Source organism: Saccostrea echinata, unplaced genomic scaffold, assembly GCF_033153115.1.
Source record: "Saccostrea echinata isolate AGI-Se365-2 ecotype Australia unplaced genomic scaffold, CSIRO_AGI_Sech_v1 ptg000054l, whole genome shotgun sequence".
In the NCBI taxonomy this organism is placed as follows: domain Eukaryota; kingdom Metazoa; phylum Mollusca; class Bivalvia; order Ostreida; family Ostreidae; genus Saccostrea; species Saccostrea echinata.
This window is the reverse complement of record NW_026889803.1, coordinates 8,246,141-8,318,229: the sequence shown is the minus strand read 5'-3', so window position 1 is coordinate 8,318,229 and position 72,089 is coordinate 8,246,141. Positions and strand designations below refer to the sequence as shown.

Sequence of the window (72,089 nt, the reverse complement as noted above, 5' to 3'; positions counted from 1 at the left end):
TAACGGGCGAAGCCCGTTATGCATAAATTATCCCACGTTTCCAACTATCGTTGATGTCCCTGGCATACTCTACTAACTAGACAGTGATTCCTTATATTTCCATTTCATTGTGAAATAAAATTGTAAATTTAGATTTTAAAAATGTAGACTGATTGATTTAAATTACACGAGGCCTCACGTCAATTTCAATAGTCCCCGCCCACTGACGTCAAACACAAAGACAGCCGCACGAGAATTACATGCATATTAGGCCTTCTTAGCCTCTGACCTTTCGCTTGGCGAAATTTGCATTCCGTTGGAATGATCAAGAAATTAACTCTCCTAACTTTCAAAGAGTTATCACAGAGAAAACAAATAGAAATGGAAATATTTTCAGATAACTGATAATATTTTTTTTTTATAGTAAATGCAATTAATTTTGGGAAATCGTGCATCACATATATGGCACAAAAACATCTGCAAGAAGAAGATTATAACTAGAATTGAAATAATAAGTTTACGTAAGCAGATTTTGAAAAGAAGTCGATTACTATTATATATGACAAAAAAAATTAATTGACACTTGCTTTTTCAGAAAAAGTAAAAAGTAATAACGTTATATCATCCTAAAATATCCAATACATTTAAAAGTTCTCAGTAAAAGAGAGAGAGAGAGAGAGAAAATTACGTGTTCAGGATCTTTAATACAATACTAAATTTTAAAACACATACACAAAAAATTAAGCAAATTAATATAGCAAAAACTAGTTCTTCAGGTATTAAGAAGAGTACTGTACATTTAGATCTAGAGGCAAACACGCTGCCTTGTGCTTTTCACAAATTTATGTCGTTATAGATGTAAACACCTTGCAGTCTATCGTTGGATCGTAGTTTGACTGACACGTCTCCCACCACATTAGACCATTGTTTCTATATCATTTTGACTACTGATTACCCCCTTCTTTACAGAGGGCTCACGGCGGGTGTTAGGGTGTGACCGGTCTACAGAGGACGCTTACTTTTTCTAGGCATGTGATCCCACGTGTTGTTTTCTAGGGGTTCGTGGTTTTTTTGCCCTATCAAGATTTTGTATACTTTATTGGACTTGTGAGATTAATCACTGTTCGTTGTCTTCACCTTTTATAAACACATACTGAAAAGTTAGTAACCATCGCTAATTCTTTGATTATTTTCTCAACATATCATTTTTTCAGACCTGTCAGATTACATGTAATATTATTCAGTTCTGATCTTCTATCTATGGCTTCAGGACCTTAAAATGAGAAACAGACTTAAGTCAAAATTTTGTTGTCGAATATGCTGACTATTATTTAATATTGCTTGCATGATTACTTCGTTCCATCTTTAGTCTCCTAGGTTCTGTGCTTCTGCTGATCGATATGAGCTTGGGTGTTCCGATTGCTTGTCAGTGTGTTGCAGTGTCAAAAAAGTTATTCTGTTTAGCTACATGTATTCGTTTTAAAAGTCTGTCTTCCTCCCTCTCTTATGTCTTTCGAGTCTCTCCAAATCTTTTACGTTTTTCCACACTTCCAGTTCCCTAGGGCTGTTTCAAAGACAATTTACGGTGTGACTGACATTATTTTGTAAGTGTTTTAGTGCCACATTTTTTTTAAAGTTGGTAATTCCAAATAAGTAACTTCAAAGTTGGAAATTTCAAATTAAATCTTGGCTTTTCCAATTTAAAAGTCGGCTTTTCCAACTAGAAAGTAAGAAATCCAACTTTATTCTTGGCTTTTCCAAGTTGGAAATGCTGACTTAAAAGTTGCCTTTTCCAACTTTAAATTTGGAAATTCTAACTTTTAAATTGGCTTTTTTAACTTTAAAGTTGGCTTTTCCAACTTTAAAGTTGGTAATTTCAACTTTAAAGTTGACAATGCCAATTTTAAGGACAGACGATACGTTCCTCAAAAATATATAATTTTTTCCAAGATTTTGTCGTTGAAGTATTGCGACTTTAACATGTTTACTCACAAAAAATTGAGGTACCTTTCCAGGCATTTGTGCACGATACAAGAGGATGTTGGTTCCTATATAATCCTTTTGGGAAAAACTTTATATGCCAGTATCACACTTTTTAGTGCTTCGATTATTTAAGACAAGAAGAAACCTGCTAAGAAATCAGAAGGTAATTAAAATTTTGAATATTTTTCATACATTACGAAGATTTTCAAAACAGATATTTGAGGAACGTATCGTCTGACCTTAATATTGGCTTTTCAATCTTTAATTTGAGATTTTCAAGCCCTTTTCCTTAGCCTTTTTCTTTTATTTTAAATTAATACCACCTTTATTAATGCAAACCTAATGCAGTGAAACAAATTGGTAAGCAATTAATATGTGTAAATTATTTTGACCTTCCCTATAACCTTACATATAACTTCCAGGAAATATGGAAATAATGAATAGTATTCAAGCTAATAGTCCATTTAAACAATACAAATCGGGAACACAGCAAACATGGACCTCCAAAAACATCGGAGGCGGGATTATATGCCAAGGAGGATCGAGCACCCCCTTCTTACCGGGCACACCCGACGTGTGCTATTTGTCATGTACGGGGAAAATGGAAAAATCCTTAGACAGTTCAGTGTGTAAATAATGGACTAACAATTAATATGAAAAACGTCAGTCAGCATTAGACAAGGTCATTGGTCAATGATGACTTTAAAGGACACTGTTGATATCCTTGTTTCATCAACCTTTTTGTCAATAGCTTGCCTCGTTTTAGACATTGTTGGTACTTAGAGCATGCTCTTGCGTATCGAATCAACTGAGAGACATAAACCCCATATGTAGCTGATAAGGTTATATTGCTGCATAAGTATGGGAAGCTGACGAAAGAAAAGTTGAAGTCATCACGGTTATCATAAAATTTTGTCGTTAGGTTACCATTAACGTCTTTTTCTAGTCAAATATCCAACTTGAAGTATGAAACAGATGTGTCATTCTCCGTGGTTTCCTTTATTTCAAGTTCACTGGGATATATTGAATCGACTTATGAATGGGAGTAAGTACTGTTAATTGATAATACGTCGTCGATATATGGAAATGTCGAGTTGAATGCCACAGCAAGTGTTTTCTTCTCATATAGAAGTTTTAAATAAATTCTGCTTATAATGAACATAAAAATAGGTCTGCCTATAACGAGGTGTAATTGGTATCAAAGGAATTCCAACAGATTGATGGAAGACCTATCTTCAAAAACTACATTTTGAAATATGGAGATAACGAACAGTATTCGAGCTCAAAGTCCATTAAAACAATACAAATCAGGAGCAGAGCAAACACAGACCTCCAAAAACATCAGATGTGGGATCAGGTGCAATGGAGGAGTGAGCATACCCTGCTACCGGTCACACCCACCGTGTGCTCCTTGCTATGATCGGGAAAAGCGGAAAAGTCTGTAGACTATAGTGTGTGAATAATGGTCTAACAATTAGTATGACAAAAGTTAGTCAGTATACATTTTATTTAATAACTACAAATATCGTCAATAGAACCTCAAGTATCTTTTTCATATCAATTTAGAGTACTTGTATGTACAATCAGAATGTTTTTAACAAAATAATTTTCCAAATGACCAATGACAAGGCAAGTATATTTACGAGTTCCATTTTTATTGGAAAAAAGCAGTTTTTTTCTTCTTTTTTTTCTTTCTGTTTTTTGTTGGGTTTTTTTCTTTGTTTCTTGTTTTGTTTTTTTTTTGTTTTGTTTTTTTTTTTTTTTGGTTTTTTTTTTTTTGGTTTTTTTTTTTTTTTTGGTTTTTTTGTTTGTTTTTTTTTTTTTGGTTTTTTTGTTTGTTTTTTTTTTGTTTTTTTGTTTGTTTGTTTGTTTTTTATTTTGTTTTTGTTTGTTTGTTTGTTTGTTTTTTTTTTTTTTTTTTTTTTTTTTTTTTTTGATTACTCGCTTTTAAAGATAGAAAAACTTCTTCACTTTTCGGAAATAAGTAACTGTTTAGAAGTACTCGGTGTAAGTTAAATCAAATTTGTTTATTTACTGACAGTTTATTTCAATATTTCCTATTGAAATTGCGGTAATCCTAAATTTCATTGAATGGGACATCCTAAAAGACTTTTGTTTCAGTGGTTTTCCGTATCCTTTCCCTAAACAGAGATTCTTAACAAATATGTTAGATCTAGATGTGATGTTATAGAACAATTCTGTGAAATTTATAAGAGCTGTGAGGAGATTGTTTTAACCTTTTCGAGAAAAAGTATCTGTTGAAAATGCTTCTCTGTTACAAGGAGACAATGCAGAAAACGACGTTATTCCCGAATATTATGGCCTGTTATGTATGAATCTTTGGATTTCTGTTCATTTCTCTTATTCAAAGAGAAAAAAAACCCTTTATTTTCATATATAACACTACATATTTATCGTCGGAACTGTACTAGAAATTTTAGCTGAAAACGGATAAAAAGTACATGTATATTTAATTTTCTTGTTGGTATCAATTCCTGGCTTTGCACGTATCATTCTTTTTATGAAAACACAATGAAAAAAATCCTTTCATCATTATTTTATAGCTAAATCGTTTCTTTCCATTGTAATTACATGTATAAAACAGCAACACGAGTCCAGCTACAAAGTATATGTATCTGAATATAACGCATAAAGAGGTACAAAGATAGATTAAAACCAAGATAAAAGTTGGAATTACCACTGTACTTACATGCATATGTATAAAACAGCAACACGGGTTAAGCTGTAAAGTATCTGAATTAAACGCATAGAACCGAACAAAGATGGAAAAGTCAAAATTTTAATTCAAAAGCTGGAAAAACTACATTTAAAGTTGGAATTACCAACTTTGAAGTTGGTAAAGCCAAGATTAAAGTTGGAATTACCAATTTTAAAGTTGGAAAAGCCAAGATTTAAGTTTGGAAAAGCCAAGATTTAAGATGGAATTTCCAACTGTACTGCTTTAATTTCAACTTTAAATTAAGTTGGAAAAGCTAAGATTTAAGTTGGAATTATCAACTTTAAAGTTGGAATTTCCAATTTTAAGGTTGGAATTTCCAACTTTTAAGTTGGAATTTCCAACTTTTAAGTTGGAAAAGCCAACTTTAAAGTTGGAAAAGCCAAGATTAAAGTTGGAACTATCAACTTTAAAGTTGGAAATACCAACATCCAAGTTGGAAAAGCCAAGATTTAAGTTGGAAAAGCTAGGAGTAGAGTTGGAATTACCAACTTTAACGTTAGAGTTTCCAACTTCAAAGTTGGAATTACCAACTTTTAAAAAATATCAGTACATTAATGAATGTTCGCCACTTCTTTATTACGACATGTTAGTACTTTCCATTCCAAAGGCCTGCCAGCGTTCAGCATCACATATAGTTTCCAACGTCGCATGGTCACACAAAACTTATTTAATTCAATTTACTACAAATAAGCTCGTACAAACATGATGTGAATACATTTACATTTGTTCAAACACATATAGGTGACCTTATTGAAATACGTTTGACAAGATTTTGATGAACATTAAAGCAAATGATTACAACAAATGTTGTGATTAATTAGTAAATATGAAGTTTTTTCTATCAAAAACTTTTAACTTTTTTTTGTTAATGTCATTTTAATATCACATGTAATTACCAGTGAAGAATCAAGTTTAGTTATAAAACGCTACAGTATAAACTGAAAACTTTGTGAAACATGTATTGTCCGATTGATAAAATTAAATTGTGAGTTAAAATAAACTCGAGATAATAAATGAATTAAAGAGTACGTAATGTACACGCATGATATATAGCTTTTACCAAAAATCACTTATCAAAAACACAGAAATGAACACTTTAAAAAACTTGGTAAAAAAAACTTACATATAACATAGAAAGTAGTTATTAACGATAGGATATACAAAACACTACCAAGTGGCCGGGCTTAATGTATTTTACTTCAGCGCAAATATACAGAACAATCTGCAAAACAATAAGACGTCATAGTAATTTGTTCTGAAAAATACAAGTACAGTATTTTCTTATCATATCAACTCATACTTAATCTACATGGATTATTGAAAAAGAAAAGCTCATATGCACAGCATAATTAAAAAGAATTCGAATGGATCTAGTTTCTGAAACTAAAACAAAGTACAAGGATTAGGTGTAACATTTCCGATAATATACCTGTCAAGAACACCTTCCTTAAAGTTTTCCTTGTACCTTTCACAGTCCATCCTTTATTTTAGTTAAAGTGTTGCTTCATAAAGAGACCAAAAAACATGTTTCGGATGTATGTAAAAAAATAACTCTGTATTGATCGTTTCTGATATTTGATCTTTCAACGGAGACTATATTCTAAGGTTAGGACTAAACCACATATGGAAAATATCCCCAAATTGCGGAAGGATGTATAATGCCAAAGTACTAATTACCATTACTTTAAAGGGATCATCTATGTTTTAAGTGTCTCATTCCTATACTTAGATTGAATCAGTGAAAGTGTAAGAAATAATAGTAATATTCAATTCACTCAAATTAAGTTTTGCTTTTCGAGCCTTGAGGCTGCAGGTGCTCCCAGAATGACGAGTTCTGATCACCCACCTATTCCTTTTTGTGAAGACAATGAAGGACTTTTTTATCTTATTTTATCCAATGGAAATATTTTCTGCTCAAAATGACCAATATTATGCCGAAAACGAACCGAAGCCTTGGCATCTTAAAATAATACACGGAAGTTTTCCGAACTATTATGTGAATGAATTTTCTCGATCATAATTGGGTAGAGCATTTTATTGGCTATAACGATATTTATTGTTATTGATCGAATATTAGTCAATGAACGTAAGCATTGCATGCACAGGGAAATGGTGATTGTAAATAAAGTAATTATAAAATGCTAAATTAGTCTGAAAACAAGAATTCAGCATTTAAAAAAGGGGGTCAACAAATTAACCAAAAGATATAACTTAATTTTTTAGATATGATATCTTAAGCTATCAACTATTATTTGGCAAAGAAAAATTTCATACATTTTTGTTTTTTAAAAATTTGATCATTTTTTTATATCTTTATATGGAGCTCTTCTTCTAAAGGAGATCAATATAGTCTGAAAATGGCCACAACCCCCCAGCCCTCTTAAGGGGTAAATTGAAAGTTAGCCATTAGTAAGAGTGCAATGAATTAAAATTGGGTTGTCCATTTTGGTCTATTACTTTAGGGCAGCATAAACATTTACTTCAGGATGTTTATTAATAATTTAGATGATCCATGGAAATAATTCGGACATGATTTGCCAGTGCAAATTACAACTTCTCATAATGTAGGTGTATTAATCCATATCATCAAAGATTTTTTCTTAATATTTAGAATTTCCATCATCGCTTAATCACTGCCTCTAATCGCAGTATCAAATTTTTTATCCTTGTAGAGCTTTTTTTCCTAGGGGATCTCAAAGCACTGCGCCATTCATAAAAATTGTCTCTGTCTCTTTAAATGAAGTTTTCAAATATCGTCGCATATTCATTGAATTAATAAGTTTAATTTAGAGTGCAATCGCCTATGCTTAAAGATAATTTTTTTAAAGTAGGCGATTTATACAGATTTATTATATCTTTCTCTCTTTTTCTTTCTCTCTCTGTGGGTTTGTGTGTGGAGAGAGAGAGAGAGAGAGATCATTCCTGCAAATTAACATTATCTTAAAGGTGCATGGTTCGAAACAGCAGTTCGGTAAATATTTTGTTATTCTATTTCAAAAAAAGTTGCTTTTATTTCAGATTATTGGCTTGTCTCTTATCGTTAGGTTTTAAAACATTGAAAAGAAAAAAATGCTAGGAAAATAAAATTCATGAAAAGTTTTACTTTTTACGTCTGTCATTTAAAATGATATAGAAAAAAGAACGAACCTATTATTTGACTTTCTTGAAAATATGTACATGTAGTTACTGATTGTTTTAATACCAGCTTTAAAAAATAAGGTGTGACATTTAAGACAGATTGTAAACGGAGTTTGTACGTTATGGAGGGTAATCGTGTTCAAAAATCCAGACTTGTAAGTTTGTAACTCCAAACTTGTAAGTTTGTAAATCCAAACTTGTAAGTTTGTAAATCCAAACTTGTAATCGTATCAGTTTTATAGTCTACATATGTAAGTAGGTAATTCCGACATCCTAGCATGTAGTTCCCAACATACAACAGTGTTGACTTTGAGTTTATACTATGAATGTGTGTATTTTTGATGTTGTAAACTTTGTTTTCCGGAATTTATATTTCCGCGCTCTGAATAAAACACAAAGACAATTGACAAGTCTACAAATGTAAAGTCTACATGATTGTCGAATTTTGATTATGAGAAACTATGGAGGGGCATCAGTGCCACATTTCCCTCCTTTTTTATTCTAACTTCTTCTTTTTCCAACTGAAATAAATCATTTAGATTTTATTTCTTTTTTATTCTAACTTCCAATTTTATATTAATATTTTCATTTGAATTTGTTATTTAATTTTAATTCTAACTTTTTGTTTATATGTTCCAATTTTATTTTATCTTCTTAATTTTATTTTATTTGACGATGTGACATGAATCATTACCCGCTTATTCAAGGCTTGCGAGGATCTAGAAGGGATTCGGTTTTTAAGGTCTCAACCGAAAAAGTATTCAATTTGACTTTCAATGCCGAAGGAATACTAGGAGTCATTACCAACAAGTATGTTAAACGTCTTACATTTTGCCGGCCGGCACTAGGAACTTAGGACAAGCGAACTCTTACCCTCCAATGGCTTACGAAGCTAGCGCCCAACCACTAGGCTACTGTGATCAGTGCCCCAGTTTATTAAGAACCAGTGTAACTGCAGTGATATCATATTAAAAAAAACAACAACCACTCAGTAGATGAAGATCCGTATCAATGTTTATCGGGGGAGGGGGGGTCCAAAAAATTGACGATAAAAAATAAATAAACTGCCCAAACTCCTCCTTCGTGGGAGGCGATGTTTAGGATATCTTTAACTTTTCAGTAACTTTTTTTTCAACGCAAGAATTTGCCAGAGTTTAATGATACTGCAAAATAAGGGGAATGGGGGGTTGGTTGGGCATACAGCCTATAAATGAATTTTCATATTAAAACAGCTGCAAAAGATTATTCTCCACACAAAAAAGTTGGGAGCCCAACCTCTCGATCCCTCCTACTTCGGGCCTGAGATTTGTCAGTGAAAAAAATTTCTCTGTCCTACTTTAAAAAAATAATGTGATGACAATATCAACTAAGATACCTGATATTTGTGTACCATAAGCAGGCAATCAAAAATGGCGGTCATATTTATCATATTTGAAACATCTTGCACCAGGGCCATAAAACTTAGACGGGCTCATTTTTGATCACAGTCTCACATTTACCAAAGGAATTAATAGTATGTAGAAAACAGAGACTGGGATTAAAAGTGAGCTCATCTAAGTTTTATGGCCCCGAACCAGGTCCGTAGGTAGCAATTGGGGTGAGGATGCCAGTATATACTATACCAATAAAAAAAGCAATTTCTGATTGTGCCCCCTCAATAATTTTGTCGGTAAATACATAAGAAAAGAAATAAGGCTAATTCATCGTTGTGCCCCCTCAACAGGAATGTTTCATTTTGGGGTGGGTGGGGGAGCTTATCAAGAAATTTTTGTTTTGTGCTCACTGATCCCCCCTCCCGATGAAAATGAATGCTTCCTACGGGCCTGAAAACGAGAGAAAACACGCAAGAATGATATCATATGGTTTTCAAAATGAAAAAAAAAATGTTCCATGGAAATGTTTCGTAGCTAGACTGTTCGCCAAGATCTCTGTGTACCTGTACATAAAAGGCCGTAGCGCCCCTTTTCGTTTAAATTTTATTCGGATTTCTTAGTTTAACTCTGTAAGTTCTACTTTCTTAAACAAACTTTCGATTTTGCTCATAGTTATTACCAAAAAAATTAAGTAAGTGTAGGTGAAGTGAAACATAATTGAAATTTTAAGATAGAATCAAAATACGAAAGGAATCAAAATTGCCATAATAAAATAAATAAAATAAAATACAACTGGAAAATATAAACAAGAACAGGCACGGATCCAGGGGGGGGGGGAGGGGGGGTCCATCCCAGTCCAAAAAAATCCAACCCAGAAATTTCTTGACAAGCAAAAAAAAAGAGTAAACTCCTTTCCCAAGCATGAAAAACCTATTTCGCGCGCGTGTGTGTGTTGGGAGGAGGGGGTAGTCGTCAACTTAACACAGATCAGCGTTTTCGAGGGGGGTCCAAGGTCACTTTTAGTTCGTTTAGTATAAACATTTAATAAGTCTGCAAATTTCTGGGGCACTGATCACAGTAGCCTAGTGGTTGGGCGCTAGCTTCGTAAGCCATTGGAGGGTAAGAGTTCGCTTGTCCTAAGTTCCTAGTGCCGGCCGGCAAAATGTAAGACGTTTAACATACTTGTTGGTAATGACTCCTAGTATTCCTTCGGCATTGAAAGTCAAATTGAATACTTTTTCGGTTGAGACCTTAAAAACCGAATCCCCTCTAGATCCTCGCAAGCCTTGAATAAGCGGGTAATGATTCATGTCACATCGTCAAATAAAACAAGCATTCTGAGGGTATTGCATTAGCAATACTAGTCCCCTACCGGCAAGTGTAATCTGGTTCCCATTAAGAATTGGTTAAGAATTGAAAATCCCATAATTCAGTCAAAAATCAATGACCGGGACGAAATGCAAACTTGATCTATAACTTATCAAGGTAAAGTCACATACCAAAAATCAGCTCAATATCTTAAAGCGTTTAGAAGAAAATTGCGGAAAACCCCTAAAAATTGAGAAGGCCATAATTCCGTCAAAAATCAATCAAGTGGAACGAAATGCAAACTTGATCTGTAACTCATCAAGATACACTCACATACCAAAAATCAGCTCAATATCTGCAAGCGTTTAGGAAAAAAGTGCGGAAAACCAAGTGGGACAGACTGACAGACAGACAGAGGGACAGCTAGACAGACGGACAGCTAGACGGACAGACTCAGAGGAAACCTATAGTCCCCTCCGGTTTCACCGGTAGGGGACTAATAAAATTAAGAAGATAAAATAAAATTGGAACATATAAACAAAGAGTTTGAATTAAAATTAAATAACAAATTCAAATGAAAATATTAATATAAAATTGGAAGTTAGAATAAAAAAGAAATAAAATCTAAATAATTTATTTCAGTTGGAAAAAGAAGAAGTTAGAATAAAAAAAGGGGGAAAATATGGCACTGATGCCCCTCCATAGTTTCTCATAATCAAAATTCGACAATCATATAGACTTTACATTTGTAGACTTGTCAATTGTCTTTGTGTTTTATTCAGAGCGCGGAAATATAAATTCGGAAAACAAAGTTTACAACATCAAAAATACACACATTCATAGTATAAACTCAAAGTCAACACTGTTGTATGTTGGGAACTACATGCTAGGATGTCGGAATTACCTACTTACATATGTAGACTATGAAACTGATACGATTACAAGTTTGGATTTACAAACTTACAAGTTTGGATTTACAAACTTACAAGTCTAGATTTTTGAACACGATTACCCTCCATAGTACGTATCTTGTTACTATTTCGCTTACTTTGACCTAAGTGATTTTCCTTTTTTCATTTCCGTTTTTACATCTAGACGTGCGTATTCAATGTGGCATTTATGCAATTTCTTTGCAGAGCATCATTTCTCTTATTCCACTTTCCATGTTTCCTTGGAGTTAAGAAACACGTTTTTAGACTTTCTGACAGTCTTCCTGTTAATTAAGCATTAATACTGTGTTCGACACTTTTTGTACAAACACGTCAGAAGAAATCTTTATTTATTTTCGAACGTATACTCTTTTTATCTTTCAATCCTTTCTAAGATATTCAGATTTCCACTATTGGATCACATTGCATTAGTACCTTAAATATCAATGTCATGATGTATCCAGACCATTTCTTCTACAGGATCTCAAGCCAATGTGCCATTCAGAAAACCCATCTCTGTCTCTTGAAAAAGAGTTTACATTGTCAAGATCGTTACACATGTATATCATATAATTGTATTCAGGGGTGGATTTGGGATTTGAAATGTGGGGTGGTGGTAATTAGGCGGTGAGGCTCATGGATTTCTAAATATTTAGTCGGACAAAAGTGAAGTCTTCTAAGAAGACATATTAACAATTGCTTGTCATAATTTATTATCAAAATTAATAAAACTACTAATATTTTAAGGTCTATGGAGAAAAAAGTCTAGGAATCAAGAGGAGTTCTTCTTGCAAGAAATTTATACCTCTTCATCCAAATTAAAAATATATCTTCAATTTATAAAAAGTTAAATAAATTTCAGATAAATGGTTTTGTCCCTTATCACGAGGCAATAAAATACCGATAGATAATATTCTAAAACTGTGAAATACGTGAAGATTTATGGGTGTTTCCTTTAATTCATTAGAGAAAATGCAAAGAATCACTTGACGATTTTGAAAAAAAAATGAAGTTACGTACTTTTTGTTTTCATACCAGCCCTGAAATATAAGGTTGTAACACGTTGAGAAACGAAAGATGGCTAACGGATTAATTTCTTACTATTTCGCTTAATTTGACTGAATTTTTTTCCTTCGTTTTTTACATACAGAACTGCAAGGCAGGAAAATTTAGCATTAATACATTTTCTCTATCATAATTTCTCTTATTATGTTTCCATGTTCCCTTGGAGAAAAAAAGCAGATTACTATACTCGTATTAGACTGCCTGACAATTAAGCTGTTACTACTTTTCCTATGCTAAATATTTCTATTTACAATGTAGCATTTTTCGTGTAGTTTTCAATAAAGATTGTCTTTTGTTACTTTCTATAAGTCTGTTTGCTTTATTATTTAATTAAATGACATTGGTTTTATAAATTTTTACCTCAACATGCATCTACTGTTTTGTAGTTTCATATGTGTGTGGGTTTTTTTTTTAAGATTTGACATAAAGTGCCAAAAGGACAATATTCTATATTTAACTAGATTTGCATTTTCAACTTTTATGGTTAAAAAATTCATATCTTTTAAGAAAATTAAATGACGTATTATCTTTGAGTTGAGCATAATGATGATTTGAATTGTTACCCCATTCAATGTTTTTCAAATTTATCTTTTGACACCAAGTCATATTGATCGATCATTTAAAACATACGGAATGCTATGAGGCAAATGGGTGGAGAAAAAAGTATATCGCTAAAACGCCTCCACTCTGAAGTAAGTTTAAATACGGTCTTATAGTGAGCACTTTTCATTTGAATAGCCAGAGACTATCAACATGTATAAGGTATGTATTCAGGTGCTTACTAAAATTAAACTTTTTTGCATTAAACACCTTTTTGTCAGAGATATAACGAAACAACGATTCTTAAAACACTTAGCATATTAATTATTGACTTATTTCCCTATTCTTCTATTCAGCTGATGGCCGCAATGCTAGCTCTTAGTACATTCACATATAACTGCAATGCAGCCAGTCTGCCTCTAACAACAGTAGAAAACATCGAAACATGGATCCGTTACATGGACACGTTATGGGCAAGGGGATTAGTAACGGAACATGACTATAGAAGATTTAGTGAGTACAATTTGCAGTTATTTTCTTTTGTTTCTCTTTAGACATTTTTTGCTTTTGCAGAAAGAAACATGCAAATCAATTTGATAATATAACTTCTGTCTTAGGATTTAAGCATACAAGGATTTAATTTTTCTTAATGAAAGAATTAAGCTTCTAGTAACCCAACTATGTACATGTGTATCTATTTGCATACACATTAGATAGAGTATTTTGAATTCATAGTATAGACCGACAATTAGACAGATAATAATAATCTGAATTATATTCTGATACGATGTTATTTTTTCAGGGTCTTTTGTGCAATTAATTTCACCGGCATTACAAAACAGTAGAACTACACAAATCGGATGAAGTAACTTCCTCTGATTATCAGCCCGATAACAGATTTAACCGATTTCTTAATGAGGAACGAAGAGGATAAACCCGAGTGCTCAATTATTGATCCATGAGTAAAAACGACGTTGTGTTCATTTTTGTTTTTTATTCCATAAATTTTATCATTGGTATCGCAGTATATTTTGACATCTATTGAATGACTCTTGTAGACCAAAGTAGTAGGACAGAAGTTTTACATGACAAATAGGCTTTGCTATTGATGTCAGATGTTGAAAAAGACACCAGTTGTAAAAAAAAAAAAATTAGGCCTAGACAATACTTCTGAATAATTTAAAAAGAGATTACTACATACTGTGATCCAAAATGTTTCTGAGTTACAGAAATTGTTTATGTGGCAAAAATTTATAACATATTTGATGCAAATTTGCAGGTTGATTTGAACATTGTATACGAATTTGTTACTGTTTGTTTAATTGAAATTTCATTTTCTTTGTATGATTTATGTTGTCATTAACATGAATTAAAAAACATTACCACTTTCAAGATATTTTACCCTCGAAATTGGTCAGTAAAGCACTGTATCTTCTCCAGATGTTAAACTGTATTTTTGTGTTAGCTATTTTAGGAAAATATTTTTGTCGATTTATACAATGAAATATGTGGAGATAACGAAAAGTATTCGAGCTCAAAGTCCATTTGATCTATCAACAGTTCCTTTACCTCGCTCTTAGAATAGATTTCATTTGTTTCGCATCGATTTTTAAAATACCAACTTTTCAGTCTTATTCGTATGGAAAGCCGTAGGATACCCCAAGGGTGAAATAATGTGTACACATTTGACAGACAAGATTATAATTATTGCTGGAAAATAATAATGTTGTAAAAAAGCAAGATTTTTTTTTATTTTTGTATGAGATAATTATTTTTGGTATAATTATATAGGAAAAAATAATAATAATGTGGGGGTACACTACGGCTTTCCATACTATATGTAGGAAATAATAATAATGTGGAGGTACCTAAATTATTACTGTTTCAGAAAAATAATAATGTTATAAAAAAAAAAGCAAGATTTTTATTTTGGGGTAACATTTTTATATTTGGTATAATTATATAGGAAATAATAATAAAATGGGGGTTACACTACGGCTTTCCATATATTCCACATAATTAGTCAGAACTGTAAACTGCTTAAACTCCATTACAAAAGTCTCATTTTGAGAGTTTGATGGATTTGATTTGTTCATTGAGGATCTAATTTTTGTCTTAGATTCCTAGGTCACTTTTTATTTATACTAAGAAGTTTCTAATCTAAAATTCATTTCTATTCAAAAAAGTTTTCGTTTCATTGAAAATTTAAATTCTATTTTAATTTATTTGTAAAGAATCAACATTTTTGGCGTTCTTAAAACTATGACCAAACATTTAAAAAAAAACAAAGGCAGAAAGGTACTAATAAAAATTCTTTGCTTCAAAGTGCACCAACAATTCTTAAAACTGATTAGGAGTTTTTGTTTTGCAGAAAAATGGAAATTGTTTAGCTAACTTTTACGGTTCAAAAGAACTATCTAATTATAATACCAATTAAGAAATAAAAATGCATGATCTAGAAAAAAAATCAAATTGCACAAAGAGCAAGAAAAGAAAAGGTATTATTTTTGAAGGTCAGAAGCTTTTTTTACAGACATTTCAGTTCTCCTGACAGTTCCATTTTGTAAGTGTAAGTTAGAGAGTTCTCGAAAAGATTTTTCATCGTTCTAAAAGCCAGTCCTTAAAAACTCCAAGGAACTTGAAAGAAATTGAAATGATCACAAAATTTACCAAAATCAATAGCATCTTTATATGAAACGTACGATTTTTCAACACTTAATACAAACATTCCCCACGATAAATTAAAGACAAGGTTTATTAACACCATAGACAACTGCTTCTTCAACGAAAATTTGAACTCACATTTAAATACCTTGTCATTGGCCTTCTGCAAACTTATTTCATTAAAACACTCTTATTCTACACAAAAGTACTCCGAGGTTGATAGTATTAAAAAGATGCTTGAGTTCTCGTTGACAATATCTATTTAGTTTTGTACTTTTCAGAGACCAGGTCTTCCAACAATTTGTTGGAATTCCCATGGGTCGTTATTACTGTATTCAATGTAGCAGAATTTCTTCAAAGACTTCTTTATGAAAAGAAGAAGTCTCTTGCTTCAGCCTTCAATTCGACATTTAATCCTCCTAGGCACCTGATCCCACCTCTGGATTTTTTGGGGCTCCGTGTTGTATGCTCTGTTCACATATTTGTTACAGTTTTGCGATCGATCACTGTTCGTTATCTTCAACTTATATATTCGATATATCGACGACGTTTTATCAATTAACATTCAATTAACAATATTCATTTTCATTCCTACGTTGATTCCCTATATCCCACTGAACGTCTCTACATGAGTGAAAAATTGTGAATGAGACCTTAAATAACATACAATCAATCAATATCATTGAACTCGACACAGCACACGGAGTCTGACACATCTACATGTGTTTCATTTTGGAAATTTTACTAGAGAAAGACATTGATGCAAACTTACAGCTAAATTTTATAATAAACTTTATAACTTCAACTTTTCTATCGTCAGCTTCCCTTATTTATGTAGCAAATATACCATTATCACCTGCACATGGAATTTATGTCTCCCAGTTGATTCGATACACAAGAACATGTTCTATCTACAAACGAATTTTAAAACGAGGCAGACTATAAACAAATAAGTTGATGATACGATGATACCAACAATCTCATTTAAGTCAACATTTCGAAAATTTTATGGTCTATACAATGACCTTGTTTGCAATTACAATCTGTCATTAAGTGGAATGTTGACTGACTTTTATCAATCACATTGACAAATTGTTAGGCCATTATTTTCACACTGATTTGTGAATTCGTTAACGATTTTGCATTCAGTGGTGTCAAGAAAAAGAAAGCAATGATTTTTTTTTTTTTTGGCTCTCATATTGAAAACACATTATATTAAAATAAAGTGCCTTTCCTATAGATTTGAAATATTTCATTAAAATTGATATCAAACTGCATGCTTTATCGTGATTAGATGGATTACAAGATCCAAAAAAAAATGTCCAGAGTCTAAAATGACGTGCAAATATAAGATCCAGTCGTTTTTCTAGGGGTTAAATTCTAATTTTTTCATCCATTACAAAATTAAGCATATGTTCATAATTTGCTAATTCAAACCTTCAGAATGAATGTCCGATTGATTATTTTACTCAGTTAATTCATTTTTTACTCAGCATATAAAAGGTTCAACATATATTTGTCCATTGCATGTTCTTAACGCGTAATTCGTTTTGCTTTAACGAAATGCACGAAAATGCGTTTAAGACTGGTTTGAGTAATTGACAAACTTTACCATGCATAATTCGAGAGTGCCCTTTTTGTTCATTTGTTTGATTACAAACAGTCTGTGATTTTTAAATCTTATTTCTAGTGCAAAGCTATAGCGCTAGGGCACCAGTAATGCTACTAGCACTATTAAAAGCGTTACGTCAATACTTCCGTAGCGTTATTGATTCGTAAAAATGAACGTAACTAACATCAAGCGTAACGTCAATAACCGATTTTCTCCCATTTCTGTTATGTTTTTAACAAACTCTTTTTTCTCTGTATTGAATTCTCACTTAATATTTTTCATTTCAGTTGTAACTTTACACATTTTGTCAGCAAAGATAAAACCAACTGGATAACTAGGATAAAGAAAAATTCAAAGAAATAATGCATTTTCACGATATGATTAATAGAGTCTCACCCTAATACCAGAGCCCTGACCCAGGGGCCGAGAAATTTTGGAAGAAGCACCCTTGCTCATCATAACCATGCACTAATTTAAAACATTTTTACTAAATACAGTTGTACCCAGGGCAGAGAAGATTTTCAAAGAAATAATGCATTTTCACAATATATTCAGCTGAGCCCCATTCTAACACCAAAACCCTTGACCCTATGAATTTCATAATTTGGAAGAATCATCCTTGTCTTTTATACCTTGCAATTAGTTTGTCTGCTAAAGACCCAGGGGCTAATAAGAAGATATTTACAGAATACATTTTCATGATCTAATCCATAGAGCTCTGCCCTAACACCAAAACCCCTGACCCAAGGGTCATGAAATTCACAATTCTGGAAGATGAGCCGTTGCTCATCATAAACAGGCACTTGGTTTATCTGCTAAACACCCAAGGGCAGAGAAGAAGATTTTCAAAGAATTACTGCATTTTCACGATATGATAAATAGAGCCCTACTTAACACCAGAACTCCTGATCCAAGGGCCTTGAATTTAACAATGTTGGAAGAAACATCCTTGCTTATCATAACTATATATACACTAAGTCTGTTTGCTTAATTCCCAGAAGCAGAGAAGAATTCCAAAGAAATAATGCATTTTCACTATATGTATATATATATTCAATAGAGCCCCCCCCCCTCAAACCCCCGAACCTCTGACCAATTGGCCATGATTTTGCACAATTTTGAAGAGGCACCCTTGCTCATCATAACCATACACTTGGTTTGTCTGCTAAATACCAAGAAGCAGATATTCAAAGGGGCTATGAAATTCAGAATTATTGAAGAGTCATTCTTTCTAATCATAACCATGCACTTTGTTTGCTCATTACCCATGAGCCGAGAAGATTTTCAAAGTATTAATGCATTTTCACTTTATTTTCAATAAAGCAACAACCCAATACCAGAACCCCTGACCCAGGGGCCTTGAATTTCACAACTTTGGAAGAAACGCCATTGCTTATCATAACCATGCACTATTTTGTCTGCTAAAGAAGCTTTAGATGGAATTTACCGGTATGATTTTCACCATATGATCAATAAATCCCCATCCTAAACCCATAACCCCTGACCTTGGGGCCATGAATTTCAAATTTTGGTAGAGGGTTTATTACTTATAACAATCATGGTAACAGTTTACTGCTTGATGCCCAGGAGTAAAGAAGATTTTTTAAGATTTCGCATGAAATTCATTTCTGTTCCCCTTTACCCACTGATGCCATTTGCCAAAATTGGTGGAAATTGGTTCAGCGATTCCAGAGAAGAAGTGAAAATGTTCAAACGTTAACACACAACGTCGGTGCAAACCACACAACAGAAGCAAGCAAATAGCAATAGGTCACCTGAGTGACTCATGAGACCTAAAAATTACACATCCAACTTTGAATACAGAACTTCATAGCTGTTCATTTATCAAACATAAGTGCTCTTATCAAGGAGAGTGAATGCAACATAACAGTAGCACAGCACTCTATGGTGCAGCTTTTCATGACAAAACTGAGAGAAATGTTAAAAGTTACAGGTATTTCCTTTCATTTTATTTATGTAAACTAATATATAAAATAAAATGCTTTAAAAATAAAATACGTATATATATGTTAAACTACTTGTTACAACAGTAAAATTTTATTTACACTAAAGAAGACTAACAATATGAAAATGTTATATTGCACTTTGATACAGTATTTAAGGATTTCTCACATAAAACTATTGAGATTAAATATCATTTAACATAGAGCTGAACCTAATTGAACATCTTGGGTCCTGAACATTGTATAAAACTTCAATTACACCATTTCACAAGCATTCAATATTTTTCTAGAAGCAGTTAAAAAAAATTTAAAAATCAACAGCAAGGAACTCAAATAGATTTGCTCAATATATTTGAACAGTAATATGAATAACAGAAAATTTATCTTTTAAAAAATATCTCACATAAATTCATATTAATAACTTTTGAAAATTTAGTAAACTTTCTTTTATTTGAAAATAAATTAAAATGTATGATCACAAATCTTTGTTTAAAAATGCAACTAAATAACAAAATCATGGTATTCTTTACAACAAACAAAACAAAACTTGTGACAAAAAAATCATTGCCTTAAATTACATCGTAAGTAATATTTAGCCAAATATTTGGGCTAATTTTGGGGGGCAATGTTCCTCAATTCTTCTGAGGCCTAATTCGTCCATAATAGCCTCTTTGGCTTCCATTTTGCGATAATGTTGCAGACGTCGCTGCCATTGTGTAGCTAGAATTATGGCACACACTTCATCATTTCCACCAGACTCTGGTGCTAGCAAGCCCTACAAAAAAATCAACTCTGAATGTCACACTTACGCTTTAATACTAGGATCAAACTGATAAATCCATCAAAAAAGTAAACAAATGGTTAGACATGATTTTTGTCTTTTTCTTACTAGGTTCACCTTAGCATAAAGGTAGCTCAACATAGCGTGTGAAAAAAATAAAAATTTGAGTATGCATTTTGCATAAATTCTAGATCATGTCTACATGACTTGTGAATGTGTTATTAATCTGTTTAGTAAACATAAAATTGGATATTAGATTTTTTTTTTTTTGCTGCGACACTGACATATCACATGTCTTCGATGTATTCTTACAACAGATCTGAATTAAAAAAATCTCTCTAAATTAAGCAGTTCATGAACTTGTTAATTCAAAACAAGACGGAATTAAATGGTATTTCACGTCAGGGGTCTGGAAGTCTCATGTCATTTGAATTAGTACAAAGTATTCAGTGGGTTTTTTTTCGAAGACATTTTTACTCATAAACATATAAACAAGTACCCTCCTATATTCTTATATAAAACTTTCAATAAACCGAGAACAAATTCACAACAAGCGAATTTTTTGTTATGTAGAGACGACTATAAACGGCTAGGAGGTGGATAAAATATACAGGTTGATTATAGAATATGTCTAGAATCAGGGAATGAAAGGTCGTTGATTGCCCAATGCTGGAAAGTGGCGAAATACATCCTCAAAGAGCGCAGAAAATCTTGCGCCGTAAATTACACTTTATTTACATTACGGGATCAGTAGCGTTGTGGTCAAAGACAAAAATATAAAACCATAACGCTACAGTTCTGCAGCTACAACCAATCAAAAGTTATTGGAAAGGTTTTTTGCGGACAAACATACAAATAGACAGACAGAGCAAAAGCTATATGCCCCTGAATCTTCGATTACAGGGGCATAAAAACGTTAAGGCAGCAATGTAGTTCTTAGGAGCCAGGTCATTTCTAATTACATCCCTACTCTGTATACTGAATTTAAAAATACAATTCAGTGTAGTCTCCATTGCTTCTTCAAAAATTTGATCAAATATTAATTTAATAATTAATATACTGATACACAAAGAAATCATTAGTCTGAAATATTTAACAATTATGTATGCACATTTCAACGAAACATTCTAAACGCAGAAGAGATCACATTATTATGTTCCCCAAATGAAGGTTGGGAACATATTGTTTTTACTCTTTTTCTTACTATAATCATTTTTTTCTTCCTGGGTACTTTTTTGCCCGTGAGTGATTTCGGAAACTACTCATCCGATTGAGTTGAAATATTCTTAGGGTTAATAGGCATATGTAAATGTAGATGTGCGGAACGAAGGTCATTTTGCGCACTTTGGGAAAAGACCAATTTTGCACATTTTGGGAAATGACCAATAAACTTGATATAGCTATAACTTTTATATTTTTTGATGAAATGCTTTAATATTCAGAATATGAAGATATATTATTCATGTAGACAAGAAGATATTGTCATCATGAACATGCAATACGTAAAAAGACAAATATACTTTATTACTGTATTTAACGGGAGATAATATACAATTATGGACTCTTTCGATGGTGAATATGGTTTGTTGTTCACCAGAAAAATATCAATATTGACCGAGGCGAAAGCCATAACTTTTATACTTTTTGATGAAATGCTTCGAAACTCAGAATATATAAATATATTAAAAGCGATACTCTGAATATATAAATATATTTAAAGTTTAAACAAGACAATATGGTCATCATGCACATGCATGCACATACATGCACATGCGCACGTGCATTGATTAAATGACCAATATTCTTGATATAGCCACAACTTTTATACTTTTTAAAAAGATGAAAAGCGTTGACACTAAGTTTATTAAGATATATATCAGTAGTATAGACAAGATGACATGGTCATCATGCACATGCATGCTCGGCATGCGTGCAATGCTAATATGACAAATATACTTGATACAGCCGTAGTTTTGTTTTTTTTAAGGTCACCTGAGTGACTCAGGTGACCTAATGCTATCCATTTTTGTCTGTTATCGTGCGTCGTCCGTCGTGCGTTAACATTTGAACATTTTCAGCTTCTTCTCTGAAACCGCTAAACCAATTTTTGCATATAGCATCTACAGGTGAATGGGCACAAAAAATGTGAATTTTAGGATCCCTGCCCTCCCTCTGGGGCCTGAGGGAGGGGGGGGAGGGCTAAAACCACCAAAATTAATGCAATCTTTAAAAATCTACTTTTTTACTCCTGGGCATCAAGCAGTCGTACTGTTGACATGATTATAATGAGCATTGACCCCTCTACCCAAATTGTGAATTTCATGGCCCCTGGATCAGGCATTCTGGTGTTAGGGCAGGGCTCTATTGATCATATATTGAAAATACATCAATTCTTTGAAAATCTTCTTCTCTGCTCCTGGGTATTAAATAAACTAAGTACATAGTTATGATGAGCTAGAGAGCCTCTTATAAATTTGTGAATTTCATGGCCCCAGGATCAGGGGTTCTGGTGTTAGGGCGGGCTCTACTGAATACATGTATATAGTTAAAATACATTTATTCATTGAAAAATCTTCTCTGTTCCTGGGTATTAAACAAACTAACTAAGTACATAGTTATGATGAGCAAGGATGCCTCTTCCAAAATTGTGAATTTCATGGCCCTAGGTTCAGGGGTTCTGGTGTGAAGGCAAGGCTCTATTGATTATATAGTGAAAATGCATTGATTCTTTGGAAATCTTCTTCTCTTCTTTGCACCAGCTGGGTATTATTTAAACACTTAGGAATTGCATGGTTATGATAAGCAAGGATGCTCTTCCAAATTTGTGACATTCATGGCCCCAGGGTTGGGAGTTCTGGTGAAGGGAAGCTCTATTGATCATATAGTAAAAATGTGTAATTTCTTTCAAAATATTTTTTCTACTCCTGGTTATGAAGCAAAGAAACGAGTGTATAGTTATAATGAGCAATGGTGTTTCTTCCACAATTGTGAGTTTCATGGCCCCTGGGTCAGATGTCCTGTTGTAAGAGTGGGGCTTTATTAATAATATAGTGAAAATGCATTAATTCTATTAAATATTCCTATCTGCTCCTGAGTAGTAAGCAGATAAACAAAGTGCATAGTTATAATGAGAGAGGGTGCTTCTTACAAAATTTTCAAAACATGTGGTCCCAGGGATTATGGTGTTTCTTTGGGGGAGAGGGGGGGATCTATTGATAATATGGTACGTGAAAAGAAGAAAACACTTGCTGTGGCGTTCAACTCGACATTTAGATATATCGACGACGTATTGTCAATTAACAATGGCTATTTTCATTCTTATGTCGATACGATATATCCTGGTGAACTTGAGATAAAAGATACCACAGAGTCTGACACATCTGTTTCATATTTGGATATTTTACTTGAACAAGAGGCCCATGGGCCACATCGCTCACCTCAGCACATTGGCAAGGCAAAAGCACAAATCAGTTCAGTACTGAAAAGATTACGGGGGGGGGGGGGGGCTTGAATTTTAAACTACCTGATGATGCTTCCATGTCAATATATAATTTGTTTAATTTGTTTTAACAAATGGCTTCGTTGTACTTGAGAAGATTTTTTAAAAAATTCCCATATATTCCTCTGTAAAAATGTGATCCCCCATTGTGGCTCCTCCCTATCCCAGGGGTCATCATTTGAACAAACTTGAATCTACACTACCTGAGGATGCTTCCATATCAATATGACTAAACATAGCTTTTCTGTTCTTGAGAAGAAATTTTTTTCTATATGTTCCTATGTAAAACTTTCGATCCCCTTATTGGGTCCCACCCTACCCTCGGGGGTCATCATTTAAACAAAATTGAATTGATACTACCTGAGGATGCTTCCATATCAAAATGACTAAACATGATTTTCAGTTCTTGAGAAGAAGATATTTTCCTATATGTTCCTATGTAAAATTTTCGATCCCCCATTATGGCCCATCCCTATCCCCTGGGGTCATCATTTTAACAAACTTGAATCTACACTACCTGAGGATGCTTCCATATCAAAATGACTAATCATGGCTTTGCAGTTCTTCATCAGAACATATCTTCCTATATATTTCTATTTCAGACTTTTATCCTCCATTGTGGCCCCACCCTACCCCCGGGGGTTATGATTTGAACAAACTTGAATCTACACTACCTGAGGATGCTTCCACATAAATATGATCAATCAGGACTTTGCTGTTCCTGAGAAGAAGATATTTAAAGATTTTTCCTATATATTTCTATGTAAAACTTTGATCCTCCATTGTGGCCCCGCCCTACCCCCGGGGGGTCATGATTTGAACAAACTTCAATCTACACTACCTGAGGATGCTTTCATATAAATATGACCAATTAGGGCTTTGCTGTTATTGAGAAGAAGATTTTTAAAGATTTTTCCTATATATTTCTATGTAAAACTTTGATCCTCCATTGTGGCCCCGCCCTACCCCCGGGGGGTCATGATTTGAACAAACTTCAATCTACACTACCTGAGGATGCTTTCATATAAATATGACCAATTAGGGCTTTGCTGTTATTGAGAAGAAGATTTTTAAAGATTTTTCCTATATATTTCTATGTAAAACTTTGATCCTCCATTGTGGCCCCGCCCTACCCCCAGGGGTCATGATTTTGACAAATTTGAATCTACACTACCTGAGGATGCTGCCACATAAATATGACCAATTAGGGCTTTGCTGTTATTGAGAAGAAGATTTTTTAAAGGTTTTTCCTATATATCTCTATCTAAAACTTTGATCCTCCATTGTAGCCCTGCCCTACCCCCGGGGGTCATGATTTGAACAAACTTCAATCTACACTACCTGAGGATGCTTCCATATAAATATGACTCATCATGGCTTTGCTGTTATTGAGAAGAAGATTTTTAAAGATTTTTCCTATATATTTCTATGTAAAACTTTGATCCTCCATTGTGGCCCCGCCCTACCCCCGGGGGGTCATGATTTGAACAAACTTCAATCTACACTACCTGAGGATGCTTCCATATAAATATGACTCATCATGGCTTTGCTGTTCTTGAGAAGAAGATTTTTAAAGGTTTTTCCTATATATTTCTATGTAAAACTTTGATCCTCCACTGTGGCCCCGCCCTACCCCCAGGGGTCATGATTTGAACAAACTTCAATCTACACTACCTGAGGATGCTTCCACATGAGTTTCATCTTCCCTGGCTTTGTGGTTCTTGAGAAGAAGATTTTTAAAAGATGCTACTAATTTTTCACTAATTCTTCATTATCTCCCCTTGAAAGAGGGCGTGGCCCTTCATTTGAACAAACTTGAATCCCCTTTACCCAAGGATACTTTGTGGCAAGTTTGGTTGAAATTGGCCCAGTGGTTCTTGAGAAGAAGTCGAAAATGTGAAAAGTTTACAGACGGACGGACGGACAGACAGACAGACAGACAGACAGACGGACAGACGGACTACAGACAAAATGTGATCAGAAAAGCTCACTTGAGCCTTCGGCTCAGGTGAGCTAAAAAGACGTTAATGGTAATCTAACAACCAAGCTTTATGATAAACGTGATGACTTTAACTTTTCAATCGTCAACTTCCCTTACTTATGCAGCAATATACCTTCATCACCTGCATACGGGGTATATATCTCTCAGTTGATTCGATACGCAAGAGCATGCTCTACGTATGTACAATTTCTAAAACGAGGTATTTTTTGACAAATAAGTTGATGAAACAAGAATATCAGCTGTCTCGTTTAAAGTCATCATTTCGTAAGTTCTATGGTCGATACAATGACCTTGTCAGCAAATACAATTTATCATTGAGTCAAATGCTGACTGAAGTTTTTCATACTAATTGTTAGGCCATTATTTACACACTGAATTGTCCACGGATTTTTCCGTTATTTCCCGATCATGACAAGGAGCACACGGCGGGTGTGACCGGTCGGCAGGGGATGCTCACTCCTCCATGGCACCTGATCCCACCTCTGATGTTTGGAGGTCCGTGTTTGCTCTACTCCTATTTTGTATTGTATAATGGACTTTTGAGCTTGAATACTGTTCGTTATCTCCATATATTTCATGGTGAAAATGTGTGAATTCTTTGAAATTCTTCAACTTATTGCATAATTATGCTGATGAAGTACCTCTTCCAAATTTGTAAATTTCATAACCCTGGGTCATGGGTTCTGGTGTTAGGGTACAGCTGTGCTAAATCTGTAGTGAAAATGCATTTTTTTTTTTTTGAAAATTTTCTCTGCTCCTGGGCATATTGGAGGCAAACAGAGTAAAAGTTGTAATAAGCAAGGGTATATTTACCAGAATTTTGAAAATCTGGACCATTTGGTCAAGTATTCTGGTCCTGGCCAGGGCTCTATTAATTTGTATTCTACTGAGTGAAGTTATTCCCCTTTGCCATTCACCTTTAATAATAAATCACTGTATTTGAAATGTTAATAGAATAAGAGAATTATGCAATAATATTTATTGTATAATATAAAAAGTACTTTCATAGTTTTAATGATCAGGTAGACTTGGAAATAAAAGATGAATAAAAATGAGACAAAGATAACTTATCTTTTTAAATGTTCTTCAAAGGTCAAGAGAGGCAAATGTGAGTGGTAATACATGTAACATGGGGTTAAAAAAAGAGATATTTTGTTAATAGCCTGCATGGTAATAGTGATAAACAGGGGACAAATAGATACTAGAACAATTAGTTTTTTGATCCTAATCATACTATTTTTCTTCATTTAGGGCAACAAAGCTTCATTTATCAGCTTTTGGATCCTCTAAATTGTTGTATTGTACTCAGGCGACCGTTAAGGCCCTTGGGCCTTTTGTTTTATGAAATGTTTTGATACTCAGGATATTAAGATGTATGAAGAGTATAGACGAGAAAAAATGGTCATCATTACACATGCATGCACGTGCACTTGTGTGTAATGCATAAAACGACAAATATATATGACTGACATTCAAGGAAGCTTACAGGGAATAATTAAGGCACAAAAAGGGACTTGGGGTCCCCATTACAAGTAGAACTAGTTAAAGTAATATTTAAGACAATGCGCCTAATTTCGAAATTTGTTGGTTGCCAAGCCAATTTAAAATGGTCACCAATTTGCAAAGATTTTAGGATCCAATTGGAAATTTTAGGCACTAAAGCGACTAGACCTTAATATGTCTACAAAAGCTCCACTTAAACCTTAAAACCACGGAATATGCATTTCTATAATAAGGCTTATTGTTCATTATAATGATGCAAACAGTTTTATTGTTCATGGTCGTAGAAACCAGAATGGTGGAGGGGGTAATAATTTTGTCAATATATAGTATGAGAAAAAAAAAGATAATTTTCAAAGGTGTAGTAATTTTTCAAAATGTGAAAAAAATATAGATATAAGTCATACTTGAAATGATACATATTTTATAAATTGTTCATATTTAGTCAAGGACTATGAATCCAAGTTGATTTAGTTATGTTTCTATTCTTTTGTGAAGATTCCTGAACATAGGCATACAGTCCATGAAACGTTCTACTTTCTCATTTTTCCGTTCGCACACCGTTCGTTCAGCGTGCGTTCACCGTTCGTTCACCGTTCGCTCTCCGTTCAGCGTTCACCGTTCACAAAGCGTTCACCGTTCGCTCTTCGTTCGTTCACTTTGCGTTCACCTTGGGTTCAGCGTTCACTTATCGTTCAGTGTCATTCGGAACTCCGAAGTGAAAGGACTTATCTTTTTTTAAGTAAGGATTTACAGGTTTTGAATTTAATAAATAACATACCGTGTTTAAAGAATCATTATTTCATGGGAAAAAAATATCTACAATATTTATTTTTATTATTGTAACTTAGCTGTTAGGTTATTTATAAAATTTATCTGGAAATAGATGTTGTTATAAGTACATGTATGTACCTATGTAGAACGATGCTGAAAAATTAAATTTAAATACGGTCAAAATACTGATACTTCAAGCACTGCAACATTTTGCTTTTATGTTAAAGACGACAAATCGTTAGTGGATGGATAATAATCGAAGTCAATTGATTTACCAACTGCAGCAAAAATACGAAAATATTTATTTCTATCACATTTTTTTCAAATAATACAGAAATAGATGTTAGGACTTGTTCTGAGAATGATAAACAGTACTGCGGATATCCACTTAATTAAATATCTTTAGAGCGAATTAAATTGATAGTGTGGTTTAAAAAAAATATTTGTTTAAAATGTAATACATTAAAGAATTTTTTTTTCTACTTTACATATATAAAGTCTTTAATAGAGAGAGAGAAATGCCTTTATAACATGATTATCATTTATATAACCAAGGTGATTATCCAGTAATAATATTTTTCACCGTAACTTTATGTTTGTCATTCGATATTATTAAGACCCCACCCCTTTTCCCCTAAATCGGTCACTTAATTAGTATTTCCAGTACATTTTAGTTAACATTTAAAAAGAAGTTAATGTTTTTTGTAGCACAAAAATTTCAGTCTCAAAACAAACATGCATCTGAAAAAAATCATTAAACAATAGTAGTTCAAAATATACAAGTGCCGGCGGTGATACATGTATTTTAAATTGGCAGGGAGTATGTTTCAAATTCAAGCGGCTTAATCATTCCAAGTGTTTATTCCCAATGTATTTTATTCATTTATTTATTTATTTATTTATTTATTTTAAAAAATGTTGGAATCAGATCTAGAAATGATAAGAAAAAATGTTAAAACTTCTTGGAAATACTAACACTTTGCCTTCGGTGTGACGAGACTTTCACACCTGCACAGTGTCGAATGATTTTGATTGACAGGTCAAGCACGTGGACTTCGTGTGAACTTGAAGCAGGAAAATAAAAACCGATTATGAATGTAAAACAAATGGATTTGTTGATAAAAAAAATGGTTACTTTCACTGCCTGATATATTTAGAAAAGAATTAGAATTTTTGTTTGATATAGGTACAAACATTTGAGGAAGGGGGTCTAAAAGCGAATCTCTCTCTCTCTCTCTCTCTCTCTCTCTCTCTCTCTCTCTCTCTCTCTCATTTGTCTGTTTAATAAAAACTATGACAGCATATTACTTAAATATCAAGTTGTGAAAATTTAATATATAACAAATAATATGATTGCCTCTTTGTATCATCTTGTCCGAGTATAATCACAGCCGGGAAATGTCTACAGATACATGTAGTAGTCTGCTCAATAAATCATCATAAAGAATAAAACTGACACATAAATATATTATTGCATTAAAATTTTAAAATACGAGTGTATTTATGCAATAGGTCCACTACCTTTGTAAATTTTTTCCTCATTATTTTACACGGAATCCCCTTGTATGGTTGTTACAACCGTTGTAATTCATTTTATAAGTCTGTAGTTTTCTCTTCTAAAATCCACATTATTTGAAGTGGTTTTATATATCAAATAAGAATAAACATATTTATTTTACAACTAGATTAATTTCATCTGTTATACTACAGCGTTCGGTAACAATTACAATGTTTTCGGCGATAGAAATCGTGTTATTAAAAATTTGAATTTAAACATTGTACATATGTGCAGAAAATATTGTAAGAAACTTAAATTAATAAGTTTACTTAATGTGCATGTATCGTCTTTCTTAGGACAATTTTCATTGATTTGTTTATTTATTTATTATTTATTTTTTTAGCACCAGGCATTAGAATACAATAGCATAGTTTCACCGTTCACTTTGCGCTCGCGTTTGCGCTCCGTTCGCGTTCTGCTTTCGCTCACCGTTCACACATCGTTCACTCACCGTTCGCTCTACGTTCGTTCAGCGTTCGTTCACCGTTCGTTCAGCGTTCGCTCACCGTTCAAGTGGGAAAGTAGAACGTTTCAGGGACTGTAGCAAAGGGTACAGAATACGGAACAGAAAAATATCAGCACATACATATGAATATGAAATGCCTTAGTAGAGTATGTATGAGTGGAATAACTTAAATAAAGTCAATGTTGATCGATATGAATAGCCAGTATTTGATAATTATATAAACCATCGTACCCGGTATATTCAAAACCAGACTCATTTTAGAGAGAGATATCTGCATGTGCGAATCCAGATTTTTTTTTTCCCAAAATACTTTGAGGGTTGGGTGTGGGAGGTTTACAACAACTCAAAAAAATATTGGATTCCTCAGTTTTTTTTACAAGCAATAATAATAAATAAATAAAAACTTTTAAAAAATACAAATCTCCTGAATCTGAAAATCAAATACGGGGTGTTTCAACAAACATTTCTTGACTTTCAATGGCTATATTTTTGCAAAGTAATGATTTTTTTTTTAAATTTTGATCATATCATCAAAATTCTTGTAGTCAGTTTTTTTTTTTAATGAATGAATGATAAAAGAGATCTCTATACTGATATTGTAAACTTTATTTTGCTAAAGAAAAACTGCCAATATCCCAGATCCTTGCATGAATTTTTTTCTGCGAGTCTAATTACTAGTAGTATAATTATAGTTTATTGGCCATTACTAACACAATGTATAGTTCTGAGAAAATTCTGGTTCTCCGTGCCAAGTACATAACTTGATATAAGATTTTCCATTTCCGTTTTGCTATAAGTTCCGTTTTCCGTTCCACGTTTTAGCAACAGCCAGATTAAAGAGCAATAGCTGCCTTGCTGAATACATGGTCAACTCAAGAATTTAAAAGGAAATCACCTGTTTCTGTTTATAGACATACTCTTCCAATTCATGACCAAGGTATCTAATTACATTTGTAGACGAGAGTTATATTTTCATAGGTGCAAATATGTCATATCATTTTACATCATGTTGAATACCCTAATTTCGAGAAAGGTCTAGAAAATCAGGAAAAAAATATGAATAAAACAAGTAGCTGTGAATATTTGCGAAACTTAATGAAATACATGCACATTAGAACTGTCTTTATCCGAGATACTTTTAATGTGTAATGTCTAGGTTAGATTTTTTTGAAATATATTCATAATAAAGCATAAAAAAGAACAGGTAAAAGATACCCAAAGAATAAAAGACTTTTAAAATGCCATCAATGGAAAATGTTGGGCTCGAACTCGGAATCACATTTACAATCATATTCCACTGCGCTTCTAAATCAATAAATAATATTAAACAAAAACAAGAGGCCCATGGGCCACATCTCTCACCTGAGCACATTGGCTAGGCAAAAGCACAAATCAGTTCAGTATTGAAAAGATCGGGGGGGGGGGGGGGGGAGGGGGGGCTTGAATTTTAAACTACTGGTACCTGATGATGCTTCCATGTCAATGTAACAAATGGCTTTGTTGTACTTGAGAAGATTTTAAAAAATTTCCCATATATTCCTTTGTAAAAATTTGATCCCCCATTGTGGCTCCTCCCTATCCCAGGAGTCATCATTTGAACAAACTTGAATCTACACTACCTGAGGATGCTTCCATATCAATATGACTAAACATAGCTTTACTGTTCTTGAGAAGAAATATTTCTTCTATATGTTCTTATGTAAAACTTTCCATCCCCCATTGGGCCCCACCCTACCCCTGCGGGTCATCATTTGAACAAAATAGAATCTACACTACCTGAGGATGCTTCCATATCAAAATGACTAATAATGGTTTGCAGTTCTTCAGAAGAAGATATTTTCCCTTATATTTCTATGTAAAACTTTGATCCTCCATTGCAGCCCCACCCTACCCCCAGGGGTCATGGTTTGAACAAACTTGAATCTACACTACCTGAGGATGCTTCCATATAAATATGACTCATCATGGCTTTGCTGTTCTTGAGAAGAAGATTTTTAAAGATTTTTCCTACATATTTCTATGTAAAACTTTGATCCTCCATTGTGGCCCAGCCCTACCCCCGGAGGTCATGGTTTGAACAAACTTGAATCTACACTACCTGAAGATGCTTCCTTATAAATATGACTCATCATGGCTTTGCTGTTCTTGAGGAGAAGATTTTTAAAGATTTTTCCTACATATTTCTATGTAAAACTTTGATCCTCCATTGTGGCCCCGCCCTACCCCCGGGGGTCATGGTTTGAACAAACTTGAATCTACACTACCTGAGGATGCTTCCACATAAATATGACTCATCATGGCTTTGCTGTTCTTGAGAAGAAGATTTTTAAAGATTTTTCCTATATATTTCTATGTAAAACTTTGATCCTCCATTGCAGCCCCACCCTACCCCCGGGGGTCATGTTTTTAATAAACTTGAATCAACACTACCTGAGGATGCTTCCATATAAATATGACTCATCATGGCTTTGCTGTTCTTGAGAAGAAGATTTTTAAAGATTTTTCCTATATATTTCTATGTAAAACTTTGATCCTCCATTGCGGCCCCGCCCTACCCCCGGGGGTCATGGTTTGAACAAACTTGAATCTACACTATCTGAGGATGCTTCCTTATAAATATGACTCATCATGGCTTTGCTGTTCTTGAGAAGAAGATTTTTAAAGATTTTTCCTATATATTTCTATGTAAAACTTTGATCCTCCATTGTGGCCCCACCCTACCCCCGGGGGTCATGGCTTTAACAAACTTCAATCTACACTACCTGAGGATGCTTCCACATAAATATGACTCATCATGGCTTTGCTGTTCTTGAGAAGAAGATTTTTAAAGATATTTCCTACATATTTCTATGTAAAACTTTGATCCTCCATTGCGGCCCCGCCCTACCCCCGGGGGTCATGGTTTGAACAAACTTGAATCTACACTATCTGAGGATGCTTCCTTATAAATATGACTCATCATGGCTTTGCTGTTCTTGAGAAGAAGATTTTTAAAGATTTTTCCTATATATTTCTATGTAAAACTTTGATCCTCCATTGTGGCCCCACCCTACCCCCGGGGGTCATGGCTTTAACAAACTTCAATCTACACTACCTGAGGATGCTTCCACATAAATATGACTCATCATGGCTTTGCTGTTCTTGAGAAGAAGATTTTTAAAGATTTTTCCTATATATTTCTATGTAAAACTTTGATCCTCCATTGCGGCCCCACCCTACCCCCGGGGGTCATGTTTTTAATAAACTTGAATCAACACTACCTGAGGATGCTTCCATATAAATATGACTCATCATGGCTTTGCTGTTCTTGAGAAGAAGATTTTTAAAGATTTTTCCTATATATTTCTATGTAAAACTTTGATCCTCCATTGCGGCCCCGCCCTACCCCCGGGGGTCATGGTTTGAACAAACTTGAATCTACACTATCTGAGGATGCTTCCTTATAAATATGACTCATCATGGCTTTGCTGTTCTTGAGAAGAAGATTTTTAAAGATTTTTCCTATATATTTCTATGTAAAACTTTGATCCTCCATTGTGGCCCCGCCCTACCCCCGGGGGTCATGGCTTTAACAAACTTCAATCTACACTACCTGAGGATGCTTCCACATAAATATGACTCATCATGGCTTTGCTGTTCTTGAGAAGAAGATTTTTAAAGATTTTTCCTATATATTTCTATGTAAAACTTTGATCCTCCATTGCGGCCCCGCCCTACCCCCGGGGGTCATGGTTTGAACAAACTTGAATCTACACTATCTGAGGATGCTTCCTTATAAATATGACTCATCATGGCTTTGATGTTCTTGAGAAGAAGATTTTTAAAGATTTTTCCTATATATTTCTATGTAAAACTTTGATCCTCCATTGTGGCCCCACCCTACCCCCGGGGGTCATGGCTTTAACAAACTTCAATCTACACTACCTGAGGATGCTTCCACATAAATATGACTCATCATGGCTTTGCTGTTCTTGAGAAGAAGATTTTTAAAGATTTTTCCTATATATTTCTATGTAAAACTTTGATCTTCCATTGTGGCCCCACCCTACCCCCGGGGGTCATGATTTGAACAAACTTCAATCTACACTACCTGAGGATGCTTCCACATGAGTTTCATCTTTCCTGGCCCTATGGTTCTTGAGAACAAGATTTTTAAATGATTCCATTATTTTTTCAGTAATTCCTAATTACCTCCCCTTGAAAAAGGGGATGGCCCATCATTTGAACAAACTTGAATCCCCTTTACCCAAGGATACTTTGTGGCAAAATTGGTTGAAATTGGCCCAGTGGTTTTTGAGAAGAAGTCGAAAATGTGAAAAGTTGACAGACAGACAGACAGACGGACAGACAGACAGACGGACGCCGGACAATATGTGATCAGAAAAGCTCACTTGAGCTTTCAGCTCAGGTGAGCTAAAAATTGAGACAGGTTGCTAAATCTTATAAGGTAATATGAGAAGGAAAATTGAATACTAGTATGTATTTTTATCATTTTCAAAGAGAAGACTAAAATAAAATTGTGATTTTCATATTTATCTTATAAGGGAAATATTCACATATAAATATAATTTTTGTGTAATTTCAGTTTTAATACATATGTATATGATGGTATATACTAAGATGGTATTACAAAACATTGGTTAAAAATTTATTAAGAAATCACTACTAGAGTAGGCCAAAATGGCTATCAAATGCGCCATAACTCTTTACAAAATGCAACATGCTACCAAAATTGGTTGAAACTGAAGAACTGTTCCAAAAATCAAAGTACTACAAATGATGCACAGTGCATAGAAACATATTTGTAGAAACAGGTCACCTGAGTCACTCAAGTGACTTAAAAATAAATATGATGATATAAAATATAAAAATTTATATACTAGCTTTGATGTGACTATATTAACCATATAAATAAATGAGCGGCATCAAATTCAGTGTAGTCTTAGTTTGGCATTTCTGACTATTTCTATTTCATCAACATTTAATGTCAGACTTGATAGGAGTAAAGAATTCCTACTATATGTTGGACCCCCCATAAAAAACGATTTTAGGGACTGAAGACCCTTTGCTCTAAATATAATAAATTTTTTTTTAAAACTTCCCAAGACTGATTTTCATCAAGAGCTATAGCATCAGATTCAAATGAAAAATAGTATGAGGTATGAAGCGATGCTTATTTTTTCAGAAATGATTTTTATGTCAGATCATAATATGAAGAAATTTTAACACAGAGAATAGGAAGAGTAATAATTTATCATCACAACATAAATTAACAAGAGGCCCATGGGCCACATCGCTCACCTGAGCACATTGGCTAGGCAAAAACACAAATCAGTTCAGTATTGAAAAGATTACCTGAGGGGGGGGGGGGGGGGGGGCTTGAATATTAAACTACCTGATGATGCTTCCATGTCAATATAACAAATGGCTTTGTTGTACTTGAGAAGATTTTAAAAAAAATTTCCCATATATTCCTTTGTAAAAATTTGATCCCCATTGTGGCTCCTCCCTATCCCAGGGGTCATCATTTGAACAAACTTGAATCTACACTACCTGAGGATGCTTCCATATCAATATGACTAAACATAGCTTTTCTGTTCTTGTGAAGAAATATTTTTTCTATATGTTCTTATGTAAAACTTCCTACCCCCCATTGGGGCCCACCCTACCCCCTGGGGTCATCATTTTAACAAACTTGAATCCACACTACCTGAGGATGCTTCCACATCAAAATGACTATTAATGGCTTTGCAGTTCTTCAGAAGTAGATATTTTCCTATATATTTCTATTTATCGCAGTTCTTCAGAAGTAGATATTTTCCTATATATTTCTATTTAAGACTTCGATCCTCCATTGTGGCCCCACCCTACCCCCGGAGGTCATGATTTGAACAAAATAGCTGAGGATGCTTCCACATAAATATGATCAATCAGGGCTTTGCTGTTCCTGAGAAGAAGATTTTTAAAGATTTTTCTTTTATATTTCTATGTAAAACTTTGATCCTCCATAGTGGCCCCGCCCTACCCCCGGGGGTCATGATTTGAACAAATTTGAATCTACACTACCTGAGGATGCTTCCATATAAGTATGACCAATCAGGGCTTTGCTGTTCCTGAGAAGAAGATTTTTAAAGATTTTTCCTATATATTTCCATGTAAAACTTTAATAGTCCATTATGGCCCCGCCGTACCCCCAGGGGTCATGATTTGAATAAACATGAATCTATACTACCTGAGGATGCTTCCATATACATGTAAATATGACTCAACATGGCTCTGCTATTCTTGAGAAGAAGATTCTTAAAGATTTTTCCTATATATTTCTATGTAAAACTTTGATCCTCCATTGTGGCCCCGCCCTACTCCCTTGGGTCATGATTTGAACAAACTTGAATCTACACTACCTGAGGACGCTTCCACATGAGTTTCATCTTTCTTGGCCCTGTGGTTCTTGAGAAGAAGATTTTTAAAAGATGCTATTATTTTTTCACTAATTCTTTATTATCTCCCCTTTAAAGAGGGTGTGGCCCTTCATTTGAACAAACTTGAATCCCCTTCCCCAAAGGATACTCTGTGCCAAGTTTGGTTGAAATTGGCCCAGTAGTTCTGGAGAAGAAAATGAAAATGTGAAAAGTTTATGACAACGACGCTAACGACAACAACGACGACAGACAACGTACTAATTTCGATCAGAAAAGCTCACTTGAGCCTTTGGCTCATGTGAGCTAAAAATAGGTAGTGAATATGAAAATAATTTAATTCTGGCTATCGCACAGTATTTGATTGGATAAAAGATTTACTTTATATTGTATAAATTGGGTTGCCTACGTCATAATGACTTGCGTCAAAAATGTATCAATCTGCCTGACGTTACATTTGAATTTTGTACGATTTGAAGTAATTTTTAAGGGCAATCATCTTTTTTCTTACACTAAATGAATGAAAATTAAATTATACGGAATGAAATTAATAGCTTCCCAATTTATACAGTATAAAGTGGGTTGGAACAATTTACGCTTTTTTATAAACCACTTTGCGGTTTATAAAGCGTAAACTGCCCCAACCCACTTTATACCTATAAATTGGGTAGCTATTAAATTCATTCCTTAAATAATATTGTGTCATACCTACTAAATTCAAATTAGGAAACACAATGAAGCACTGCTTCCCAAGTCAGATTATCACAATGTTATATGTGGTTGTAAGAAAACAATACATCTGTTAGCAAGAGTTATCATTCTTATATAAATATTTTTTCATTGGAAAAAAATGTAATACAAATAAAAATTCTACATTTGATACTTGATACATTAAACCATTTTAAAATGATTCTTAAAAAGATAAAACTTATTCAATTTGTAAAGGTTTTAAAAATAGATTTAAATGTTTTTTTGTCAAATATAATAAACAATTTGAACTAGAACTGTCCAAAAGGGACAAATACCCCCCGCTGGGTTTTTCAGAGAAGGTACCAAATCACTAATGTTTTCTAGATGTGAGAGGTGTTCACAATTTGCTTAAACATTTAGAGTGAAAATTTACTTACTCATTAAATTTTTTTCAATGAATGAAACTAAGGTGCAGCCTAATAAAACATCAATACTAATAATTACAGTGTTTTTTATTACATTGAAAAAATAGTTTGCAACTATCTGTCATCTTTGTGAGACATGACACTCTGCAAATTGATTGTTGAAAAAAAAATATCATAATTAATTATACAAAATCAAATTGATCTTAATACCTTTATATCAAACTCAATTTAAAAATAAAAGGCTGGTTCCAGTAACTATGTATTTCAACAGACATAAATTACAATTAAGAGACTTAGACAACAGAGATCTTTATTTCTTTCTGCCCAATTCCCAGGAGATATAGATAAGACCTGCTTGATCAGAGATGCCCTAACAGCTTCCCACACTGAACTCATTAATCAATCTTTAACTGGATGCATGTCCACTCATTACTCCCAAGGGACAAATGGATTTACACTATCTGCTGTGTAATGTAAAAACTGTTTTTAATACTTTGTGATCTTTTTTTTTTAGTTCTAATGAGTTGTTTTAAGTTGTAGTTCACATTTTTGTACAGATGTTCTAGATTCTATGTCTCAAACCTTAGACATGAACCCGGAATGACTAAGTCAATAGAAATGAAAAAAAAACAACTGTAAAATGCAGAAAAATTATCAAATGATGTTGAAAATACCAGGTGCACATCTTCATATGGTAAATAATAAGTGTACAAATTTTCATACAAATCTATGCAATAGTCTCTGGGAACAGATCCGGACAAAACCACATAATAAAAATGAAAAAAAACACCTGTAAAATGCAAAAAAAATTATCCAATCATGATGAAACTAGCAGGTGCACACCTTCATATGGCGAATAATAAGTGTACAAATTTTCAGACAAATCCTTGCAATAGTTTCCAAGAAATGGTCCGGACAAAATCTCGTCTACAGACAGACAGACAGACGGACAGACAGACGGACAAGCTGATTCCAATATACCCCCCCCCCAAACTTCATTTGCAGGGGGTATAATAAAAATATAGGCAAAGAAAATAGAAGGTAATGTTTCCATCATATGTTCAATTTGATCGATGATGAAATTCTGATAAAGTAAACTATAAGTAATTTTAGTATTTTTTACTTGGAAAGTTATCTCTCTTATCAGAGGGTCGGTCCCCCTTAAGGAAGCTCTCAACACTAAATAAAAAATGTTTATGGACATTGAGAAAATTATATCATAGAAAGGTACTTGTATACAAATTGAGTTTATCAAGTTCATTTTCAACATAGGGTACCTACCATATATCTCAAGTGAAAAATTCAAAGACAATGAAGTAATAATGAACAGAAATCAGCATTGCTCTTTAAAAGGAAAATACATGCAAATAATGTTTTTAATTACTTTACCTTTTTTTACCATGGTCAAATAATATATTAAGAATACTTTAATCTATTTCAAATCATATCATTTACTGAAGATTTTTCATATCAAAGGGCAGATCACTCCAGCTACATAAAACTACCTTGGAGCTCTACAATGTGCAGTGTTTGGAGCTTTCTAAATCAATAAAATTCTTAAATGCTCTAATTTAAAAAATTTTGTGTGCTGGTGCATTAAATTTTGAATGCCCCAATATGAGCCCATTTCCAATAAACAGATCAAGAAAAGACAAGAATTGTTTTACCTTCACACAGACAGATTCTGCAGCCGTCATCGCACGCATTACAGCTGTCATAAGATTGTTCGCATTCTGAACCAAGATTCTGTCAGCCTGCAGTCAAAATGAAAACAAAACTGGATTTACATTTATCATAATACAAAGTATTAGAAAAACTGAATACAATTTCATATTTTCTCATGCTAACACAATTAAATTACACATACAGTGTTTATATTGTGAATTTGTTTTTTAATTTGAAAGACTTTGATTGTTACGTATATTTATTTACATGCTTATAAAAAATAAATAATTGTGCAACAAGAATTCAAAGAACAAATAAAATCACTCAGGAATAGATCTGAATGCCAAAACCTCATGATGCTAAAAAGTAAGTCTTATGAATGCTACATGATTAATCAAATGAAGTAAATCAACCATATGCCATAAACTCGATTTCTGGAGAAGCTCAATGAAATCAATACGAGTTTAAAAGAACATGAAAGTATAATAGCATCTCCTACACTGGCAAGTGGCACAAAAATTCTGAAAATGGAGCAGTTTTGAAGTATTTGTATAAAGTGAGCCAAGAATGTGAATGTGCAGCTTCACTTTATATTAATTATAGAGTTCTAGATGATGAAAGTGGAAATACGTGCCACACACAAACACACAGTCTACCTTATCTGGGCTCTGCTGAAAATACAGTGGTCAGTCAAAAATACAAAACACAACTGCATACACTTAAGTATTGTTTATCACAATATGAATATTTAACACGTAAAATTCTAATGCTTCTCTGTAAATGTAATAATAATGGTAGCTTGTTATACATGTATTGAAAAAAGATTATCCACAACTTTGTGAAGAAAGAATTGCAAGTAAAATGTCCATATAAATACAGTATAAATTTCAGTTGTATTATACTGAAAGGGTGGAAATATTGTATGTCTAAATAAATTAAAGTAATTGTTATGTATTTTATAAAATGTAAAACCAGCAAACATTTGTTTTTTGCAGTAGATAGTCAAATTCCAGAATTCTCTGTCAAGTTACATGTATACCGGTATGTGTATGAACACGCACTTTCTTCAATAATTTTATACATTTCTTAACCATTACTATATACTCTCTAAATCAAAACCAAAAAATAAGATTCTCTTTAATATTGTTCATACCACACATAAACTAAAGATGAAGATACCTGTGATTTTTTTTAATATCTCTACACTCAATAATACCTACTCTGTTGTCATCCTGTGAGCTCATCTGGACGTTGGCTAAAATTGTCAACTGTTTACTCAGGGATGGAATCTGATCAGCATAGTGTTGTAAGTCCTTGCCACACCTAAATCAAAATACATGTTATTCCATGTTACCTTACTGTAACCCATTTTATTATAGCCATCAGGAGGGGACCATGTTATACGAAATGAAGGTTTTTATAGGGACTGCATTTCTGCAAATTAAGTTATATAGTTAATACAAAGAGCAAAGTCTCAATTCTTAAACGAACAAATGATGAGTTTAATTGAAATAAGAATGAAGAGCTTGTATCCACAGTTAATTTACATGTATCTGTATACTGTAACATTTGTACATTACTGAACTCAGGCAAAGTACATGTAATTATATATCTAAATGTACATTTGCTACTTCAGATTTTACACTGTATTATGATAAAGATGCAAAACCATAATATGTTGATGATGTGACCACTGCATACCTATTTGCTTTGAACGTGACATCACATGACATTGTTTAATAGTTGCTTTTCCATAAGGAAGTCTGAGAAGTGCAATTTTTTACAAAGAACATTTAATCTACAGGTGTACTATCTATCTGCAATATCCATTAAAGGTGCTTAGACACAGATTTGAACTTAATATTTTCTCAAATTTTCTGTATAATATCATGACTTATATATTGCTATAGCATTTCACATGAAAATATAATTAAAATCTTATTTTATCTGGAAATTATTGGAACTACGAATTCCAGGACGCGTTTGATTAACACATCTTTGCACTTCAACAAATTTTAACTTTATCCTTAATATTTAAGAAAAGAAGCGATTTTGTTAAGTATTAATGAAAAATATTACATCTATAATCCAGAAAATTCAGAGTAAAAATGTTCAAAAGCAAAACCAGCTCACCAGTATTGTCAGTCCGTGCTCTGTAATGTGTATAGAGTTTAACAGATTGAACACACCCGTGAAGCGTAAACTGTTTTTGTAAACAGAGCACAAGCTCTGTTATTGTTAATGTTTACGATTCACCGGGTGTGTTCAATTGTCAAACTCTGCACACACCACTGAGCACGGACTTACAATACTGTGAGTGGGTTTTGCTTTCGAACATTTCTACTCTGAATTTTCTGGGTTATAGTTTTAATATTTTTCATTAATACACAACAAAATTGCCACTTTTCTTAAGTATTAAGAATTAAATCAAAATATGTGAATGCGCAAGGATGTGTCAATCCAACGCGTCCAGAAATTCGAAGTTTTAATAACTTTGAGATGAAATAAGATTTGTATTATATTTTAGTATGAAATGCTATAGCAACATACAAGTCATGAAATTATACAGAAAATCTGAGAAAATATTAACTTCAAATCTGTGTCCAAGCACCTTTAAATCAAGGGAGTTTCTTTATATCTTGGGAAACTTTTATTGTTACTGCTAGAATGTAGAAGCAATTTGCAAAAGATTGAGGGTCCTGAGGTTATGGCTGAAAAGAATTCATTTCAAATAATGTGCGCAGTCCAAATTTTTTCCTTTGCCCAGGAACTCACTAACCAATATTTTATCTTGAATTAATTTCTAGGAATCTTTTTTTTTTTTTTTGCATAAAGAAAGTAGAGGTTTCTTGTATTTATCTGTTATTATATATTTATGTTAATTTTATTACCTCTGATCAACACAGTGACTGGCAAGCACGTCTGTAAATTGTTTCATTTTCTTGCCATTCTCAGCGATTGCCAAAGCAACCTTAACAACATCCTGATGATTCTACAACACAAAAAATATACAACCTTGATTTACAGTGGAAAATCATGCATACAGAATATAGTCAAAGTCATTTACTAGATATGAGGGCTTTCATAGTCAATAAGCAACATACTTTAAAAAAAAACAGGGGGATTAAATTTTAGAAAGCCACAAAAAATATTTATCTTTTTCAGTCAAACTGAAAAGCAAACAGTTGGTATATATCATTTCACACTGAGGAAATGTATTTCATATACTGTAGAAGTACTGTACTTTTTTCAAGTGGTATTGATTTATGCTATGTACGCAATCACACATTTCCGCAGTTTGTTCCAGCATACTTAAAGTACAAGTAAAGCATATAGTGACAATCTAAGATATAAAAAAATCTAATTTTCTACCTGCAGATTAAACAGAAATTGTGATTCTGCGGAATTATTACCCCATGGAAAAAAAAGTACATTTACAGTATTAAATGGCCATTATATACACACTGAAAACATAATAATACCTTAACAAATTCAGACACTTTCAAATAGGTGTCAAAGGACAAATCAGGAAAAAAAAACTAAAAAAAAATGTTTTAAAATACACAAGTGAAAAACTTACACCAACTGGACCATCCCCCTTACAGTATTCTGCCATCTGCTGCATCTGTAGTGACATCTCCTTGGCGACCTGAACAATTGGGTTGTTTTCATCTTCCCACTTATCAGCCTCTTTTTGGAGATATTTAGCAGCACTCTGGGAAAATTATTTGGAAATGTTACTGACTAAGCTACAAACACACAAAGCTCAATTACAGAATAAAAGATTCACAAAATATATACCAGAATTGATGCCGAGGACTTGTAAGGGGACTTTGAGTTGCCTTTTCCTCTATCTCTGTTAAAAGTTCCAACATTTGCTTCCAGATCTCTTTCCCTGAACATTCGTCAGACCATTAGTGATTAAACATAATCATTTAGGAGGTATTTACAATTGTCATCAAACTGGTAACTGATTTTTACATGATGTACCTTGTGACCTGTAGAAGTTCCTCATGGACTGACTTGAATTTAGCTGGCTGGAATTGAGATCTGGATTTGTGGTTTTCTAGAGTTCCAGATGGGCGATAATTTCCTGCTAAGGTCTCTGTCTCCTTGTCTTCTGCCGTTACTTCAGACACATCCATAACACCCAACATGTTGTGAAGTTCTATATTTTAGGTGGAAAAAAGGACTTTGTTATACAGTATGTCTGGGTTGCAAAGTATCTACAATTCAAATAAATTCTTGATTCTATGATCAGTCCTAAATTATCTGCATATTAGGTAAAGAAATGAAAAGGAAATGATGTTGTCACAAAAAAAAAACTTCCTAAAAAGATGATGTAGGTTATTTCTACTCCCCACACTATCTGAATTGAAGCCAATATATCTCCTTAATAGTTAATCTGAAAAGTTGTCACCCCTTAGGAGTAAGAGGAAGTTCACTTCAGTGAACAGATGGCTGGATAAATTTTAGATGACCAAACTGGCAAAAGAGCATAACTTAATTAAAATGAGGAGAAAAAAAAACCAAACAAATAATGGCATTCAATACAGATACTGCATAGTGAATGCAAGTTCAATCAAATTTACTCTTCACTGAGATTTGAAGTACAGTGTTCCCTTGATATATTGTCAGCTTTTGTCTCTGTCCATTTTGGCATTATAATGAGGGTGGCATCATAAAGAATTAAGCCTTTCTGGTTTGTCAGATTAAAAATATTTAATGAGATAAACAATTTCATTGTAAGTCATGCATAACCAATACTACTGTACAAGTCTCAAATTCCTTTAATTTCATTTAACATTGAAGAAGTACTGAATGCATTTTTATGACATTTTTTTGAGATTTTGCTGATTGATCCACCCCTGCACTTTCTAGGAAATGAGTTGATGCATATCACGTGTCACATATACAAAGATGCTTTAAAAATATTTTCCATTTTTAAGTGATTTCTATCATGAAAAACATAAGTTTTACCAAAATTATAACATTATCTCTCCTTGTTTTCCCAAAGAAGTTATATCTTTAATATGAAAATTAATTCATATCAATACCTATATAAATATGAAAAATCATTTAAATATGTTAACCTTTGAAAATTGACTTTAACTAGATGCAGATATTAAAAGCTGGTTCACTGCATCAGATATAACATATCAGCATTAACTTACCAGATACTAATGTGGGTTTGATGTCTGTCATCTGTCTAAGGTGGACCATTAACTGTCTTATCTGTGAGGTCCACAGAAGTTTTTGTTTATCCACTTCATTCATAGTTTCTGTTATCGTACTATTTTCATCTGAGAAAACAAATCACATCATTACAAGTAACAAGTGCTTTATAAAATTTCAAGAGATCACATTTTTCACTCCTATGATGCATAAAACATTTGTTATTAAATTATTTCCTGATCATGACAAGGATCACAAGGCGGGTGTGACCGGCAAGGGATGCTCACTCCTCTATGGCACCTGATCCCACCTCTGATGTTTTAGAGGTCCATGTTTGCTCTGCTCCAAAATTTGTATTGTTTAATGGACTTTTAAGCTTGAATAGTGTTCGTTATCTCCATATATTTCATGCAATTCTTCAAGAAAAATAAGAAGTCTTTCCAGAATAATAAATTCAGCAAACTAAAAATTTAGATCTTTAGAAATGTTCTCAGGCATAGTAAACTGCAGATTTGACTTTGACCTGTTAATGCCTTGATGACCTGGATCAGTTTGGGTGAGGACTCAGTGACCTGATCCAGAGACTTCCGGACAGCTGCTCGTTTCTCCAGATTTGTGGACAGCTGGATACTGTTCTGGACTCTTTGTCTCAGCTTTACCAACTTCTCACTGAATCTGCTGATCTCCAACTGAAGTTCAGAAATATGGCCCAATTTCTGCTTTCCTAATTAAATGCAATCAGTATATTTTTAATTTTTGCTTTCAAAATCAGGGTGTCCTGTTTATGTGGATGAACCTCCGTGATTTTTTTTATCATAGTAAATCTTTAAAAGGTTAATCACACTGAAGAAAGTTTGCTTACAGTACATGTACTACAAGGATGGGGACAATTTATATGTTTATTCATGTAGAGAAGATGCACAATGTTATATCTTCTCTTTTTTTCTAAAAATCAACAAATATTCATTTAAAAGACAAAATTGTGAATGAGAAAAGCTATATGAAGAAGTTTGTTCACAAAGGTAACATCCTGAAAAACAAGTCATTCTATACCTTCAGTCGTGGTTCTGGCCTTGACCCCAAGGTCTGTAAGTGCATGGACTGGCTTAAAATAAACAGAGATCTGACCATGTATCAAGTCCACACAACACACAGCCTGAAAATAATGAGTGTAAATCTTTTTTTTATATTTATAGATTACATGTAACTTTCATGCAAGGACAATTTCATTTCAAACCAAAACTAAAAAAAAAAGTGCTTTGATGTATGGGTTACAACAATCACGTTTTCTGTTAATTTGAATTACATGTATCAATCCTGTTAAGTAAACCTTCTAACTGAGTTTTAAGTACCTTAACAATCCAGCACATGCTAGCTATTCTGACTCGGAGGGGGACATAAGATTTGGACACCACAAAGGCTCGCTGTGAACTTGTGACTCTCTGAGCCTGCTCCGACTTCAAACTATCTAAGAGTTCACTCATGCACTGGCATAAGTCCTGTGCCTCTTTTGCTCTTGTCTCATTCCTGATCGGTCAAGAAATGTACAGATATATATTGAAATACATGTAACACATCCATAATGACATCTCGTCTTCAAGGCAAAGATACATGTATCATCAAGAGCAATAAAGCCCAAAAAATTCATTAATAGTTTCTCAGGCCAAAATTTTCAAAATTCAATGCAGCAGTTTTTTTTTGTTTTGTTTTTTTGTTTTTTGAAGCAGGTGTTATACCTTTTTTAATGTCATTTTTACAATAAAATAATGATAACAACTGATTCTTACTTTTTAGTTCTCTTACATTAATTATAATATGTATTCAACTTTTAATAGTGTTATTCCGAACATTTAAAAGTTAATTCATAAAATACCATATTAACAAGAAATATATTGTTTATCTAGTAAAAAAAAAAGTTGACCTATCATTTATGAAAAGAGGAATAACTCCATTTTCTTTTTTCAACTTGGAAAAATAGAAAATTGAGCTATTTCCATTTTCAATATGTCAATAAAATTTATCAATGCAGCAGTTCTTGATCTGATGCGGCCGTGCCTGAGAAACTATTGATTAATTTTTTTGACCTAAATTAAATGTTTTTAACACTTACCCAATACATGCTCCATGAAGGATGTCCCTCAGTCTTTTGTTTTCACATTCCACATGTTTAATGATGTCATCGTGCTCTGTTGATGTCATATCCTGTGTGAACCACACCCTTCTTTCCTTTCCTAGCTCACTTATGCCCTCCACTACACTGTCCAGATCAGAGAGTAGACAGAACATCATGACAGCCCACTCCCTCCCTAACTGGTCCAGCTGATTTATTTCTTCTTCTGTCACTGGTTAAAACAAAATATATTCCTTGAAATGTTATAAATTTCCATGTTTACAGAACATTGTTTTATTAGTATTTAGTGTTTATGTACATTTATTTAATGTTTATGTACATTCTTTAGAATATTACCTTTACTAGTAATTAGAAAAGGTTGATAATTCCTATTTGTCTTCTGAAAATAATTAGAGTAACTATCCAAATAGGAACTGTTTAAGATAGAAGATGAATATAAATAAACTAGTCATTAGCAAAGAAAAAAACCCCTCAAAAACTTATTCTTTTTTGTAATGCGCATTTTGTAATGAAAACCATTGAGTGTAAAAACAAATTAAATAAAGGTAACATATTTTAAGGCATCATGAATAATTTGCTGGCTGACACATCCCTACTTGATGCTTTTCCAGCAATTGTTTTAAAATCCTTAAGTATGATATTCAATCTTATTTCACTTTCAAAAACAAATAATTTCACGTCAGAAGAAGAGTTAATACTCACATGATTTGGAGCTCATTTCAACAGTGGTGGTGATTGTAACTGTGATGTTCTCTAGCTCCTCGGCTAGTTCCTGACAGTGTGTCAGCGGGACTTTGTCCTGACAGTGTGTCAGCGGGACTTTTTCTGTCTTTTCCAACCCCTCTATCATTGTCACAATGTCACTGACACAATGATGGTGGGTATTAAGGCACTCCAACTGGTTTGAAATAAAGATCAAGGATTTTTCTTTAGTCTTCCAAATTAAAACAAACATGAAAGAAAAATCAACCCTTTTGAATGTAACATAAATATATATACTTTACAAATATAGATAATATGATTCATATAAAAGTACCTTGAAAAGCACTAAAGCACTAAGTTTCAAAAGATGTTATTGCATATACAGCATATCAAATATAGATTGCATGCAATTATTTTAAGAAGAATTTCAATTTTATTAATAGAACTGGAAAATTCTTTGAAATTTAATCAAGGGATTACTTGTATATCAAGGGTTTTAAATGTTATTACCTCTTCTTTTGCCAGCATTTTGTTTTGTTGATCAATGGCCTCTATCAATGCATCAGGAACCACCTTATATGTGTCCACTGTGGCATCCACACACACTCGGAGTTTCTCCACCTGTAAAATGATAATATACAAAATCATTCCTGTGAAAGCCGATTTTGTGGTAACAGGCTTTATTTTTTTTTCTCTATTTTTTTCAAGTGTGACTGGTTATGATACAAAACAAGGATCCTAGTTTTTTAGTAATAATGTTTAAGTTGGATAACACCAGAGATGGCTGTAAGTCACTCTAGAGATATTTTTCACCTTAAACTGACACAACAATTTTTAGTTACTGACACCCACTATTTTTCTACAAGGAACACACCTTAGTTCTCCACTGCAGACAGTGTTCAGACAACCCCCTGATTTCTTCAGTGTCTCCCGCAATAGCCAACTTTGTCTGATCAATGATCTCTGAAGCTAGGCTGTCTGTCTCATGGCACAGGGTCTTAATACTTCTACAACAGAACATAATTAGAAATCACATTATCAAACATCATTTCATTTTCATGATTGATCTCACAATGGTTCTTTCTTTCAATACATGCTGACTTCCAAAAAGTGCTAAAGTTTACTTCTGTTTGGTGCCAGTGCAGTAAGGGACAATGTGTTTGGCCATATCAACAACATGGTTTGTCCAGGCTAACAACTCTCCACATAAAACATTTGTCCTATGTTTGTTGAGTTGCTGAAGAGCTGCTATCAGACTTTCAGACACATTCCTGGCTAGGCAGTTTAGATCTTTAAAGAGGAAATCAAATTTAATTAAAATAGTACAGGATGGAATTGGATGTTCTTGGTGACTCTACATGTATGTTCACAACATATCAAGACAGCTTAATATATGTACCTGATTTATATCAGTTCATTTAAGATTTCTGATTGCATAATTACAAAATAATGTCAATAAAATATGCAGCCTTTTTAAATCTTTAGACTTTTTAAAGATAATGGGCTATCTAACACAGCAAAGGATCCAACATAATTTAGAAGGGAAATGTTACTGAATAGATATATATGTTTATGTATCTTTTAAGAAAAAGCAGATCTAATGAACTAACCTTCTTGTCCCTGAGAAGCCTGCAATATACCATTGCTTCTATAACCTGAGGTAGATTTTGTAGGACTAGATTGTTGGATGGAAGATGTGGATTTCTGGAATGGTTTCTCCTCTGCGTTCTCCAGGAAGACATCAGTGTAGTCAGTGGAAGACATGTGGAAGGACTGAAACCCAAGACTTGTTACAGATGACTTGTCATGCAGACTTGTTCTGGTTGACTTGTCATGGAGACTAGTTCTGGATGACTTGTCATGCAGACTTGCTGTGGATGACTTGTCATGCAGACTTGTTCTGGATGACTTATTATGTGGACTTGTTTTGGATGACTTGTCCTGTATATTACTTGCAGATGGTTGATCTTGTAAACTTGTTCTAGATGATTGGAGAGTTGATTTGGAAGATTTCTTGTAAATATTTGAATGTGACATTGCTGAAAAATGAAAACCTAAGTTTTAAAGACTATCATCTTGGAAACTGCTTCCAATATATATAAATTTCAATTTATTATTAGATGGGCAGAGTCAGTTATACCAAAACCAATATGCCCCTGCTCCTTATTTCTTGCTATAATACATTTACTGCATGATCGTGAGTGAAATATGAAGATTTATTCAGCCATGAAAAGTCATATTCCCCGAAGGCTTCGCCCGAGGGGAATATGATATTTCTTGGCTGAATAAATCTTCATGTTTCCCAAACTTTCATGTAATAAATTGTTTATTATACCAACACAAGCAAAAACTTTTAAAATAAGCATAAACTTTCAAATTTGGCACTGCTCTTAAATTCACTTTCAATTTTAACATACTGAAACAATTTAAAGAAGTCCATCAGCAATTTTGTGACGTGAACCAGGCTACTGTGACACTATTACCCTCTGAATGATGAAGCCACGCCCTCCAGCTTAGCAACAGTCAACATTGCTTGACGACGGGTGATATTCCAAAAAAGAGTGACTTCGCAGAATTTATGCGTGCAAGGTTCACTGTTACATGTATTTGTATAAAACATTCAGTATAATATAATAAATATTGCATGTATTTGAGTGTAACATTGAAAATTTTCACCCTTCGAAAACTGTTGTCAACCTCAGCTGCGCCTCGGTTGACAATGGTTTTCTTGGGGTGAAAATTTTCAATGTTAGACTCAACTACATGCAATATTTATATAATACTAAATGGAAACATCAGTAGATAATACCGTAATTTAAATCAAGATTCAATAGATGTTCTTCATGATTTGATGCAAATATTTCTCACATATTATAAGGTTTCATCTTCAAGTGTCTCTTAGCTCAATAAGAAGAGTGCAATACCAATATGTTTAATATCTAAAAGTGACTTTTCAATATATTTTTTTACATTTACTATGTTAACTTGCTATAAATAGATATTATATTGGAAATCCTTACATAGGGGAGTCTGTAGATGACTCATAAACTTTGCAGCAAACAAACTGGAAAATACATTAGTTTGGCATCCTTCTATATAATTTGAATTTATTTTTTTTTTATGGAAATATCATCATCATACATGTATAATGATTCACCTGTTTGTCTTAGATTTTTTCTCTGAGGACTGAGGATATCAGGATGGCTGTCCTCGGACAAACCAGCCGTGACCTGTTTCACACGGTCAAGCACCTGCTCAAGTCGCTTCTGAAAAGTTTCTGTAAAGGCACTGTTCTGTCTGTCTGCTACAAGGTTACTGTTAGCAGCTCTTAACCCAGTCACAGCTGTAAAAAAAAAAAAAAGATTTTAAACATTCACATTTCTTAAAACAAAACACGTCCATAGATCAATTTCACAAGTACTTTATACAAACTAAATACAAAAACTAATTGCTTTTTGCATACTTTAATTTACACTACCTTTTTGCAGTTGTTTGACAAACACCAATAATCCGTTCCTGTACAGTGGGTCCTTATGTCCACCAATGATTCTTTCTGCCATCTGATACACTCTTCTGGCTCGTCCAATCAGAGATTTCACAGCAGACCCCAAACCCTGGTCATCTTCCTCAGCCAGAAACCCATGGCAGAGAGAAATATCCTCCTTAATTCTAGACTCTGAAAAATAAGCAGATCATTCAGATGTCTAAAAATTTCAAAGTAAGACTTCATACATGTAGAAGTACTTTAATATTAACAATCTTGCTAATTAAGTACCAGACAAGTGCCATTTCATCAATCTTCTGAATTCCATTCATTGGTTGTCTGGCATCAGTGAAAATACTAATCAGGAGTTACATTAATTAATCCTCTAAACAAACATGTTCAACCTTACAGACATTTTCATAGAAAATTCTACAACACATACCTGAGACTTGCATAAATATACTTGGGTCAGTCATTTCATCTAGAACCTGCATCAGAGATGTCAATTCAAATGTCCATTCTTTCATCAGTAATTTGACATGTCGTACGGCCATTTTGTCCTGAGATTTCTTTGCCATGGCTACAACTGCAGGAACAATATCTGGGTCAAGTCTCTCTAGGTGACACACACATCGTCGAATGGTTCTAACACCTGACGATAGAAAAAATTCTAATATTAAGATTTAATTTTATATTGATTCTAATATTTCATTAAAAGTACAATCATTCTTAATTTATATGCATACGTTGTGCATCTGTGGAGCTGGCAGCAGCAAAAGAGGCTATCTGTCCCATTTTATCTGCATGTGTCTGGAATTCTGTTACTAATTCTTTCATATGCTGTTCAAATCCCTTTTCCTTGAATAGAAAACTTTGCACTTTAGATGTACATTAATTACATGTATTTAAAATTTCAACTGAAAAAGGAGGGGGGGGGGGTCAAAAGATTCTTGTTCCCAAAAACATTTAAAATTTCAAAGACTCCTCTCTCGAGTATATTCCAGTATTAAATTCCAAGCTTCTTTAATTAAACAAGAATGACCTGTGTAGAATACATGGCCGCTTTCACCAGTCTCTCCAGAGGTTCTGTGGTTTCTTTGAAGATGTCTACCACCAGGTTCAGTAACGCTAGGTTCACATCCTTCTCCAGTTCACAGAATTCATCAATATAATTCTCACAACATTCGTCATAGTCCTCCCTGTAAAAAGAGCACAGATTTAAACATGAACAATGATTTTATGAAGCTTTTACTACACTTACATGTAATAGTCTAAAGCTTAGGATGGCAAGTTTAAATAAAGTATAATCTTAACATAGTCTGACATTTAATGTCTCTGGTGAGTCTTTAGACAATCACTTTTATTTTAAGAGTGAATGACTTCATGCTTAACATGAAATAAATTGATGTGCCTCAAAGTTCAGATTATGCATGTTCAATGATTCTGCAAAGCAGAAGCTGCATGAGCACAAGCTCTATGCCTCTGAAAATACATATACTGGATTTTACATCAATTTCACTGCAGGAATATTTACAGATTTACCACAAATAGCTAACTGCATTGCTATTGATTTTCTGTACAAAATTTATATATCTGAAATCTTTATCCTCCTATAATGGGATCAAACTTAAAAGTTATGAGAGAAAATAGAATATAAGTGGCCTTATTATTATATATTTCTATTTAAAGATAAGTCCGACCATTATGTTCCTTTAAATTTCCTACCCAATTGCAGGCAGTTCAGGGTTATTTTTCATTGCATTGTGAAGCTGCAAAACTCTGCTTTTCAACTGCAAGACCTTGAAATATCAATATTTTTATTAAGCATCTACATACTGAAATAACTAAACTACAAATTCAAGCAAAGCATCTATATGCAACTAATACAAACTATACACTCTTCCTATTCAAAGCACTCATTCATACCCATTTGTTTATTACTGGTACATGTGTATCATATGATTCACATCCATTTCAGCACATCATCTTTTATTATTTTTGATATGTGAATAACAAGCAAAACATTTAAAGAAAAAAAAAACATCGTATCTTTCAAAAAGCTTGTAAATTGCAGCCTCTCACCCTTTGGCAGGTTTTTACAATGATATTCCTGTAGTGATCCAGACAGAGATGAGCCACCAACATGCTGTGCCGGACCAGGTTCTCAGTCCAGGTCTCCAGATCAGCATCCAGATCACCACGCTTCTCCATTGACAGGGCCTCCAACACCTGAGGGCAAAAGGAAAAGTAAACTGATTAAGAAAATATTAAAGCATAAGACTCATCTTTAATTCTATTACTAAAACACCTGTATTACTTTCACATACTAGGCTCATATTTATAATCAATAACAAAAAAAACAAGAAGCCCATGGGCCACAATGCTCACCTGAGTCACATTGAAACTACTGCTCTTCATCAAAAGATTAAAATATTAAATTCTATCTTTATTCACAAGAAAATTTTGTACCAAATATTGTGGCCCCTCCCTAGCCCAAAAAGATCATGACATAACTTAACATAAATCAACACATCCAGATGATGCTTCAATATCATTACGACTAGCATTACCTTGCTGTTCTGCAGAAGAAGTTAAACAGCATCAACATAGAGTAAGGCTAAAATTCCTGATTTTAGCTTTACTTTAACCCCAGGATCTATTATTTGAAGAAAAAAATGAATCCATAAAACCTTAGAATGTTTGTATATTAATGAACATGATGAATGTAGTGTGGTCTGTTATATTTTAAATTAATGTTTTAAGGAATGAATTTAATAGCTACCCAATTTATATGGTACAAACTGAGTTGGGGCAGTTTATGCTCTAAAGAAAACGTAAACTGTTCCAACCCAGTTTATACATGTACCATATAAATTGGGTAGCTATTAAATTCATTATTTATAATTCAATTTTGAATTCATTCATTTATTAGAAAAAAAAATGATTGCCCTTTGTACAAAATTTAAATGTAACATCAGGTGGATCGATACGTTTTTGACGAGTCATTGTGATGTAGACAACTCATTTTATATGATATAAAGTACCGTGGTAAATTTTTTATCCAATCAAATACCCCGTTATAACCAGAATTAAATTATTTAAAAATGAAATCCTTAATTTCTTTTAATATGTTGATATTCTATTGTGGATCCACCTCACTCTGGGGGCCATAATTTATACAATCTTGAATCTGCACTACATGTGAATCCTTGCATCTAATATATTAACTAAATCAAGCACTGCTATTCTTGAAAAGATTTTTAAACTATTTGCATGTAATGTTAAACTTTGATCAATTATTTTGGGCCCACCCAACCCAATGGGCTATAATTTGGGCCCACCCAACCCAATGGGCTATAATTTGGGCCCACCCAACCCAATGGGCTATAATTTGAACAAACTTGAATCTGCACTATCTTAGGATGCTTGCATATAAATATCACTAATCATGGTCCTGTTGCTCTTGAAAAATTAAATTTTAAAAAAAAAAAACGTTTCTTATATAAGTCCTTGTTAAACTTTGATCCCATATGTGAGGCCCATATATCCTACCCCAATTGGCTATGATTTGAACAAACTTGAATCTGAACTGCCTGGGGATACTTGTAATTTAATATCACTGATCATGGCCCTGCTGTTCATGAGAAGAAGATTTTTATACATTTTTTTCCCATATACCTGGTATTCCCACAGAAAACTTGGATCTCCTTTTATGAGCTAAAAATCATATATGTGTAGGTACCAGTAGTTAAAGTCACCTAAAGAAACTTTTTCATGTTTATGCAACATATTGATTAGAGTGACAAAAATACTCAATTTGTAAGAATCAAAAGGGGATGTAACTCTACACAATATTAGACAGACCTGGTCAATCTTGGTGACAAAGTAGCCTGGTTCCTCTACATCCAGGTAATCCTCGTCTGTGAACTTGTTTTCTACGGCCTCCATAATGTCTGACACAGCTGACTGAGTCTGGTTAATCACAAAGGATCTACTCATCTGTAAAACAAAGCATTCATAGCACATAATAGCAATTCACTTAACAGCATTATAAGTTATAAATGAAGCCACATTGTTAACTCTTGGTCAAATTTTATTCCTCTGTGACAAATGAAGATTTTTCACAGGATTCTTAAATCATTACCACCATATTTTTTCTGCAGAAGATTTTGCAAATATTTTTCTGCATATTCCAATGTGAAACCCCAACTAAGCCTCAGAATAGTGACCTTGTAGAGAAGTTGAATCTACAGTACGCATACATGGGAACTATTAAGTCTCGCTGTTCTGTGGAAGATCTACTACAAGGTTTGTTTTAAGAATTCTCATTCATGTTGTATGCTCTTATTTAAAACTTTGAACTCTGGTCACTGGGTAATGATTTGAAAAAGAAATTGAATCCACACCTGTATACTACATCTGGTAAATAGGTCAAAAATGGAAAGTAACATAAAGAAGGAAGATATCACTCTGATTGATGGAAAATCTTTGATCAGAAAAGTTCATTTCATTGCATTCTTTTACAAAGGTAAGCTAAAACAGAATGAAAACCTATATAAATTGCTGTTCTTCTTCAGAATCATTAATCTATAAAAGTACATACATGGTAAAATATATAAATAAACATTTTCTCCTTTCTTCTGCATAGTTAAGTTGATAAATTGATACAGACATATTAAATTATCACCTAATATATAGGGATGCGCGATTTTATCGGTATACCGGTATATTGCGATTTTTTATTGTGCGATACGTATCGTGATACGGAGACTAAAATACCGGTATATGGTACATAATTATAAATTCCGGAAATCATTCATTTATTTGTTGAAACTATTGAAAGACAATTACAGGAAGTGCAAAAAATGTTGAAAACAGTTAAACAACGGCATCCTAACATGCTTTATATTAAATAAATAAAAATTTAAAAAGTTAAGTAATGCTTTTATCGCATATTTTTAAGAAATATCATGGAAATTCATATGAAATTGTAGTAAGAATTGTGTGTAAAAACATCACGATTTATCGTGATATTTTTGGAAAAAATCATGATATATCATGATACGAAAATTTTGCCGATACCCATCCCTACTAATATACTTTGCTTGTCAAATAAATATCATAATTAAGATAATTCTTTAGTTTTATATCTTGTAAATGCATGCATCGATGTGCTAGATCACCTGTGCCTGTTGATTTTTGGGGTACTTGATATAACTCTGCAGTGCGACACTCATGGAAGGTATAGACTTCTTCAATAGATTGAGAGCTGTAATTATTCTCTCCCTTTGATGATTCTGGCATAATTCCATCTGACGTTTCTGGGCCAGTGAGCAAAGGAGTGTTGTTCCATCTGTGAAACTCTGTAGACAATGATAACAAAGAAAGTTTGAGAAATTTGATTATTAAATTAAAACTCAGACATGATAAACAGAGCAGTTCATACCTTGAAATTAGACAGTAAATCTGGCATGCGGCTTACTGTACTAAGTCTGGTGAGGCAATCTACTACCAAGCGACCAGCACTGACAATTTTTTTTACCTCTGCATCATCAGACACGAGCAGGACCTTCAACAGAAAAGCAGCAAAACTCAGGAAATCTTGGTTAAAAGGAATTTTTTATGAATCTCCTAGACAATTTTTCACCATGTTCCTTACACGAACATAGAGAATAAGATTAGAAGTCCCAGTGACACCCTTACAACTGAATTTTACTGCACAATGTACATATACTACTCAAATTTTCTAACTTAGCACAGTGTTTGAAACTCACTGCAAAATTAGCCAGACAAGCAGGGCTGACTGCTAGTAAAAGTTGTCAGCCCTGCCAAAGATCTACCAGTTCGAGAAAATTATTGTCTTTTATAAATTTGTTTTTAACGATTATGTGACTGTAACCAGGTCACCATAACTTCGAAGCAGAATCTATACACCCAAACTCAATAAAATGGTGCAATTCAAGATATTTTTTCTTCAAAAATCGACTTTTGATTATCCATCTGCTAACAACATTTTTGGATAGATCAACATATCAAGTTTGTATTCCCAAAGATTTTTCAAGTTAAGTTCATTGGCTAAGAAATTATGTCAATTTGAAATAAAGGTGTACGGTATTGTTGATCATTATTTGCTGAGAAACAAGCGTTATGTATCATATTATAGTTTTCCTTTAAGATTTTAGGGTGAAATAATATAGATTGTAATAAATCCTCAATGTCAAAAGCAAATCTGTCTATTTACTTTCGTGATAAGACAAAAAAGGTCAACTGTCATAATGTATTTTATAGATTGATGCAGTCAAATTATGGTATTATATTTTTTTCTTCAAATGAATTTGACATATCTCTAAAATTTTATATTTCAAATATGCCTCAAGAAAAATCAAAACTGCCCAGCGCAAATGGGGGTTCTAAATGAATAGAGGATCCATTTATAGAAACGTTAAATAAAATGTTGTTCATGAATTGTGATCTTGTTCTTATAAATATTTACACTTTCAAATACAACAACGTTCGTATGTAACGGATGTTTCATGAGAAGTAATATTTACTGTTTTTAAGATTAATTCCAACAAAATGGACCAATTCATGAGATGTAATTTCTGCTCTACTTGTGCCATGGTATTGAAAATGTCAAAAGAAATCATAATTTGAACTGCATCATATATATCATCGTGTCATATTTTCCTTGAACTGTACTATATGTACAAACGGATAAGAGATATATGTAAAATTGTCTGTATAGACGTTTTAACAGAACCTAAAATAATGTAAATAACAATTTTTCTGATGACTTTTAGCTTGAAATCATTTAACCATCAATGGAAACTTCCTTTGTATTTCTGCTTGGGTCAATGCCATAGTTCAACTAAAATAAAATGCTGAAACGTACGTTACTTAACATAAAATGCGAGTTTAACAGTATCAAAATTATAAGAGAGAATCAAAAAAACCCTGATGTAGATTCAGAATAGAAACTCAAGCCTTTGATTAATCAATATCATATGATTCAATCTAAAAATGTCTTTCAAAATAATTTCAATTAATGTTTTTCTTCAGGATTAATGTGTGTGTGTTCAATAATGCGTCTCTAGAATCAGTTTATATTAAAATTTATGCAACTTAAGCTTAAAATAATACAAATCAATCAATAAAGTTTACATTCAAACAATTAGTCATGAAAGAAATTCTGTAAATATTGTTGCAATTTTCATATATGATTTGTTAAAAATTTTGTAACATTCATTACCTTTGTTAACGAATGTTTGAACACCTTTCAAAACTAATAGAGGACATTCAGGTGTAGATTGATACTGGTTGCGTAGTTTTTGTCGGTCGTTATATAAATATTAACAGTAATATACTAATGCATTCCATTTGATTCATTGTTATTGCATTCTAGAAAACAAACTCACCAACACTGTTTAGACTTTAGAAAAAAATCATATAAAGGCAGTACTGTACTCCGGATGTCAAAATTTGAATACTGGCGCAAAATATTTGACTACGTATATGTGCAGAAGATGTTTGAACTCATAAATCATTCTCTTTTAAGAGGTTTGGTAACGAATGTTTTGGTAACGGTTGTTTCATTTAATAATTTTCTCTTAAATAGTAAGCTAACAATGAGACATTGTTAAATCATGGTTGGAGCATGGAATACAGTTGTTGGATAGAAGAAAAAGTATCACATGTTTATAACTATGATATCATTCTATTTCATCTATTAAACTAATACAACGAATGTTTCATGCCTATCCATACGCATGTAAAATAGGAAGATAGAATGTAATTTCAAAGTATTGGTAACATATACAAGGCTTTGTACCATTTATTTTTAATTTTCAAGAAGTTTCCTTCAAAATAAAACATATTCCAATCTTACAGGCATACAATACCGAATACTCATACTATATTTAATGTCACAGACCGTTTTTATTTTGTTTCTGGCGACATGGGGATATCAAATCAAAGTTTGGTAATATATTTGTGATTATGCTCAATAATTTATTAAAAGCATTTTACAAATAAATGTTTTGAAGACATATGCTATCTAATTTAAGATTCAACTGTTATTTGTACAAAAAATAGCCATTTAAGTGTAATTATTCGATGTTGGTGACAGTAACGTATATTTCAAAAATTCACTATATGCCAAATAAAATATCTCAATATGATTTGTTCACTTCATTTTTGTATTTTTGCCTTAAAGGTTACATATTCATGCATTCATTCAAAAAATATTTTCTTTGACATTTCATTATTTTTTTACGCTTAACCCCCAGCGACATCATTTGCACCATTTTATTGAGCTTGAGTGTATAGACTGATGAATTCTTCCTCTTGGCTTGTTACACTTTGCTATCAATACAAAGAGATTTATCAAATATATGAATTTTAATTATTGAAAATTTTAACACGTCCAGCCGGGCGTCAATACATGCAAATTTGTTCACCCGCTGCAAAATTTGTGCGTCTCGGGCTGTTGGGCGCACTGTTATTTCAAACACTGCTTAGCATCAAATGTATACATTTAAATTAAAATTTTATCATGTTGTTTACCTTCATTGTCCCTTGTAAAACATCTTTGGCTGCACTAATTACTTTTGTACGAATTTCTTTCGATGAGTCATCCCCAAGCCTCTGAGAGGCGATGTATAAATCACTACTGGCTAAATCCAAAATTTCACAAGCACTCATCATGTGTCTTTGGTAATCCTGATAAACAAGATAACTTTGGTATAAATGCATGAAGATAGATTTTTCATTTTCGACAGTAGTAATAAATTATTGTCTAAGATGCTACATCACATTTTTAAATTCAAATAAATAACAATTAAATATGTCTTTTTTTAAATGTAATGTTCATATATGAAATATCTTATGTATATACTCATTATTCAGTTTATGAGTTGATGTTATCTTTTATTTAAAAAAAAAGTCTATAATTTTCTTTGGCTATGAGTCAGATAGGTTACATGACCTGATTACCCCTCATTGTCCATCATGCTTTCACAGTTGAAGTTTAATTCATGCTTACTTTTAATGTTTCAATGTTCTAAAATTGACTTACTGGCTAATGCAATGTCTACGCAATGAAGGAAAGAAGATACCTGATCTGGAGAATTGTTTGCTCTCTCTTTTCCAATCTTTATGAGGTTTTCTGCAGCTTTCATAACTGCCTGGGCACAAGGACCCATGTGATCTGGCTTTCCAACGCCTTTCTCCGACTCGTCCAGTATGATCAATAAGGAAACCTGTTTAACAACGAAAACAGCTAGTACACAGGGTCTTCAGGCAATCTGAGCATACTGGTATGTACATGTATACAAGTCTGGTACAATCACTTGATTTAGCTACGTAGTTTGAATTACCTACATAGCTTTATTTACCTACCTGAAGTAGCTTTATTTAGCTACTAAATCAAACTTATTTTTTAAATTAGTATTTTTCCCAGAAAGTGCAGAAAATTACATTTTGATGCAGTGATAATTTTCAACTTTGAACTCATCTGAAAACAGTTCATGAAAAAATTACGCTTGGAGATATGTCTTTTTCTGCACAATTGCAATCAAAGTTCTAGAAGTTTTGGGGCTATATCCAACAGTTAATTTGTGACCTAACAGTTACTTCTTGAGTAAAATAACAAAGAAAACCAGTTTTGATTAACATGAGCACAATGTGAAGTAATCATGCATACTTATCCACGCCTCATCGCACACAAGGTGTGTACAGTTACTCAAACAATGGAAATACATATTTTCCTTAAAAGTGTTCAAACGTAGCAATGTTAAAACTATCTCTGTTTTAGACTGCTTTTTAAATATTATTTGTCATTTACTTGCAACTTTTTGTCTTTTTAAAATAAAAAGCAAAATTGTGAAAAGTTGCCTTGAAATAGCTAAATAAAGCTAATGAGGTAGGTAAATAAAGCTACGGTAGGTAATTTTAGCTACGTAGCTAAGTGTACTGATTGTACTGGACCTGGTATACATTAATTGGTAGATAGGGGAGATATACCAGTGTTTGCCCAGATTTCTCAAGACCCTAGCTATGAGCTAGGCCTAGTATGCATTATAAATATATGATTCAGAAATAAATACATATAAAAATGACAATGAATTCTGATGGGGTGTGTCGCAACATAGCGATCAAAATATTGAAAATATCAAATAATGTTCAACGTACCTGTGAAGCAATTGGCGCCAAAACCCTCTCAATTGATTTGGTCTGCACTAAGTTTGATAGAAGTCCATTTGTGACCTCCATAGTTCCTTGACAGATATGCTAAAAATTCATAAAACTTTTTCTTTTTTAAAAAAAGTTGTGACTTTAAAATATTGATTACACTTGCTAAGGATAAATGCGCCTCCACACGTTCGAGAACTGTAAAGAGCGGTAACTCTTACGTCAGATTTTGTTTTCCGCCCTCTCACCTTTCCAATATTCTAAATGACCTATATATGTCATGTATTCTAGCTGTGTTTGCGCCAATAAATATTTGATTTTGTATGTGTAGCAACAATCAGTTAACTGAAAATGAAGAAATGATGGCATAGCTACATTTTGTATTCACATTGTAGATTAGATCTATTCTGTGCAAAGATAAAACATTTTAATCTTCTCCCCTCAAACATCGTCGCAAGCCACGGGTTTTGTGTCCATTCTATTTCCACAAACCGGGTTTGTGGAAATAGAATGGACACAAAACCCGTGACTTGCGAAGATGCCCCTCAAAAAGTTCTGCTTTATAAACAATCTATAATTAAAATTAAATGTTCGAATCCACTACCGCCTCAGAAAAGATATAGCAGATTCGGAACGTCATGCGATTTTAATTTGATTGAAAATTATAAAGGGGGGGGGGGTGAAGGAGAACTCGTTAAGAATGTGTTAAGGAGATAAACTAGTTCAAAATTAAATCTACTGAAGGCTGAACTAATATTAATAAAACATCTATACTACTAGTGAGACTGAATTATGGTGTCCCGATAGGACCAGTTGCAAAGTGTAACAGCGCGTTCGGAACAACGCGCTAGCAGTAAGCTAGCGCGAAGTGACGACAACTTTACACAACAAACCGTCGCACTAACACGTACACAACACGCCATCACGCTAACAGCACGCCGCCACGTTAATGCAACTTTACAACAACACGCCGTCGCGCTAACACACAATACATTGTGTAAAGTTGCGTTACGTTGTCACTTGCAAAAGTGCAACAATACATTAGTAACAACGCGCCGGCGCGTTGTAAACAACGCGCTATTTAAAACGCGTTAGCACGTTGTCAGTTTGAGCTAGCGAGTTGTCACTTAGCGCCGGTGTAACGACGAAAAGTGACTCCCGTAGAATATTGACCAGGGGGTCAAATTTCTACGTAGAAAAATGATCCTGAGTCAATATTCCACGACAAGTAGGGTCATTTTTCGACCGTAGAAAACCCTTCCAGGTCGCCAATTCTACGACTCCTCTCGCGTTGAAAAATGACCCCCAGAGAAATCTGACCCCCTACTTTTTCATAATATTATATAATAAAACCTGTTAAAAACATTTAGAAATAAGATATGATACGCGTTAATTTTCCCCCAAGAAAATTTCAACATACATGTGGACGGGTGAGAAAAGAAAAAAATATTTTGTTTTCTGTTGGTAAAAAAAAAATTGAGTCGGGCCATTTTAGCCAGTCGGTCGGGAGAAGGTTAACAAACATTTTTTTTAAAGATGGCCTTGGCTTGTCTCCAAATCATGCACTGCAGTTATAGAATTTCTAACATATTTTCTACCTCCTTCCCCAGTCCTTTTCATAATTTAAGGAGGAATGCCACACCAAAATTTTATTTAATAGATCTTTAAGACATCCCTTTTAAACTATGGTTGCAGCACTGAAAGACTGACATTAGCTCTTAATTATTTAATCGATTTTTTGGGTATTTTTTCTGAGAAAAAAATGTTTTATTTGCAAAGATGCACATTTAAAAAAAATCAAATTTGTTGTAAATCGGAAAACTCTTCCACTCATGTACAAAACCTTTCTTAGATCCCAATTAGAATATGCTTCCTTGCTGTGGGGTGGATGTAATGTAGGCGATAGCGAAAAATTAGCTCTTAACTCTATTAGCTTCTAAAGATGCACTGTACTTTGATATGGATGGAAACCGTTATAAATGAAAGAAGAAAAAATACTAGATTACATGTAACTACAATAACCAAGTTCCTGAATATCTAACGATATAATCCCAAATTTGCATTGTAATACATCAAGTTAATGTACGAGAAATTCATATAACCATAACATACCTAAATGCAGATTGCAAACATAAGTCAACTTTCATCCCTCTTGTTATTGACGAATTGAACTCATTACCTCTTATTGTAAGAAATTCTTCCTCATTGTCTATCTTTAAAAAGTCCATTTCTTACAATAAACCTATGCCACCCTCTTATTTCAGTTACGGGATTCGACGATTAAATATATTACATACAAGACTTCGACACAACTGTGTGCTTAATAGATCTTTTTCGATGTAATGTAATTTTGAGTCCCCTGTGTTCTTGTGGAAGAGTGGAGGATACTCATTATTATTTCTTTTCATGCAAAAAATATACAGAGGCCAGAAAAGAATTTTTTGACTCATTTCTGCGAATGAGAAAATTACATACTGTTGATACTCATACTTTACTGTGGGGAGATGAAACGTTAAACGATGTTGAAAATGAATACCTAATTTCCATTGTACAAACATTTATCAAAAAGTCAGGTTGTTTTGGTTGATACAATTATTACTTTTTACGAATTCTATACAGCTTATCTATTATATAAGAAATATATTTAATTGAATATTGTTCCTCTGATTATTATGCTTTTCTGTGTTTATTTATTTTAAGCTGAAACCATTATATGTAAATATGTTTGGTATAATTTATATGTAGGGAAAGGGCGTATTAATTTTTTTTAGAACTTTTGCCCAATCCCATTTGTAAAGTTAATAGACAATAAAATACGTTCAAATCAGAGATGCTTTATGGTTTAAAATTTTGCTATTAATAAATGCATAATATGAATGTCTAATAAAATGTGTAAAGAGAGGTTGGACAGACATTTTGATTTTTTTAAATTAAATATTATTTATGAATATAAAACATAAAATTTGTAAATATTTTTTGTACCTATGGATAAAATCTTCATAAAACTAGTCACAACTAGGGAGAATGTTAGTCAATCATATTTTAAAAAGAAATTGAAATGAAATTGCTAAGGGAAAATAATTATTTTAATATAGCTGTATTTGGATCAATCCTGATCAAAATGAAAATTAACACAAAATAAATAAAATAATAATTATCGTCCTCTCTATGTATTTACCTCTAAGAAATCTATTTGAATGTCAATTAAGTTCAATTACCTTTTAATCCGTATTACACCTAAACAAACTAGTATTCTTGTGAAAATGTTATCTATTTCCAATTATTACAAAATTCTGGGTCGCCAGCGTGGCGCAGTGGTTAGAGCGTCTACTCTAGAGTCGCGGAGTAAGGAGTTGATCCTTACGTCGCGGGTTCGAATCCCACTGTGGGACGTGGAGACCGGTCCTTCGGATGAGACCGTATAAACCGAGGTCCCGTGTCGCAGTACGTAGGTGCTGGCACTGCTCAATGGCCGTAAGTGCCGAGTATAGGACAAACTTTGCAGCTCTCCACCGGCAAGTGGTGGCGTCTCCATATGAGTGAAAAATTCTCGAGAGGGACGTTAAACAATATACAAACAAAGCAAACAAACAAAATTCTGGTTGGGATCAGTTCAAATTTCGATCGGGATTGTCCAACATTTAAAAGAAAATATTTTTCCAAAAATTTGACATTTTCATTTTAATTTCTTTTTAAAATATGATTGTCTAACGTATTCATTGTAGCTGTGACTAGTTTTTTGAATAATTATATTATTCATAGGTTTCGAAAATATTCGCAAAATTGTGTTTTATTTTCATAAATAATTTTTAATGTCCAGCTTGCTTTTGTTCTCATATTTTATTAGATATTCATTTTCTGCAATTATTAATAGCAATTTTTTAACTCTAAAACATTTTATTTGCAAATAAAATCTTTTTTTTTTTCATTTTCTATGAACAACTGGGGGAAAAAATCTAATAAAATAATTGAGAGCTAATATCGGCCTTTTAATGCTGAAACCATAGTTTAAAGGGGATGTCTTAAAGATCTATGAGAAAAAAAAATTGGACTGGCATTCCTTCTTATATTCTTCCTTCAGACTTAGAATTAAATGCTTCAAGTGTTTTACAATTTATAAACTTTATCTCTGTAATGTTATGTACAGTATATGTAGATTGAGAAGGGTTCCTATGCGCGACATAGGCAACTTAGGTACAATTTTTTAAGCCCACAATATGCTTGACTTTCTTTTTTTTTTTTTTTTATTTTTTTTTTTATTGAATGGCTCTGTCACTTCAGTGAATGATTTTAATTTTCCAGGAAGCTTTGCTAGGACCTGTAATAAGGTGAACATTTACTCAAATTACGTTGATAGCCCAACGGTTAATCATTCAAAACCGTTTAGTACATGTAGAAATCTATGGTTAGCAGAGTAGAACCATGCAACAAGTAAAGATTATACATAGTTTTATTAAGAGTACGTATTTGAACAATCACTGAACGAACGTTTATATGCAATAAGAAAATATGAAATGCCGGGTAATCCGTAGAACAACGAGTGAGTCATGATGCAAGTGCATTTTGGTTAACATTGATAGCAATGACACGCTGTCTGAACAAGATAAAAAAAATCATGAAAATATAGTAAACTGAAAGCTTACAAGGGAAAAGGATAGTGAATGTCAAACCCTTATTACATACTATATCAAAAAAAGGATTTTTATAGACCTCCTCTCTGCATGTGGATAATTTAGGGCATTAGCCGCTTATCTATTTTTCATAACGGTACAACAAATGATATCCAACTTAGATTTCAAGCTGACATATGTTCCTTGCATGATAGTAAGCATATAAATACATGTATTGTTTTCCAAGCACATAAAATTAAATGCGCAAACATATAACGCAATGAACAAACTGTGAACGGGAAGCAGTATTTTCTGTTGTTTGAAGTTATCGCCCTTATAATTTTAAATTACATTCATTTTCTGCAAAAATAATTTAATTTGCCAAATCCAATTTAAAGTAAAAAGATCAAGAATAAACATTTTCTAATTTCTTTTCTACTAACATAAGAATTTTATCTTTATTCTGGAATAAGTATTTTTTCCATTAATTTTATTGTAAATAACTTTGAAACATCTATGTATTACGCATATATATTAGTTTTTTTAGGCCTTATAATAAATGAGTCAGTCGGTCAAAAAAAAATTAAAGAGAGAGGGAGATAGTGGGGAATTGGAGAGAGAGAGAGAGAGAAAGAGATGGAGCGAGAGAGGAGGGAGAATGTGGAGGGAAAGAGAGTGGGGAGAGCGAGAGAGTCGACGGAGAGAGGGGGAGAGAGAGCGGTGGGGGAGAGAGAGGGGGAAAAGAGTGGGGGGAGAGTGGGAGAGAGAGAGTGGGGAGAAAGAGGAGAGCGAGGGGGAGAACGAGAGAGTGGGGGAGAGTGGAGTGGGGGGAGGGAGAAAGAGAGAGTGGGGAATAGGGGAGAGAGAGAGGTGGGAGGAAGAGAGTGGGGGGAGAGAGTGGGGGAGATAGGGGACAGAGGGAGAGAGAAAAGATATTACCGTGTATAGACTTGTGTTGAACACCTCTTTCTTTGTAAAAAGCCTCATTTTGTAAAGGCTTTGTTGACACTAGCAAACAACAAAAGACACTGGTAAAGGTTTTGAGCTAATCACGTTTTGTGCCCCTGATATCGAAGGTCAGAGGCATATTTATTCAGTCCTGTGTGATTTTTTAGCATTTATATACTTCACATATTTAATCTTCCCTATATTTTTATGAGAAGAAGTTTAAGACTTAATTCATAGAAATCAAAAGATAATTATGAGATCAAATTTTCTTAACAATCGCTATTTTTAAAACTAATTGGGAAGAATTTTAAAACATTATTCTTTCTAATAACTTATGAAGAAGAAAGAAGACTTTATTTTGATTTTTTGCACATTTAGATAATTAAAACTGTGGAAACTGAAAATTTTTAAGTTATTATTATTAAGGTAGTCCATTCCTAATAGCAAAAGATTCAATGAAATTGAATACATACATGTATCAGGTGTGTAGGTGTTGAATACTCAGTATATTTAGACATAATTCCCATTTATTACTATAAGCATGGAAGGGTGGGATCTGTCCTAATTTGTGATCTTGAATTTTGGTAAGAGATATCTGTTTTTAATCAATAAAAAAATTAATCTTAAAACTTATCTGTTAAAAAAACTGTTTTCGATTGTCATTCTATTTCTAATGTTTAATGCATCTTTCTACCACAATATTTATTGATATTATTATTTGAATTTAAAAAAAAAATTCTTGTCCCCATAGACTTCAAAGCAGTTTTTATCAATTAATTATTGCTTAGTAAATTACATTAGTAAATTGAAACTTTCTCTCGGTAAATCCCTTTGTACTATTAAATGCTTTAAATTAATATCAACGTATAATGTACATGGTGAACATTTAAGGATAGAGAATTTGGTCCTATTAGGGATGAAAACCCTTAAATGTGAAATAAATCAAAGAAAGCGCGTATTCTTGTTCTAATAGTCAAAGAACATCATTATAGCCTTGTTATGTTTTTCTTTGAATGGGATAAACCACCTAGTTTTTTTTTATGTAAAGTATAGTTATACCTTTTAAGTTTGTTATTTAAACTTTAAAGCTTTTAGAAATGAACACTTCATATAATAAGACTTTGTGATTTTAATGACCCCTACGTATTTGCCTAACAAAAAATTTCTTTACAAAACCATATTTTATCAAAAAATGACAGAGGGTCATTATTTCTACGGTGTCATTTTTCTACAATCCACACAGAGAAAAATGACCCAAAGGCCATAATTTCTACGAAAACGTGGGTCATTTTCCTACGTAGAATACTGACCGGGGGGGGGGGTCAAATTTCTACATAGAAAAATGATCCCCGGTCAATATTCTACTGGGGTCACTTTTCGTCGTTACACCGGTGTAATGTTGAAAAGTGACCCCCATAAAAAATGATCGGGGAGAAAATTAGAAAAATAACCCCGGGTCAATATTCTACGACAAGTAGGATTATTTTTCGACTGTAGAAAATCCTTCCAGGCCGATAATTCTACGACTCCACTCAAGCTGAAAAATGACTCCCATAGAAATCTGATCTTCTACTTTTTAGCTCACCTGAGCTCAAGTGAGCTTTTCTGATCGAAATTTGTTCGTTGTCTGGTCGTCGTCGTTGTCGTTGTCGTAATTAAACTTTTCACATTTTCATCTTCTTCTCAAGAACCACTGGGTCAATTTTAACCAATTGCAAACTTGCCAGAAAGTATCCTTGGGTAAAGGGGATTCAAGTTTGCACAAATAAAGGGCCACATCCTCTTCGAAAGGAAGAAAATTATGAAAAATTTTTAAAAATCTTCTTCTCAAAAACCACTGTGCTTGAAAGTATGAAACTATTGTGAAATCATTGAGAGGTAGTGTAAAATCAAATTTGTTCAAATCATGATCCCCGGGGAAGGATGGGACCACAATGGGGGATTAAAGTTTTGCATAGGAATACATGAGAAAAATCTTTAAAAATCTTCTTCTCAAGAACAGCAAAGCCATGATTGGTAATATTGATATGGAAGCATCCTCAGGTATTGTAGATTCAAGTTTGTTCAAATCATGACCCCTGGGGTAGGGTGGGCTACAACGGGCGATGAAAGTTTTACATTTGAATATATAGGGAAAACCTTTGAAAATCTTCTTCTCAAGAACAGTAAAGCCATGATTGGTCATATTTATATGGAAGCATCCTCAGGTAGTGTAGATTCAAGTTAACTTTGTTCAAATTATGACCACAGGGGTAGGGTGGGGCTACAATGGCGATCAAATTTTTACATAGGAATGCATACGAAAAACCCTTAAAAATCCTCTTCTCAGGAACAGCCAAAAGCCATGATTAGTCATATTTATTTAAAAGCATCCTCAGGTAGTGTTTATTCAAGTTTGTTTAAATCATGACTCCCGGGGGTAGGGTGGGGTCACAATGGGTGATCAAAGTTTTACATAGGAATACATAGGGAAAAATCTTTTAAAATCTTTTTCTCAAGAACAGCAATGCCATGATTATTAGACAAATTTATACGAAAACATCCTAAGTTAGTGTAGATCCAAGCTTGTTTAATTCATGTTCCCCGGGGGAAGGTTGGGCGCCAAAATGGGCAATAAAAGTTTTACATAGGAAAAATCTTTAAAATTCTTCACAAGAACAACAAAGACATGATTGGTCATGATAATATAAAAGCATCCTCAGATAATGTAGATTTAATTTTGTTCAAATCATGACCCCCCCCCCCCCCCAGGAGAATAGATGGGCCATAACAGGGGATCATAGTTATACAAGGAAATATAAAGGATATATCAATAAAAATTTTCATCTTAGGAACAGCAAAACCATTATATATCATATTAATTCAAAAGCATCCTTGGGAAGTTTAGATTAAAGCTTGTTCACCTCCCCCCCCCCCCAACCACTATTATATTTAAACCTTTCAATACCGAACCGATTTCTGCTTTTTCCTAGCCAAAGTGCTCAGGTGAGCGATGTTGCCCCTGGGCCTCTTGTATTATACAATTGAGATGCGATACGCGTTCATTCCAGGGTTGTGGAGGTTCGGTGAAGGCCTAGAGATAACTGCGTCACCTGATTTTTTTTTCTTACTTTGAGGTTATTGTTGGTGAGGGTGCAAGTTACCTTCCCTCTCCTTTAGACTTAGAAATGAATTCTTTCAAATGTTTTGCGATTTACAAACTTTATCTATATAATGTGACATAGCTTGAGGAGCACGCCTATATATATGCGCGACAGAGGCAACCTTGTTACAATTTTTCAAGCCAACAATTTACATGGCTTTTTTTTATTTTGAATGAATACATGTAGCTCTACGGCTTAATTGAATTATTTTAATTTTACCAGAAGCATGGCTAGGGCCTCTGATAAGGTGAACATTTACTCAAATTACACCGATGGCCAATTATGGCCTAATTAAAGGTGCTTAGACACAGATTTGAACTTAATATTTTCTCAAATTTTCTGTATAATATCACGACTTATATATTGCAATAGCATTTCACACGAAAATATAATTAAAAACTTATTTTATTTGGAAATTATTGGAACTACGAATTCCGGGACGCGTTTGATTAACACATCTTTGCACTTACACAAATTTTAACTTTATCCTTAATATTTAAGAAAAGAGAAGCGATTTTGTTACGCATTAATGAAAAATATTACATCTATAATCCAGAAAATTTAGAGTAGAAATGTTCGACAGCAAAACCCACTCACCAGTTTTGTCAGTCCGTGCTCTGTGATGTGTACAGAGTTTAACAAATTGAACACACCCGTGAAACGTAAACTGTTTTTGTAAACAGGGCACGAGCTCTGTTATTGTTAATGTTTACGATTCACCAGGTTTGTTCAATTGTTAAACTCTACACACACCACTGAGCACGGACTTACAATACTGTGAGTGGGTTTTACTTTCGAACATTTCTACTCTGAATTTTCTGGGTTAAAGTTTTAATATTTTTCATTAATACACAACAAAATTGCCACTTTTCTTAAGTATTAAGAATAAAATTAAAATACATGAAAGCGCAAGGATGTGTCAATCCAACGCGTCCAGAAATTCGAAGTTTTAATAACTTCGAGATGAAATAAGATTTTTATTATATTTTAATATGAAATGCTATAGCAACATATAAGTCATGAAATTATACAGACAATTTGAGAAAATATTAACTTCAAATCTGTGTCCAAGCACCTTTAAACATTTAACACTATCCGAGTCGAAATCTATAGTCATTGCAACAAGTAAAAGTTACACGTAGGTTTACTAACAGTACGCATTTGAATAAAACACCAAACGAACATTTATATGCAATGAGAAAATATGACATACCGGGTAATGCGTAGAACAACGATGGAATCATGATGCAAGTGCATTTTGGATAACATTCAACGCAAGGAAACGATGTCTGAACACGACAAAAATCATAAAAATATAGAATTTAAGTAAGCTGAATGCATACAAGGGAAAGGGATAGCGAATATCAAACCATTTACATACTTGGTCAAATAAAAAATATTTTATAGACCTCCTCTCTGCATGTGGATAATTTAGGGCATCAGTCGCAAATCTAATTTTCATACCCGTACAACTAATGATATCCAACTGTGATTTCAAGCTGACATATCATGTTCCTTGCATGTTAGAAAGCATATATACGAATATTGTTCTTCAAGCAAATAACGCAATGATCAAACTGTGAACCGGGAAGCAGAATTTTCTGTTGTGTGAAGTTATCGCCCTTATCATCATAAATTACATTCATTTTTTCCAAAACAAACAATTTAGCTTAATCCAATTTAAAGTAAAAAGATCAAGAATAAACATTTTATAATTTCTTTTAAAATAATCATAAGAATTTTCTCTTTGTTGTAGAATAGATATTTTTTCCATTATTTTTTATTGTAAATAAACTATGAAACATCTATGTATTATGCATATATTTAGTATATTTCACAGGTCCAAAGAGTCAGACGGATAATAAATAACTAAAAAGAGAGGGAGAGTAAGAATAAGGAAAGAGTGGAGAAACAGGGAGAGAGTGGGAGAAAGAGAGTAGGGAGAGATGTGGGAGAGAAAGATAGGGAGGGAGGTGAGGTGGGAGAGAACGAGTATAGGGAGGGAGATTGGAGAGAAAGAGTGCAGGGAGGGAAGTGGGAGAGATGGACTGAGGAGGGTGGGAAATGGGAGTGAGAGGAGAGAGAGTATGGAAAGAGATGGGTGGGTATTGGATGAGTGCAGAGTGTGTAGGGAGAGTTAAAGCATCTTTAAACTCAACAATGTCTCTACTTGCAAGAGGCACCTAGTTTATCTGCAAAAATATACAGGGGAGAGAGGATTTATTCACTATATGACCATTAGAGTTACACTCTTACTTTCACAGTTTCACACTTTTGGTAGAGGGCTCAATGTTTAATGCTTGATGTCCATGAGTAAAGAGGATTTTTTGAAATAGCACTAATTTCGATGGTTTTAGACTTTCCCCTCATGTACCGGGGGTGGGGCATAAAATTCTGATCGAGATTTGTCCGTTGTCTGTCGACGTCGGTGGCGTTTTCGTCTTAAACTTTTCACATTTTTATCTTCTTCTCCATAACCACTGGGTCAATTTCAACCAAACTTGCCACAAGGCATTCTTAGGTGAAGGGATTCAAGTTTATTCAAGTTTATTCTTTCAAGGGGAAGTAATTCATAAATAGTGAAAATTTGATGGCATCTTTTAAACATCTTCTTTTCAAGAATCACTCATTGGA

The 72,089-nt window shown here is 33.4% G+C and overlaps 2 protein-coding genes across 2 annotated transcripts; one reads left to right on the top strand and one right to left on the bottom strand.

Moving 5' to 3' along the window:
- Positions 1–19,700: 19,700 nt before the first annotated feature.
- Positions 19,701–60,853, bottom strand: LOC133205899 (catenin alpha-2-like). Its single transcript, XM_061341792.1, has 31 exons — positions 60,755–60,853; positions 59,680–59,823; positions 59,129–59,284; positions 56,013–56,135; positions 55,750–55,929; positions 54,431–54,565; positions 52,649–52,795; positions 52,292–52,365; positions 51,609–51,765; positions 51,313–51,424; positions 51,009–51,218; positions 50,561–50,758; positions 50,240–50,425; positions 49,035–49,121; positions 48,693–48,953; positions 48,207–48,372; positions 47,957–48,089; positions 47,593–47,703; positions 47,083–47,278; positions 46,360–46,591; positions 45,602–45,776; positions 45,303–45,405; positions 44,773–44,973; positions 44,249–44,377; positions 43,065–43,242; positions 42,876–42,969; positions 42,655–42,789; positions 41,966–42,066; positions 40,295–40,397; positions 39,077–39,163; positions 19,701–20,070 (listed from the first exon to the last, which is right to left on the bottom strand). Exons 1-31 carry the CDS (start codon positions 60,833–60,835, stop codon positions 19,888–19,890), a joined length of 4,578 nt encoding a protein of 1,525 aa, XP_061197776.1. The 5' UTR covers positions 60,836–60,853; the 3' UTR covers positions 19,701–19,887.
- A 5,147-nt stretch (positions 60,854–66,000) lies between these two features.
- Positions 66,001–71,529, top strand: LOC133172484 (sodium/potassium/calcium exchanger 1-like). The gene is made up of 3 exons (XM_061307372.1): positions 66,001–66,234; positions 66,377–66,440; positions 71,333–71,529. The coding sequence occupies exons 1-3, from the start codon at positions 66,001–66,003 to the stop codon at positions 71,527–71,529; spliced, it is 495 nt and encodes a 164-aa protein (XP_061163356.1).
- The last annotated feature ends 560 nt before the right edge of the window (positions 71,530–72,089 follow it).

Excerpts from the sequence above, each read along its gene's own strand:
- LOC133205899 (XM_061341792.1), bottom strand. The coding sequence starts at position 60,835 with ATGGAGGTCACAAATGGACTTCTATCAAACTTAGTGCAGACCAAATCA. Across the intron at positions 52,366-52,648 it reads TTGTAAAAACCTGCCAAAGG|GTCTTGCAGTTGAAAAGCAG; the intron begins GTGAGAGGCTGC and ends TGATATTTCAAG. Across the intron at positions 51,425-51,608 it reads CGGCCATGTATTCTACACAG|GAAAAGGGATTTGAACAGCA; the intron begins GTCATTCTTGTT and ends TTTCTATTCAAG.
- LOC133172484 (XM_061307372.1), top strand. The coding sequence starts at position 66,001 with ATGGAGCGAGAGAGGAGGGAGAATGTGGAGGGAAAGAGAGTGGGGAGA. Across the intron at positions 66,235-66,376 it reads GGAATAGGGGAGAGAGAGAG|CAAACAACAAAAGACACTGG; the intron begins GTGGGAGGAAGA and ends TGTTGACACTAG. Across the intron at positions 66,441-71,332 it reads TTGTGCCCCTGATATCGAAG|AGAGGGAGAGTAAGAATAAG; the intron begins GTCAGAGGCATA and ends ATAACTAAAAAG.